The 72,089-nt window shown below is 35.1% G+C and overlaps 1 protein-coding gene, 1 long non-coding RNA gene, 1 other non-coding gene and 1 pseudogene across 3 annotated transcripts; 3 read left to right on the forward strand and 1 right to left on the reverse strand.

The window, feature by feature from the left end:
- Positions 1-30,006: 30,006 nt before the first annotated feature.
- Positions 30,007-33,522, forward strand: LOC133814114 (callose synthase 9-like; annotated as a pseudogene).
- A 2,958-nt stretch (positions 33,523-36,480) lies between these two features.
- Positions 36,481-37,797, forward strand: LOC133815954 (uncharacterized). Its single transcript, XR_009884920.1, has 2 exons — positions 36,481-36,815; positions 37,559-37,797. It is a non-coding gene; the product is annotated as an uncharacterized LOC133815954 (long non-coding RNA).
- Positions 37,798-37,802: 5 nt separating this feature from the next.
- On the forward strand, positions 37,803-38,997 carry LOC133814115 (ureide permease 1-like). Its single transcript, XM_062247113.1, has 4 exons — positions 37,803-37,975; positions 38,336-38,471; positions 38,585-38,710; positions 38,845-38,997. The coding sequence occupies exons 1-4, from the start codon at positions 37,803-37,805 to the stop codon at positions 38,995-38,997; spliced, it is 588 nt and encodes a 195-aa protein (XP_062103097.1).
- Positions 38,998-57,866: 18,869 nt separating this feature from the next.
- Positions 57,867-57,938, reverse strand: TRNAD-GUC (transfer RNA aspartic acid (anticodon GUC)). Its single transcript has one exon. It is a non-coding gene; the product is annotated as a tRNA-Asp (tRNA).
- Positions 57,939-72,089: the final 14,151 nt, after the last annotated feature.

The raw sequence follows: 72,089 nt of genomic DNA on the forward strand, positions 1-72,089 counted from the left end.
TAAAAATATGCTATTCTTTAATGTAATATATACTCAATATTGTTGTAGTGACGCAACCCAATCCTTGCTTCGATGCATCGCAGTAGACAACGAACTTATCGTTGGGTGTCGGTACACTGAGTACTGGTGTTGAGCAAAGCTTATCCTTAAGCAACTGGAAGCTTTCTTCACACTTATCGTTCCAGTTAAACATTTGTTACTTCCGGGTCAGGTTGGTGAGCGGAGTGGCTATCTTTGAAAAGCCCTCTACAAACTTCCTATAATAACCTGTTAGCCCTAGGAAGCTTCTTACTTCATATGCGTTCTTTGGTCTGGGCCAATCCTTCACGGCCTCTACCTTTGATGGGTCTACTGCAACTCCATCTTTCGATATAATGTGCCCGAGGAACGCCACTTGCGAAAGACAAAACTCGCATTTCTTGAACTTTGCGTAGAGTTGATGCTCCTTCAATCGCGTCAAAATCGTCCTCAAATGTTCCTCGTGCTCTACTTCATTCTTGGAGTATACTAAGATATCGTCGATGAATACAACGATAAATTTATCTAAGTAGTCCTTGAAGACCCTATTCATTAAGTCCATAAACGCGGCTGGTGCGTTAGTAAGACCAAAAGACATAACCAAGAACTCGTAATGTCCATAACGAGTCCTAAAGGCTGTCTTAGGAATATCTTCTCCTTTTACCTTGAGCTGATGATACCCGGACCGTAAATCTATCTTTGAAAATACAGTCGCGCCTCGGAGTTGATCAAACAAATCGTCGATCCGAGGTAGCGGGTACTTGTTCTTAATCGTTACTTTGTTCAGCTCACAATAGTCTATGTACATCCGCATACTTCCGTCCTTCTTCTTCACGAATAGTACCGGAGCTCCCCATGGTGAATGGCTTGGCCTAATAAAACCCAAGTCTAGGAGCTCTTGTAGCTGCGTCTTTAACTCCTTGAGTTCTATAGGTGCCATCCGGTATGGTGCTTTAGAGATAGGCTCGGTGCTTGGTACTAATTCTATCGTGAAGTCTATTTCTCGAGTTGGTGGCCTGGCAAGTCATCGGGAAATACCTCTGGAAATTCTTGTATAACTCGGACATCTCCAACCTTAAGTGGCGTCTCCCTTTCCACGTTCGTGATGCTGGCTAAGAATGCTTGACATCCTTTCTCCATCATTCTCTTAACGAGGTGCGTAACCCTGCAGCTTGTCCCATGAAGCATAGTCTCTGACCGTCAGGAGCCTCGAACATCACCTTCTTGCATTTGCAGTCAATCGTTGCGCCATGTCGTGCTAGCCAATCCATGCCTAGTATTACGTCGAAGTCCTTGATCACTAGTTCTATCAGGTCTCCTGTAATGACCCACTACTCTAGACTTCTTGGACCATTAACGAAACTATACATAAAACTTACATTTTTGCAAAAATACCATAATTTATCAGAAACTTGTAGAGACAAAGTTTACTTTCATAAAATAAGTAGGATATGGGTACCCATTATCTTTAAAACAAAAAAAGAACTTAAAGTAAAAAGAGTTACATAGAAAATGCAGAAAATACATCTAAAACCATAAAAAACATAAATAAGACTACATCCTCGAATCGAATAACACTCGGCCCCTTGACTCCATTCACCATCGATACACATCCTCTAAGCGTCACGAATCTTTCCACCTCTAAAGCTTATTTTCCTGCACATAAAACAGAAAGGAATGAGCCTAATGCCCAGCAAGGAAAAATCTAACACATAGTCATAAACATAAACATAATTTCATAATAATGTAAAGACATATCATAACACATAATTCACTTATTATAATGGCCATTATTTCTTGGGGTCCCATAGACTAAACAAGCTTATGCCCATGAGATTAGTGGGGTCCTACCAGCTAAATAGGCATATGCCCACAATCTTTTTGGGGTCTTGTTAGTCAAATAGGGCATAAGCCCAAGCCTACAACAAACACATGCATAACAAATTCATAACACATTCATAACATATCATAACATAACACATAAGATAACATAAACATAAACATATAGATTCTAGCCTATTTTCCTTACCAAAGTTACCGGGATATAATGGACTGAGTTGGGACTTTTGGAACACTCCTAAAACCATAATGAACAAGAGTGAGTTGAAAGAAGGAAAGAGATGAAATGAAAGAGAATAGGAAGACTAAACCATTAAAAGAAAATATGCTTACCACAACTTAAGTGCTTAAGAACTTGGATTCCCTAACCAAAATAAGAATGAGGTTAGGAAATTGAGTAGAAGACTAAGAGAAAGGAAACATAATACAGAAAGGAACTAGAGTTTTGGTTACCTCAAAGATTTGCAAGATCAATCTAACCTCCACCGAAATACTATAGAACTCACTTCCCAAAGTGTTTGATAAGCTTATGATGTTTAAGCTTATAGTTTTTCCCCAAACCAGGTGTTTACACTCTCACACTCACTTAACACTAGCAGCTTCTGAACTTAGAGCAAATGGTGAATAATGGCTGGTTACTAGGTCCTATTTATAGAGTTTGGGAATGAAAATATCTTGATTTTACTTGAATAAAAATAATGGCTTTTTAGGTGAAAATCATTTGAATAATCGTTCAGCAGAGGCTGAAGACTCGTTCAAAAGATGCTGGACTGTTGAAGGAGTTTGAATGGCTGAAAGGAAAAGAATTCAAAAGCATTTGAATTTATGCTGGAGGAGGCGATATATCGCCCCCTGTAGGCGATATATCGCCTGGGCCAGTATGCCCGAGGCGACCGTCCATCGTCTCGTGTTTTCCGTATCTACGTGTTGCGACATATCGCCCCCTATAGCTGCGATATATCGGCACTCGCTGAATATTTAAACACGAAATTACACATTTTTAGCTAAGTTTGAATGGAGTAAACAGCCTTGAATAAGCCCTCAACGTACTCAAAGCTGCTGACTAACCCTATAACATTCAAACTTTACTCCTTATTAGATTTAATCCTCCAAAATACTTAATCCTTAATTACCATTCATAACATGTGCTTAAAATCCTATTGGTTGATGTTTAAACCTTATAATATAATAAATATAATCCTTAATATCAGTCACTTTAATCAAACCTTAGGTTATACTTAATATTCTTAAACTATAGATTAAACTTAGAAAATCTATAAGTACTACTATGAGTGTCCAAATAATTCCCGGTCTGAACCAAAAATCCACAGTTACAAAGATAATGCTATAAATACTATCATACTACTATCTATCTTAGCTAAGTAAAGTTCTTGGACTCTACAATTCTCCCCTACTAAAAAGAATTTCGTCCTCGAAATTTACTTATCACATAACTCCGGATACCGGCCTTGCATGTCCTCCTCCAACTCCCACGTTGCCTCGCGTTCAGAACTATTGCTCCATAGGACTTTGATTATAGGAAGGCTCTTAGACCGTAACTACTTTATCCCTCTATCTAGGATGCTAACCGGTCGTTCCTCGTAACTTAAGTCTTTCTGGAGCGCTATGGTATCGTACTTGAGGACGTGAGATGGGTCTGACACATATTTGCGTAGCATCGAGATGTGGAAGACGTTGTGACCATCGGCTAGCGCTGGCGGTAGGGCTAGTCTACACGCAACTGTTCCCACTTTGTCCAATATCTAAAAGGACCTATGAATCGGGGACTAAGCTTGCCTTTCTTCCCGAACCGCTTGAAACCTTTCATAGGAGATATCTTTAGGAAGACTTGATCTCCAACTTGGAACTCCACATCGCGTCGCTTGGTATCCGCATAGCTTTTCTGGCGGCTTTGAGCAGCAAGCATACGCTATCTAATAAGCGTTAGTGCTTCTTGAGCTTGTCTAATAGCTTCGAGCCTTAGAAGCTGCCTTTCTCCTACCTCGTCCCAGTGCAACGGTGATTGGCACCTTCGTCCAAATAGCAACTCATAAGGTGCCATTCCGATCGTTGACTGGTAGCTGTTGTTGTATGAGAACTTGATCAGTGGTAAGTACTTGTTCCACGATCCTCCGAAATCCAGTACACATGCGCGTAGCATATCCTCTAAAATATGAATCGTACGCTCGGACTGCCCATCTGTCTGAGCATGGAAAGCTGTACTAAGGCTTGATTTAGTACCTATAGCTTGCTGTAAGCTTCTCCAAAATCTTGACATAAATACTGATCCTCTATCTGACACTATCGTCTTGGGGATTCCATGCAATCGTACAATCTCCTGGATGTAGATGTCTACATGTTGGTCTGCCGTATATGAAGTCTTAACAGGCAGAAAATGAGCCGACTTGGTTAGTCTATCTATGACTATCCAAGCGGAATCATGCTGCTTGTTCGTCTTTGGCAGACCCGTTACGAAGTCCATGGCTATATTGTCCCACTTCCATTCTGGTATGCTAAGCGGTTGCAATAAACCTGCAGGTCGCTGATGCTCTGCTTTCACTTGATGGCATACCAGACACTTAGATACATACTCCGCTATGTCCTTCTTCATCCCTGGCCACCAATAGACTGCCTTGATGTCATGAGTCATCTTGGTAGACCCTGGATGAACTGAGTACGGGGTGCTGTGCGCTTCTTCTAGGATCGTCTTCTTAATACTCCGATCACTTGGCACGCATACCCGATCCTTATATCTCAATAATCCTTGGCTAGATATTGAGAAATCTGTACTCTTGCCTTCTCTGACTGCTTCCATATGTGGTGCTAGCGATTCCTCATGTCTTTGACCAATCCGTATGTCCTCTAGCAGATTTGATTGGATAGACAAGTTAGCCAGCTTGCCTACAACCACTTCTATTCTGGCACTGATAAGCTCCTGCTGTAGCGGCTTTTCAATTCCGGATAAGGCTGCTAAGTTCCCATAGCTTTTCCTACTAAGCGCATCGGCAACTACGTTCGCCTTTCCTGGGTGTATAGGATTTCGCAGTCGTAATCCTTTACTAACTCTAACCACCTGCGCTGCCTCATGTTGAGCTCCTTCTGCATAAAGAAGTATTTTAAACTTTTGTGGTCCGTGTAAATCTCGCACCGTTCTCCGTAAGGATAATGGCGCCAGATTTTTAACGCAAAGACCACCGCTGCCAACTCCATATCGTGAGTTGGATAGCGTTGCTTATACTCCTTTAACTGACGTGAGGCATAGGCTATCACCTTGTCGTTTTGCATCAACACGCTTCCCAATCCTAGCTTTGATGCATCACAGTAGACAACGAACTTGTCATTGGGTGTTGGGACACTGAGTACTGGTGTTAAGCAAAGCTTATCCTTAAGCAACTGGAAGCTTTCTTCACACTTATCGTTCCAGTTAAACTTTTGTTGCTTCCGGGTCAGGTTGGTGAGTGGAGTGGCTTTCTTAGAAAAGCCCTCTACAAACTTTCTATAGTAACCTGCTAGCCCTAAGAAGCTTCTTACTTCTGACGCGTTCTTTGCTCTAGGCCAATCCTTCACGGCCTCTACCTTCGATGGATCTACTGCAACTCCGTCTTTTGATATGATGTGCCCGAGGAACGCCACTTGTGAAAGCCAACACTCGCATTTCTTGAACTTGGCATAAATTTTATGCTCCTTCAATTGCGTCAAAATAATCCTTAAATGTTCCTCGTGCTCTACTTCATCCTTGGAGTAAATTAAAATGTCGTCGATGAACACAACGACGAATTTATTCAAGTAGTCCTTGAAGACCCTATTCATTAAGTCCATAAACGCGGCTGGCGCGTTAGTAAGACCAAAAGACATAACCAAGAACTCGTAATGTCCATAACGAGTCCTAAAGGCTGTCTTAGGAATATCTTCTCCCTTTACCTTGAGCTGATGATACCCGGACCGTAAATCGATCTTACAGAATACAGTCGCGCCTCGGAGTTGATCAAACAAATCATCAATCCGAGGTAGCGGGTATTTGTTCTTAATTGTTACTTTATTCAGCTCATGGTAGTCTATGCACATGCGCATACTTCCGTCCTTCTTCTTCACGAATAGTACCGGAGCTCCCCATGGTGAATGGCTTGGCCTAATGAAACCCAAGTCTAGGAGTTCTTGTAGCTGCGTCTTTAACTCCTTGAGTTCCGTAGGTGCCATCCGGTATGGTGCCTTAGAGATAGGCTCGGTGCCCGGTACTAATTCTATTGTGAAGTCTATTTCTCGATTTGGCGGCAATCCTGGCAAGTCATCGGGAAATACCTCTAGAAATACTTGTATAACTCGATCATCTCCATCCTTAAGTGGCGTCTCCCTTTCCACGTTCGTGATGCTGGCTAAGAATGCTTGACATCCTTTCTCTATCCCTTGTTGAGCTTTGAGGGATGACACTAACGGGGTGCGTAATCCTGAAGCTTGTCCCATGAAGCATCGTTTCTGGCCGTCAGGAGTCTCGAACATCACTTTCTTGCATTTGCTGTCGATCGTTGCGCCATGCCGTGCTAGCCGATCCATGCCTAGTATTACATCGAAGTCCTTGATCACTAGCTCTATCAGGTCTCCTTCTAGTTCTATGTCCTCAATCTTGATCGGTACGCCTCGTACTATTCGTGATGATAGAACTACTTTGCCCGAAGGCAACTCGGTTACAAACCTAGTTCTAAATCTTTCACTAGGTTTGTCTAGTTTTTCTATCATTCCTAATGAGATATACGAGTATACTGCTACCAATCAAGCGATACTAGAACATATACTATCGAGGATAGGATCTGACTTGTAAATCCTTGTTACTAGCATGGGTTCCTCCTTGGGTCAGGCAAAGACTTTGGTCTGGAACCATCGTTTAATCCTTCTTCTCCTCACTAACATTCCTCTGAATCCTTTCTACTTCTATTGCCGCTTCTAGAACATTGGCATAGGTAGTGGTTCCCAGGTTTGCTAACTTAACCCCTAATTCCATCTTTGGTCTAAGTCCTCTGATGAACTTGGTCAACCTCGTAAAGTCGGTTGGGACCAACTCTGGTTCAAACTTGACTAATCTATTGAACTGACGAGCATATTCTTCTATCATTAGCGATGAATGTCGAGGTGTAATACTTCTTGTGGAACAACTCCACAAATCTTGTCCATATTATGGTGGTGACATCGTTAGTCTGCTGAACTAAGTCCCACCATATTTTGGCATCCTTCTTGAGTAATGACGAGACGCAGGATATGCGGTCTGCATTACTAAGATTCATGCGCGTAAGAATTGGCTTCACATTCCTTAGCCACTCTTCCGCCTCAAAGGGGTCTATAGTCCCTTCGAAGTTTGGAGCGTGCTGCTTGCGGAACCTCTCATACACTGACTCCATATTCGGTACTGGATGTGGCGCGTAGTTCGTCACTGGCCATCCCCCATATGGACCAACTTGTTGGAGTGATAGGGCCATTTGTTGTAGCTGCGGCTGCGGTTGCGGCGGAGGCTGAGGCTGAGTCTGCGCCTGTTGACGTTGTTGCTGCAAGAGTTCCTCGACTTGTTGTCGCCGTCTAGCGATTTCCGCGATGTTGTCAACTGACGGTGTCGGCGCGTTGCGGCTAGTAGTAGCACGCACTCCTCTTCTGCGAACTGGAGGGCATCATTGGTCGTTGGAACAACGTTGGAGGCGTTTCCGTTGGTGCGTGCAGATCTTCGGAGCGACATCTTCACCAAAAGTTCTAACAGTCGAGAACTTGTTAGAACTTACCCTAATAGGCTCTAAGGCAAAAACTTATTCTAAAACAAACATATCTCGGACCTATTTATTATGACTTCTTATGAAAAATTATATAGGTCTTTATTCATTATTAGAGTGGGTTTCTATACTTAGAAAAACAAGTCATCTTTATTTTCTAAGTGTGTTTCTAATCATCCTATATGACTTAATTCTCAGGCTCGAAACTTATCTTTGTTCCAAAGTTAACCATATTGAGGGAGGGCTGGGATCAATAAAATCGTTCCCACTACTAAGGCCCCCTAACTCTCAATAAGGAAACTTGGTTCATTGATTTGTATCCACCCTCACTGAACTCAGTCATTATTCATTTTATTTATTACTTATTATGATTGTGAAAATGAAATCAAACTCATACATGATGATAAAATAACATGAAATTAATATGGAAAAATAATTTTCACTTATTACAATCATAAATAAAGAAAGAAATAAACAAAACAAATCATGAAAAACTAGCTATTCTAAAAATCGGGATCTTCTACATCCGATCCTTCATCTAGCATATCATTATCTATCTCCTTATAATCATCGTTGTCTTGAGCCTCAAAATTTCCTCGGGGAAGATTCAAGAAGATCCTATGTTGTTGCTCATTAGTGAATTGAAACTCTAAATCATAGGTGAACTTAAGTATGAGAGAATAATATCTTAGGGCTGCTTGTAAGTCATCATCATTATTTATATTCTCCCATATTTCTTCTAAAGTTAAAATTGCTGAAGGAAAATCTTTTAAAAGCCTAATTACTAGGACATATTGTTCTGCAGCTCTCATCATGATTTGCTTAGACTCTTGAAGGCGACCTATCTCTTTGTGGAACAAGATCAATCTTTGAGTGATCCTTTCTAGTGCTCCTACGGTGTTCCTTGGCTCCCTTATTCTTTTTAAAGCCTTAATGGCTCGGATATCCTCATTGCTTAAAGCTCCGTTCATTCTTAACTGAAAACATAAACACTAAAGGTGTTAGCTATACACATAAGTAACATAACTAGTAACTTAAACACTTACTTGGCGGTCCGATTCTGAGCTTTGAGCGTGTGTATCGAGGAGAACTTCATGCAAAAGAACTGTTGCTCTGATACCAACTGTAATGACCCACTACTCTAGACTTCTTGGACCATTAACGAAACTATACATAAAACTTACATTTTTGCTAAAATACCATAATTTATCAGAATCTTGTAGACACAAAGTTTACTTTCATAAAATAAGTAGGATATGGGTACCCATTGTCTTTAAAACAAAAAAAATAACTTAAAGTAAAAAGAGTTACATAGAAAATGCGGAAAATACATCTAAAACCATAAAAAACATAAATAAGACTACATCCTCGAATCGAATAACACTCGGCCCCTTGACTCCATTCACCATCGATACACATCCTCTAAGCGTCACGAATCTTTCCACCTCTAAAGCTTATTTTCCTGCACATAAAACAGAAAGGAATGAGCCTAATGCCCAGCAAGGAAAAATCTAACACATAGTCATAAACATAAACATAATTTCATAATAATGTAAAGACATATCATAACACATAATTCACTTATTATAATGGCCATTATTACTTGGGGTCCCATAGACTAAACAAGCTTATGCCCATGAGATTAGTGGGGTCCTACCAGCTAAATAGGCATATGCCCACAATCTTTTTGGGGTCTTGTTAGTCAAATAGGGCATAAGCCCAAGCCTACAACAAACACATGCATAACAAATTCATAACACATTCATAACATATCATAACATAACACATAAGATAACATAAACATAAACATATAGATTCTAGCCTATTTTCCTTACCAAAGTTACCGGGATATAATGGACTGAGTTGGGACTTTTGGAACACTCCTAAAACCATAATGAACAAGAGTGAGTTGAAAGAAGGAAAGAGATGAAATGAAAGAGAATAGGAAGACTAAACCATTAAAAGAAAATATGCTTACCACAACTTAAGTGCTTAAGAACTTGGATTCCCTAACCAAAATAAGAATGAGGTTAGGAAATTGAGTAGAAGACTAAGAGAAAGGAAACATAATACAGAAAGGAACTAGAGTTTTGGTTACCTCAAAGATTTGCAAGATCAATCTAACCTCCACCGAAATACTATAGAACTCACTTCCCAAAGTGTTTGATAAGCTTATGATGTTTAAGCTTATAGTTTTTCCCCAAACCAGGAGTTTACACTCTCACACTCACTTAACACTAGCAGCTTCTGAACTTAGAGCAAATGGTGAATAATGGCTGGGTACTAGGTCCTATTTATAGAGTTTGGGAATGAAAATATCTTGATTTTACTTGAATAAAAATAATGGCTTTTTAGGTGAAAATCATTTGAATAATCGTTCAGCAGAGGCTGAAGACTCGTTCAAAAGATGCTGGACTGTTGAAGGAGTTTGAATGGCTGAAAGGAAAAGAATTCAAAAGCATTTGAATTTATGCTGGAGGAGGCGATATATCGCCCCCTGTAGGCGATATATCGCCTGGGCCAGTATGCCCGAGGCGACCGTGCATCGTCTCGTGTTTTCCGTATCTACGTGCTGCGTCATATCGCCCCCTATAGCTGCGATATATCGGCACTCGCTGAATATTTAAACACGAAATTACACATTTTTAGCTAAGTTTGAATGGAGTAAACAGCCTTGACTAAGCCCTCAACGTACTCAAAGCTGCTGACTGACCCTATAACATTCAAACTTTACTCCTTATTAGATTTAATCCTCCAAAATACTTAATCCTTAATTACCATTCATAACATGTGCTTAAAATCCTATTGGTTGATGTCTAAACCTTATAATATAATAAATATAATCCTTAATATCAGTCACTTTAATCAAACCTTAGGTTATACTTAATATTCTTAAACTATAGATTAAACTTAGAAAATCTATAAGTACTACTATGAGTGTCCAAATAATTCCCGGTCTGAACCAAAAATCCACAGTTACAAAGATAATGCTATAAATACTATCATACTACTATCTATCTTAGCTAAGTAAAGTTCTTGGACTCTACATCTCCTTCTAGTTCTATGTCCTCAATCTTGATCGGTACGCCTCGTACTATTCGTGATGATAGAACTACTTTGCCCGAAGGCAACTCGGTTACAAACCTAGTTCTAAATCTTTCACAAGGTTTGTCTAGTTTTTCTATCATTCCTAACGAGATATACGAGTATATTGCTACCAAATCAAGCGATGCTAGAACATATACTATCGAGGATAGGATCTGACCTGTAAGTTCTTGTTACTAGCATGGGTTCCTCCCTGGGTCAAGGCAAAGACTTTGGTCTGGAACCATCGTTTAATCCCTCTTCTCTTCACTAACATTCATCTGAATCCTTTTTACTTCTATTGCCATTTCTAGAACATTGGCATAGGTAGTATTTCCCTGGGTTTGCTAGCTTAACCCCTAATTCAATCTTTGGTCTAAGTCCTGTAACGAACTTGGTCACCCTCATCAATTCAGTTGGAACAAACTCTGGTGCAAACTTGGCTAATCTGTCGAACTGACGAGCATATTCTTCTTCCATTAGCGATGACTGTCGAGGTGTAATACTTCTTGTGGAACAACTCCACAAATCTTATCCATATCATGGTGGCGACATCGTTAGTTTGCTGAACTAAGTCCCACCATATTCTGGCATCCTTCTTGAGTAATGACGAGACGCAGGATATGCGGTCCGCATTACTGAGATTCATGTGCGTCAGAATCGGCTCCACGTTCCTTAGCCACTCTTCTGCCTCAAAGGGGTCTGTAGTCCCTTCGAAGTTTGGAGCGTGCTGTTTGCGGAACCTTTCATACACTGACTCCATTTTCGGTACTGGATGTGGCGCGTAGTTCGTCACTGGCCATCCCCCATATGGACTAACTTGTTGGGGTGATGGGGCATTTGCTGTGGCTGCTGTTGCGGATGCGGCGGAGGCTGAGGCTGAGTTTGAGCCTGCTGGTGTTGTTGCTGCAAAAGTTCCTCGACTTGCTGTCGCAGTCTGGCGATCTCCACGGTGTTGTCAACTGGTGGTGCCGGCGCGTTGCGGCGGGCAGTAGCACGCACTCCCCTTCGGCGAACTGGAGGGACTTCATTGGTTGCTGGGACGGCGTTGGAGGTGTTTCCGTTGGTGCATGCAGATCTTTGGAGTGACATCTTCAACAAAGTTCTATCAGTCGAGACATGTTAGCACTTATCCTAATAGGCTCTAAGGCATAAACTTATTCTAAAACAAACATATCTCGAACCTATTTATTATGACTTCTTATGAAAAATTATATAAGTCTTTATTATTATTATAGTGGGTTTCTATACTTAGAAAAACAAGTTATCTTTATTTTCTAAGTGTGTTTCTAATCATCCTATATGACTTAATTCTCAGGCTCGAAACTTATCTTTATTCCAAAGTTAACCATTTTGAGGGAGGGCTGGGATCAGTAAAATCGTTCCCACTACTATGTCCCCCTAACTCTCAATAAGGAAACTTGGTTCATTGATTTGTATCCACCCTCACCGAACTTAGTCATTATTCATTTTATTTATTACTTATAATGATTGCAAAAAATCAAACTCATACATGATAATAAAATAGCATGTTATTCATTTGGAAAAACAGTTTTCACTTATTACAATCATAAAATAAAGAAAGAAATAAAACATACAATGAAAACTACTATTCTAAAAATCGGGATCTTCTACATCCGATCCTTCATCTAGCATATCGTCATCTATCTCCTCGTAATCGTCATTGTCTTGAGCCTCAAAATTTCCTCGCGGAAGATTCAAGAAGATCCTATGTTGTTGCTCATTAGTGAATTGAAACTCTAAATCATAGGTGAACTTAAGTATGAGGGAATAATATCTTAGGGCTACTTGTAAGTCATCATCATTATTTATAGTCTCCCATATTTCTTCTAAAGTTAAAATTAGTGAAGGAAAATCTTTTAAAAGCCTAATTGCTAGGACATATTGTTCTGCAGCTCTCATCATGATTTGCTTAGACTCTTGAAGGTAACCTATCTCTTTGTGGAACAAGATCAATCTCCGAGTGATTTTCTCTAGTGTTCCTACGGTGTTCCTTGGTTCCCTTATTCTTTTTAAAGCCTTAATGGCTCGGATATCCTCATTGCTTAATGCTCCGTTCATACTTAACTGAAAACATAAATACTAAAAATCGTTAGCTATACATAAACAAATAACTATAACTTAAATACTTACTTGGCGGTCAGATTCGGAGCTTTTGAGTGTGTGTATCAAGGAGAACTTCATGCGAAGGAACAGTTTCTCTGATACCAACTGTAATGACCCAACTACTCTAGACTTTTGGATCATTAACGAAAACTAAACATACTAATCCTTAATAAAACTTACATTGTGAAAATACCATAACTTTATTAGGAAACTTGTAAAAATAAGAGTTACTTACATAAATTGTCAAGTAGGATATGGGATCCCATTGTTTTTAAAAACAAAACATAATTTAAAATAAAAAGGAGTTACATAACAAGTGCGGAAAAATACATGTAAAACCATAAAAAGAAGACTACATCCTCGAAAATCGAACTCTCGACTCCTTGAATCCATTCATCACTGATACACATTCCCTAAGCATCCACGAACCTTACCGCCACTATAGCTATTTTCCTGCACATATAAACAAAAAGGAATGAGTCTAATGCCCAGCAAGGAAAATCTACCACATAGTTCATATACATCAATTTCATAAGAAACATAAAAACATAACATAACATACATTACACTTTTATCATACACATACTATAATGGCCATTATTACTTGGGGTCCCATAGACTAAACAAGTCATATGCCCATGAGATTAATGGGGTCCTACTAGCTAAGCAGGTCATATGCCCATAATCTATTTGGGGTCTTGTTAGTCATATGGGTCATATGCCCAAGCCTACAAACATACATATCATAACACTTATCATAACATAAGAAACATAAGATAACATATAAAACATATAACATATGAATTTCTATCCTATTTTCCTTAGGTGGGACTTTGGAACACTCCTATGAACCATTTGAAAAAGAGTGAGTATAGTGAAGAAGAGAAATTAAAGGAATGGAAGGACTAAACCATTGAGAAAATACTTACCAAAATCTTATGTGCAAGTTCTTAGATTTCCTAACCAAAATAAGAATAAGGTTAGAAGGCTGGTAGAAGATTATGAGAACTTTAAAGAAGATAAAACAAATGAACTAGAGTGTGGAAATACCTTGAAGACTTGTAAGACCAATCTAAACCTCGAATCGAAATACTATGAAACCTTACTTCTCCAAGTGTTTGATAAGCTTATGATGATCAAGCTTATGATTTCCCCACCCATGTGTTTACACTCTCACACTCACCTAGCAACTTGCATCCTCTGAACTTAGAGCAAAAGATGAATAATGGATGGGTACTAGGTCCTATTTATAGAGTTTAGGAATGAAAGGATCTTAATTTAACTTGAATAAAAATAATGGCTTTTTAGGTGAAAATAATTTGAGTAATCGTTCAGCAGAGGCTGAAGACTCGTTCAAAAAGGTGTTGGACTTATCAAAAGGTTGAATGGAAAACGAATTCAAAAGCATTCAAAATATGTTGAAGGAGGCGATATATCGCCTCCTATAGGCGATATATCGCCTGGACCAATATGCCCGAGGCAAACGTGCATCGTTTCGTGTTTTCCGCATCTACGTGCTGCGATATATCGCCCCCTATAGCTGCGATATATCGGCATTCGCTGATTATTTAAACACGAAATTACACATTTTTAGCTTAATTCAAATTGAGTAAACAGCCTTGACTAAGCCCTTAAATGTATTCAAAGCTGCTGACTGACCTTAGAGCATTCAAACTTTACCCTTATTAAATTTAATCCTCAAAATACTTAATCCTTTAATCACCCATACATAACATGCGCTTAAAATCATATTGGTTCTTATCTAAACCATTTAATAAATATTATCCTTAATATCAACCATATTAATCAAACCTTAGGTTAACATTAATATTCTTAAACTATAGGTTAAACTTAGAAAATCTACAAGTACTACTATGAGTGTCCAAATAATTCCCGGTCTGAACCAAAAATCCACAGTCATAAAGATAATACTATAAATACTATAATACTACTATCTAACTAGCTAAGTAAAGTTCTTGGACTCTACAGTCATACAAATTCTGAACACCTTAGGTCATCCTACACTTATCTCTTTTGTACCTGAAATGTTAGGGTATTACAAATCACTTAAAATGTCATAACTAAAACTATCTAATTTTCCTGACCTTGAGTGTGGAATAAGAGAAGAAAAAGAGATTACTTGTACTAGTAGATCTCGCCCAAAACCTTATATATAACATAAAAGATTTAAGATTAGAGACTATAATAACTAAACTTTCAAGAATTCTAAACCTTGTAAAATTCATACCTTAACCCTAGAACCAAAAGATCAATACTTCCTAAATCTCGAGCCTCCACCAAAAGTTCCTACCTCCAACAACAATACTAAGAGCTTGATACTATGTAATTTTGGCTATATAGAGTTTATGATGGCTTATAGTGTTTGAGGCTTTATAGAGAAAATAGAAGAAAAAAAAATTTCGAGCACTAGAAAGGCGATAGAAGTTTAGCTATATGGTGTGTTTATGGGGAAAAAAGATGAAAACTTTGAGAGATATGGTTTTCGAAAATGGAGAGGCTTGAAATCTTTGTTTTGAGTGTGAAAAATGGTGATGTGAAATGCTCCATTTATAGGCTTCAAACCCAACTCCTTTCCTTGATTTTCTCCTCCACCATTTAACCCGTTTTTAAATTTTAAACCTTCCTTCCACTGTATATAGTTTTGTCCAGCCCCCCTTTTACCCATTCAGAGTGCTACAAACACTCACTTAATGCCACACATACTCATCTATAACTATAAGTAGTCAAAGTTGTTGGGAATAATGCCCTTAAAACAACTGTAGTTGACAAATGTTTAAAATGAAATAAATAATTGAAATTAATTAGTATATATAGACTATGTCTGATATTATATTGATGATATTAAGTAAATATTAGAATATTCCAAAGTTATCTATGTGTTCTTAATCTCATTGGTATGAGAGGATCGAGATTAAGATAATAAACTTTAAACAGTTCGCAGTAAAATAAAGTTATCGAATCTTTAGATTAATTACTGCTAGTACGGTTTGCTAGTATTATGAATACAACTAACCTAGATCCGGGTCACTAGTGTGGTAGGAAACTTTAGTGAAGGTACTTTATATATAGTGATATATAGAATTGGACCGGATGTGATTTGTTAATAGTTATTTGAACATCGTTTCGTAGTATTAATACAACACATCAAACGACGATCATATACACGATGATCTTAATCTTGAGGTTACTATAAACACCTATATATGTCAAATAATTCTTTGATTCATGCGTTAAGATTTGTTAGAATGATCAGGCTATGAACAATTGTTTTGGGGACTCGATGATATATATGGCTGGGAACATAATTTAATATATATAAAATCTATACCTTCGTATAGATTGAATAATGGTTCCCTATTGGGTTGACTTTTGAAACTGAAAAATTTATGAGAGCTCACGTTGCAAACTTGTTGTGACACAACCTTCACTAGTAAAGTCAATGGTACACAAGGAACACGATATAGTTAAAAAGGGTAAAATGGTAGTTTTATTCCCTTTTAATTATGAACCATTAATAGAGGATTAACGTTGTATGTAATGATTATACCAATGGACACTTTATTCTTTAATAAAGTACGTTGTAAATATATGTATATAATTATCACGAGTTCAATCTCATATTTATAGTGGAGTAATCATGAGATTAATAAATATGATTATTTAATCAAAGAGCTTTGATTAATAATCTAATATTTATTGGAGCTTGATATTATAGGTCCATAGGTCCCTAGGGCGGCTCTATCAACACCATATCAAGGTAAGAGTTGATACAAGGGTAAAACTGTAATTTATAAATTTGAGAAGAATTTTATTCTTTGGGTCAAATATACAATTATATGATAATTAAGGTTGAATAATTAATTTGAAATTAATTATTAAATTTTTGAAAATATGTTTATTGATTTAAATATATATAAATAAATAAATAAAATTTTGAAATTAATTATTTTATTTGAGTGGGAGAAAATAAAATTGGTAAGTCAAAATAGTTTTTGATTTATTGAATTTTAAAAAGATGATGATAATGATGATCATCAATTTGAATTTGAATTTTGAATTTTGAATTTAAAATTTAAATTTTGGAATATGGTTGGGATTTTTTCCTTAAAAAGATAATAGCATATTTTGTGGAATGATTGATTTTAATTAAATAAATTAATAAAAGAAAAATGTAATATCGCTGAAAGGGAATACTGCTATACACGCATGACACAGTCCAAGGACTGTGCCATGCGTGTAGCAGTGGACTCATAAATTATCAGCATTGTTTTTACTCTATTTTTATTTATTTAATTAATAATTTGAAAATAGATATTTTCAAATTTGGTAAGTTAGATATTTACCTAAATCAATTTCTATCATCATTATGATATTATTAATATATTACTATCATTATTAGGAATAATAAGGTAATATATAATCTCTCTCTCTCTCTTTCTATATATATATATTATATAATAACAAGAAGAAGAAAAAAAAAGCGGAGATTCAGAAAAAGTTTCATAATTTGTCAAACAAGAAATTGCCATCATCTTCTTCTTTTATTGTAACCCTACTCAAGCCATAATCCAAGTTCTCATGTGTTGAGGTATACTTGTGATTACAAACACATATTTTCTATGTGCCCACACTCATCTTGAGGAGTAGAGAGCACTCCGGAAGATCGTGGTTTGAGTACTCAAAGCATTGGATAGGAAGATCGATATATATATATATAAACGAAAAGACTCAATGACACTTGATAAGCTTCAAGAAGTAAATATTTCTGTTCTTGAATATTTGTATACGTGTGCATATGATATATATATAAGTATGTGTATATTTATATATATATATTACATGATTAATAATATTGTATATTAATGTTTATGTCTGGATGTTTTCTTGAACATATTAATTATTTATATGATAGATGTAATTTTTTTGTGTTTATAAACTGAGTCCACCACACCATTTTTGTTGTGCACTCTGATTGTTTTTCCAACAAAAGTCTCTTCTTGTTCCTCAAAAAACTCTCCCACACCTACACATGTACGATTGCAAATTCAAACTCTTAAAATGGTTTCAACTATCACCAACTTGGTAACTTGATTCAAGCTTAGTGTGACACCTATCGTGTAAATAAAAAATGAGTCAAAATCTATCCTATTTCTATGCTACACGCCTATGACTATGTTGTCTTCAACTTGGTTAACTTCAATTTAACTTTGTTACTTATTTAATTAATTCATGAAATATTCCACCTAATAAAAATATAGGGAAGTTTGGCTATGCTAGTATATTCCAATAATTTGGACTTGATTTTAATGCCAGATGTTACTTCTTAAACCACCAAATATGTAACGCCCTACTACCCATGGACTGTTACGTTGTGCATTTTAAACAGTGATAAACTTGCTAACTGAGCCATTTGGTCATAATCGTGTAACTAAGTATGATTAAAGGTTTAGGGTTAAATTTTTTGGTCAAAGATACAATGTTTCACTAAAACGTTTGCTGTATACATTGGGATCCCAAAATATAATTTAAAGGTTAATTACAATAAAAGATTTACAACCAGCGACCTAAGCGGCAAAATAGGGTTTAACCCTAGTTCCTCTTTAAACCCTCAGTCGTGGTGGTTGAGCAGCCGCATATGTACACATCGTCACCTAAGCTCTCCAACAAAGAATGGTCCAGCTTTCTTTTGCCTTTATCTGCACCACATAACAACCGTGAGCCGAAGCTCAGCAAGAAAACTTAAACATCCTCATAAATATGTAATAACATGTCACTAATCATAATAGGCATGCCTAGCAGTAATAACCCTACTCATGCATGCAAGCAGGTACAAATAAATGTTTGTGAAATCCTGTGCTCTGAGTAGATGACTAATAAGTCTCTCACTCTGAGGTAGTTGACTAATAAGTCTCTCTGAGGTAGACAACTAATAAGTCTCTCTCTGAATAGATGACTAATAAGTCATACTCTGTATAGATGACTAATAAGTCCTTCCTTGTGTAGATGACTGATAAGTCTATATCTGTTTAGATGACTGATAAGTCTATCTCCGTATAGATGACTGATGAGTCTATCTCTATGAAGATGACTGATAAGTCCATCTCTGTATACATGATTGATAAGTCTATCTCTGTTTAGATGGCTGATAAGTCTATCTCTGTGTAGATGACTGATAAGTCCATCTCTATATAGATGACTGATAAGTCTATCTCTGTGTAGATGACTGATAAGTCCATCTTTGTATAGATGACTGATAAGTCTATCTTTGTTTAGATGACTGATAATTCTATCTTCGTATAGATGACGAATAATTCTATCTCTGAGTAGATGACTGATCAGTCTATCTCTGAGGTCCCACGCCCTCCTAGCCATGTGGCGTATCAGTCACTTGAGCTTATAGCCCTGGCTCTATGTAACTAGCCTTTAGACAAGACAAACGCTTTTGTTTTCATCGAACTTAGGGTCGATCAAGCATTTCATACTTATGTTGATAATGCTTATGTGGATTAGATCTAATCTTTTTGGCTTGCATTAAACACGCTAATACCGTTCTTGACATAAGCCAATACCATACTACCAGTGCCCAGTACCACTGCCGAACTTGACTAATAAGTCACAGCTTCACAATCAACACTGACACCATTGTCATTGTTGACTAATAAGTCAGTACCATACACAGATAAGTAAAGCTTCTATGCATTTACTATGCAATCAATGTCCATATATAGAGCACACAACATGCCTCATCAACAATTACCAGCATAATCATAACCATGCACATTAAAACATCTAGATATAAGACATTCAACATGCTTAACCGATAATCACAAGCATAATCAAAATCATGTACAATTACAGAGACTCAAGCTCAGATCAATTCCATATTCAACATTCATGTCATGCCATAACCATATGTATCATATGCATCTCATGCATCACATACTGGATGTAATTTTCTTACCTTTGGTCCAAGCACAGGTTATCAATGAACGACCCTCGAGCATGATCTTGTTTCCAAGCCCCTAGCGATAACCTAGTCACAACCATAAATGGTGGTTCAATGTGTTCATGTTCCAAAACCTAATCTTGGGATCGATCCCGCGCTCTCGGGACCTCCAATCCCACCAAACAGGGTGGTGAGAACATCCCCCGAGCCCTCGGGTCAAAACCCCAAAAAGTACCCAAAAAAACCACGTTCTGAAGACTGTGTAGTGCTACAACACTACCTATTGGGCGCTATAGTCCACACTTCATCCCCCAAATAGAGAACCCAGTGTTGTAGCACTACCAAACTAGCTCTACAACGCTCAAACCAGAATTATGGGTTTCTAACATTGTGCTCTTCAAGCTTCAAAGCTCCAAATCTGACCCAACAGGTCCCTAGCCCCTCAAATCAACATTTTAATCCCCCAAACAGTTCACCCAATAGCTTAGAAACATTAAAACAACAACAAATACCCAATATCCCCATAGGAACTCATAATCCAAGTCTTGAGTTTGTAAAACGCAAGAACACCGAGAATAGAGAATAAACTCAGGAATTCAAAGCTTAAATTACCTCTGATTATGTTGTTTCTCGCTAAAACCTCAAGCTAATAAGCTTATAATCTTCCTTAGAATCATTATGCCTCAATCCTTGCCTGAATCCGAGTCTTAGAGCTCAAGTTTCCTTCGAAAATGCTAACAGTGTCAAAAATGGAACATGAGAGAGAGAAAAAGTATTGAACGCTTTTTTTTTATGTTTCTGACATGTTACTTCAAGCTTGAGTAACCTCAAGCAAATCCTAATGCTCAGGGTCCCGAAAACGCCCCCGGGGGTAAAATAGTCAAAATTCCCAGAATTTCCCCTGGTCTTACTAACTCCCAATTCATCATCAAATATTTATTCTCATTACCCAATATATTGGTGATGTACTAAATACCCCTTGACTCACTCCAAGTCAAGTATGAATCCCGTTGTGACTTTCCCACTAGCTTGCCTCCTAGGATCATCCCATGCTGAGTAACCCTAGCATAACCAACTAATAATGATACACCACACACATACCACATATATGCCAAATATACCTGAAATGGCCAAAATATGAAAATTGCCCAATTACTCAGAAATTGGCCCACATGCATATTTAATACACCTAAATATGCATATCTAGTCATATTATAATATAACTCACATATTCACATAATGATACACATAAATATCATGTAATCATATAATTCCAAGATTTGCCATCCTGGCCCCCTAATCAAGGCCCTAGGCCTTATTAGGAAATTTGGGTCATTGCAAAATAACATGTGCACATAATTTTTATAAAAACTTAAAAATATACACTAATTCCATCATATGATAAAATCTTATAAATACTAAACATAATCATTATAATTATTTTCTAAGTCATAGAAATCATATCATAAAATAAATAATTAAACTCAAAGAAATCTTTTCAATTCCACCACTCAAGTTATAACTATAAACTAATAAAACTAACCTATGGTCATAATTAACGAGCTTATAATAAAATAATAACCTTGGTTATTACAATCTTCCCCCCTTAAAAAAATTTCATCCTCGAAATTTTATTTACCGAATACCTCGGGATACTGTTTCCTCATATATTCCTCCAACTCCCACGTTGCCTCTCTTTCAGTGCTATGGCTCCACATGATTTTAACTATAGGGATACTTTTGGACCTTAACTCCTTAGTTCCCCATTCTAGAACGTGTACTGGCCATTCTTCATAACTGAAATCCTGCTTCAACTCTAAATCCTCGTAATTGAGCATATATGATGTATCTGATACATACTTTCTCAATATATATATGGAAAACATTATGCGTTTCAGCTAATGATGGCGATAAGACCAACTGATATGCTACTTGTCCTACTTTGTCAAATATCTCAAAATGACCTATAAACCTTGGGCTTAACTTTCCTTTCTTTCTGAAACACATGATTCCCTTCATCGGAGATACTTTGAGAAAAACTTGATCGCCTACTAAAAACTCAACGTCTCGCCTCTTAGCGTCGGTGTAGCTCTTCTAGCGACTTTGAGCAACAATCATTCTTTGTTTTATCTTTTCTACTACTTCTGTCGCTTCTATTACGGCCTCGGGTCCTAAGTATCATCTTTCACCAAACTCGTCCCAATGAAGTGGTGATCGAGACTTCCTTCCGTAGAGCATTTCATAAGGTTTCATTCCTATCGTAGCTTGATAAATGTTGTTGTAAGAGAACTCTATTAACGATAGACATTTGCTCCATGATCCTGAGAAATCTAATGCACATGCCGTCAGCATATCTTCTGATATCTGGATGGTGCGTTCTGAATGACCATCAGTTTGAGGGTGAAATGTCATACTTAACTTTAACTTAGTTCCCATAGCACGTTGTAGACTTTCCCAAAACTTTAAGGTAAAAACCTGCAGCGTCCCAAATTTTCTAATAAGGCTTAGTGTCTTGATTAGCGTGTCGAGAGGGAAATAATTGATTTAATTATGTTATTACGTGGATTAATTGATTATGTGATTAGAAATGCATGTTTAGGTGAATTAAATATGTGCATGGGCCATTTTGGTTAGTTGGGCATATTTGTAATTTTGGCCCGTTGAGGGCATATTTGTTGTGCTTAAGACCACAAGATTTTGGAGATTTATTTGTGATGTGTGATCTGAGACGGTCCTAGGGAGCAGAATAGCGAAATAGTCACAACGAGGTCGAATACCCAACTCAGGGTAGGCCTATGGGGTATTTTGGGGATATAGTATGTGTTTGGGATTACCGGGAAACGGGTAGAGATTTAGCAATTTTCTGGGTATGTCGGGATTAAATGGGGATTTATAGGAATACTCGAGGAATTAGCAGGATCTGGCAAATGACAATTTTGCCCTTGTTGGTATTAGAAAGATAGGATTGGTCTTGGGGACAATTTTGTCATTTTACAGCTGGGGATAGATTTAGATTGCCTTAGACACTAGAATTCCCCAGAATAAGAAAGAACACACACTTTCTCTCAAGCTTCTCTCTTGAAACTATAATGCCCCGAATTTCCTAATAAGGGTTAGGACCTTGATTAGGAGGCCGAGAGGGCCATAATTAATTTATTATGATATTAAATGATCATATGTGTGTTAATGTGAATTATATTATTATATGATGATAAATTCATGCATATGGGGGTATTTATAATGATAAGGGCATTTTGGTAATTTGGCCTGTTGATGGCATATTTGTAAATTGGGTGCATATTGTAATTTGTGAATGAGATTCTATTATTATGGAGATATATTCGAGCTCTTCGGCATGAGACGATCCTAGATTATGAGTTAGCGGTTTTGTCATAACGGGGTCAATTTCGGGGTAATATAAATGTTTATTTGATGGTAAATTGGGAGTATTTGAGATCAGGATGGAATTCTGGAAGTTTTGACTATAATGTCCCCGGGGGTGTTTTTGGGACCCCGAGCCTTAGGTTTTATTTGAGGTTACTTGCTTGAAGTAGCTTTTCAGATAGGAACGTACGTTAGAAAATCTCTCTCTCCCTTCCCGATAGCCCATTTTACCGTTCGAAGCTTTCTTAAAGGAATTTCGAGTTCTAGGAGTCGGAATCAAGCGAGGGTCGAGGCATAGCGATCCTAGGAAAGATTAGAAGCTTCTTAACCAAAGGATTTGATATAAAACAACCCAATCAAAGGTAATCTAAGTTTGAAGTTTTGAGTTTCTAAAGTTTTTAAGCTTAGAATTGGACTTTGTGAATTGTTGAGTTTTTGGTTGGTTTGAACCTTGGGTTATGAGGGTTATGGAGCTTTGGGAAGCTTGGGAACTTTGTTTTGATGATTGGGATATGTTTGGGTATGATTTTGGAGGCTTTGGAGTGTTAAAAACACGTTTAGGAATGGCCCAGAGTTTGGGGCCGCGGCCCTGCTTTAAAGAAGCAGGTGGATGGAGTGAACCTGCTGGGCGGCGCGACCCTTGCTCAGAAAATTCTGGGGGTCGCGGCCCAAGGTGCCAGGGCCGCATCCCTTGCCCTGTTTTCACCCCGTTTGCTCGTTTTGATCTCGGGAACTTAGCTATAGGCCTCGGGAGTGTTCCTACTACTTGGATTAGTTTGGGTTATGTCCCAAAGGCTAGATTTTGGTTTGGTAACCTATGTTGATTATTTTATTGATGGTGTCCCATATTTGGTTATGATTAGGTGACCACTAAGGGCTTAAAGGTTGATCGTTCTCAAGGGTCATTCTTATATTGGTTCTAGCTCGAATCTGAGGTAAGAAAACTTCACCTTGTGTATATGTGACATGCATGGCTATTCTTGATGCATGTTGGTTGATTACTAAGTATGACATGCATGGCTATTATTGGTGCATGTTGGATTGTTGAATATAATGCATATGATGCACGAGAAACATGTGATTCAGATATGCTTTACATATTGAGTATGATGTTGTTCAGAGCTTGAGCCTCTGTGTTCGTGCATAGTCCTAATTGTACTAGTACTTGTTAGGTAAGCATGCTGAATACCTTGTTATGGATATTGGATATGTGATACATGTTTGGTGGCATGGCTTACTTGTGTGTGGCACTGACTTATTAGTCAGAATCGGCAATGGTGTTAGATCCATCTGTGAGACTATGATTTATTAGTCAAGTTCACAATGAGTTGAACACTGGTCGTGTTTTACTGACCTAAGAGTCAAAAATGGCAAAGCGTTGTGAACGCTGAGCCAAATGAAGATTAGATCTAATCGATATCAGCATTGAATGACTCATATGGGGTATTAATGCTGGACCGACCGGAAGGTCAATGAAAATTATAAGCGCTTGGCTAGTCTGAGACTAGTTATTCAGAGCCAGGGCATATGGCCCCGGTGACTGTTTGTCACATGGCTAGGGAACGCTATTCCATAGTTATGACTCTAGAGTCAGGAGGAAGGTTATGTTGGTGACTAATCACCATGCACCTATCCTGCTAAATCTAGTGAGATGCTCAATTATTTGTTAAGCCCTGGTGATCCTATCATCACATGGCTAAAAGGTGTTGTCCCCATATTTGTGACTTTTGTGATAGTCGCCTATTTTTTTGAACTGTTGGTCCTGAATAAGTAATACAATCACTGTTGATATTATATCATGTTATATTGTGTTTTCTTGCTGGGCTTCGGCTCACGGGTGCTATGTGGTGCAGGTAAAGGCAAAAGAAAGCTGGGCCATCCTTGAGTTGAAGAGCTTAGGTGATGAGGTGTACATATGCAGCTGCTCGTCCACCACGGCCGAGGTTGAGAAGGAACTAGGGTTAAACCCTGTTTTGTCGCATAGAACGGCCTGTTTTAAATATTTTCTTGTAATAGACTATGAAATTATAATTTTGGGATCCCAACATATATATTAAACGTTCTAATGAAACGTTACATCTTAACCAAAAAATTTAATCCCTAAACCGCTAATCATACTTAGTTACATAATTTTGGCCAAATGACTCGATTAGCGAGTTTAGCACTGTTTACAAGGCACACTGCAACGGTCCCTGGAGTTGGGGCGTTACAGAAACACTCTCTCTCTACCTCAATGCTAAGGGAGATTTTACTTGCTGAAAATTAAGAGAGGAGGCTTGAGGATTGAAGGAAGATGAAGCCTGAAGTGGTTGAGGTTTAGCTCAGGATCAAAATTTTAGTTGAGGTAAGGAATATGTTCTGGTTTTAACGGTATTTTTGTTGTAGTTAGAAGCTTTTCTTAAGGTTTAAGCTTGGTCTGAATTTTGAGTTTTGATGGATTATAGGCTAAGTATTGGGGTGCTTGTGTTGGTTATGCTGCTTTGAAACGAACTGTGGACTAAATTCTGGGTTAAGTGTTGAATTGGGTATGAATTGGAAAGGTTAGTTGAGAAAAAAAACGTAGTGGAAATGCATGGATTTTTGGGTTTTGGGGATCGAGTCGCGACCTTGTCCTCAGGCGCTGCAAACCGTATGAACCCAAGAAGCTTTGGAACCTCTGATTTTTCCCAGGCGCTGCGGCGCAGGCTGAGGCACGCCGCGACCCATGTCCCCTTGCCGAGAGCCCAAGGCTCTCCAACTTGTGGCGCGTCGCAGCCCTAATGGGTTGGGTCGCGACTCAAATAGGGAATTATGGCCAATGTGGGGTTTTAAGCTCGGGAACCCAAATTTAAGGGCTCGGGAAGGATTCTACTACCCGGTTTAGTAGACTTCGAGGATCCCTAATGCTAGAATATTAATATGAAGTTCTTAATTGATTAGGGCTTGATGGATGTCTATTTATTGACGCGTTGTGACTAGGTTTTACATCAAGGCTCAGGTTTAGGGGATCGTGCTCGGGATCGCATTAATCAATCAACTCGAGAGATAGGTAAGAAAACTGTTTGTGCCCGTAGAGTAGGGCATGGCCCTATTATTTGTGTTTAATATATGTGTGATACATGTAAATGTTATGCTATGTTGTGCATGATTATGAATGAATGAAAAAGGCCGGGAACGGCGAAGGCCGAGAACAGCGAAGGCTTGGGACGGCAAAGGTCGGGATCAACATTAAGCATGTTGAATGTAGGCCGCTAGGGAAAGACCCTCTAAGGGTGCTGTATTCACTCGCTCGGTAAATATTGTGAACCCAGTGCCTAGTAAAGAACCTGGGTCGGCATAGGTTGCTATATGTTTAATCTATTATATGTTTAAGTTGTTTATTACTGGATTGAATTGTGATATGCTTTTTGTTGAGTTTTCTTGTTGGGCCTCAGCTCACAGGTGCTCTATGGTGCAGGTCTGGAAAAAGGAAAGGTCGACCAACCATGAGTTGGAGAGCATGGAGCGACGTGTACATGTTCGGCCTACCTATTGCCACGGCCGGGGTTGTTTGAGGAATTTACTGTAAATGGTTGATTTTGTCGCTTAGGTCGACTATATTAAAACTTTTGAATTGTAATACATCTTTGAAACAGTATTTTGGGATCCCAATGTATAACTTTTATGAGTGTCCAAGTCTTTTATAATTAACGTTCGTCAAATGAGTCTTTATTTTGATTGAATCACACTTTTTAACCTAAAACCTTGATTAGCGAGTTAATGACACATTTATAAATCACATGGTAACGAATCTAAGGTAGTAGGGCATTACAAAACTGATCCTCTATCAGAGACTGTCATCTTTGGAACTCCATGTAATCTCACTATCTTTGCCACGTAAAGCTCCGCGTATTGTTCTGCGTTAAAAAATGTTCTTATTGGCAAGAAGTAAGCAAACTTTGTAAGTCTATCTATTATTACCTAGACTGATTCTTGCTGCTTGGTGGTCCTTGGTAACCCCGTCACAAAGTCCATGGCCATATCTTCCCATTTCCATTTGGGAATCTCTAATGGTTGTAATGTTCCATCGGGTCTCTGATGTTTGACCTTAACTGGTTGACATGTAAGGCACTTAACTATGAATTCTGCTATGTCTTTCTTCATTCCCGGCCACCAATATATTGCTTTGACATCATTGTACATCTTGGTCAACCCCGGATAAAGTGAATACGGAGTGGATGCGCCTTTTGCATATTAATTTTTGTTACTCCTCCTTTGTCTGTCACACACACTCGGTTTCTATATCGTAGCATACCTTCCTTTGTCATAGAAAAATCATCATTCTCTAAGCTATGTAGCAATGCCCTCTTTTTAAGAAGAAATTTGTCCTCTTTATGTTTCTCATTAGTATCCTCCATAAATGCTAACTTGATCGTTAGATCAGCTAGTCGTCCAGTTATTAACTCAATTTTGGATTTCTTAATATCATATTGTAAGGGTTATGATATCCCTCTAACTGTTGATACACTTCCATAACTCTATCTACTAAGTGTGCCTGCCGCGACATTAGCCTTTCTCGAATGATACAAAATCTCACAATCATAGTCCTTTACCATATCCAGCCACCTCTGTTGCCTCATATTGAGCTCCTTTTGCGAAAATAAGTAATTTAAACTCTTGTGGTCCGTATAGATTTTGCACTTCTCTCCGTACATATAGTGCCTCCAAATCTTTAGATCAAAAATCACAGCCGCAATTCTAAGTCATGGGTCGGGTATCACTGCTCGTACTCCTTTAGGCGTCTCGAGGCATATGCGACCACTTTCCCAGCTTACATCAAAACGCATCCAAGACCTTGTTTTGATGTGTCGCAATATACTACAAACTTGCCTTTATCATTCGTGACACATAGAACTGGGGCTGATATGAGCTTGTCCTTTAAAGTTTGAAAATTTTCTTCACACTTCTCTGTTCATGTGAACTTCTATTGCTTCCTTGTCAAATTTCTTAAGGGTGTAGCTATTTTGGAGAATCCTTCAAAAACAATCGTCTATAATATCCTGCTAAGCCCGGAAAACTCCTCACCTCAGTGGCACTCTTGGGCTTCTATCATTGCTGGATCTATTTCTACGCCATTTTTAGACACGATGTGTCCTAGAAATTCCACCTTCTCTAGCCAGATTCGCATTTCTTAAACTTGGCCTACAATTGGTGATTCTTGAGTCGTTCTAACATTAGTCTCAAGTGTTCTTCCAAGCTCGATTTTTGTGTTTGAGTAGATTAATATATCATCTATGAGCGCCACTACGACCTTATCCAACTAGTCTTTAAATATTTAGTTTATAAGATCCATGATCGCAGCTGGTGCGTTTGTTTAGCCAAAAGACATTACCAAAAACTCGTAGTATCCACACTACACCAAATAATACTTTCTACAACACATTAATATAAGCTTATTTAAAAAGTATTATAATTGATAATATAAAAAAGCGGTAAAGTGAAAATTGGCAAAACAAATGGCGCCAGAATAAAAAAAAAATGTGTTATCCTTTCCTCTCTCCTTCTCTCTCGTTATAATCTTCTTGTTTCTTCTTTTTCTTGTATTCTTTTTTAATTTTCTATGTCTCACTTAATTCAGATCTCTCTTTCTCTTTCTTTTCTTCTCCTTTTTCCTCATCGTTCTCTCTCCTCTCTCTCGGATCTCTTTCTCCCACCAGACCTCTCTCCTTCACTCTTTCTCTCTCGCATGTGTCTTTATGGAGCCCGACCATCCCCTACACGTGCTGGCTAGGGAACTTCAGAGGCCATTGAAGCTTCGACCCACGCGGGCCCAAGCCCTCACACGGCACCAGAGGTGAACGACGACACCAGAGGCCAGCTCTTCTTCTCCTCTTCCCTATGTGCGGCCAAGCCTTCTTCTTCCCGGCGTGAGACCAGCTAGCTCCATCCAGACTTCAGTTTGGGCATTCTTCATCGCCTAGCCACCTTCTCCAGCCTAGAGCCATGTAAGCTGAGCATTTCAGCATTTCAGCATTTTGGTATTTTTCTCTTTTCTTTTTCTGTGATGAGTTTTTTTTTTTTCTACAAAATAACTTATATTTCAATAAATTTGATTGAGTATTACTGATTTTGTTGAAAATGTGTGTACTTGATAGTGGTGTTCCATTATCAGTGATTCATTTGTGAGAATGGAAATGTTTATAAAATATACATTTTAACTATATAATTAATGTAGTTATGATGTTTGATTGAATGTTTGAATGAAAAAAAAAGAAGCTATAGACATCTATTTATTTGATCTATGTTTGATCTATATTTAAAGTGACTGGTTATTATCGTTGAGACTGATTCTTAAATTTTCTCTTATAAGGGATATATGGTGTTCTAAAGTGTTTCATAATGTAGGATGAGTGGTTTACCCAAGAGGGGTAGCTCAAATAGTCAAGCATATGGTTTGCTTTTACAAAGTCTGAGGTTGATCTCTCTGGGTACCTACATATTATACATTCCTAGTCTGTATTTTGTAGTCTCCAAATATTGTAGAGTTAGGCTGAGAGCCTAGTTAAGAAATAATAATAATAATGTAGGAACAGGGGCAGTTAATTGAGTGCGCCCTTAAAGAACATACTGTAATAAAGTTGTGGTATATCTTATAGGGTGCTCAAATTTTGGCCCAGCCTGAAGAACATGTCCAATTCAAGCAAAAAATGTACTAAATAACAGGGTCGAAGAGTTGTGCCGCCTTTTAAGCCTAGAAACCCAAAGCCTGGCTTGGTAACAAGCCCTGAGTTTTAGTAACCTGTTAGGCCAAACCAACGCATGAGAATTATTTATTTTATAAGGTTTTTACAATGTATAAATAAAATTCTAGACTTTATAATGTTAGAAGAGGTATATTCAATGGAGTATATCAAAAACATGTATGTGATAGTTTTTTTTTATTAATTGAATATGTTTGGATATTAATTTCATTGATTCCTTTAATTATCATTGAGCTCTGAAATTCATTATATGTTTTTATACCAATATGTTTCTTGATTTTGCTTTAGGAATTGGATGAAGCTGCAGTGCAAAATGTATTCCTGAAGTCCCTTGATAATTATATAAAGTGGTGCAACTACTTGTGCATTCAGCCTGTTTGGAACAAGTATGCGTCTCAATATTTTTTTCTATATTATTCATATGATGTTACTCAACTTTATGTTATATGTTTATTTGGATTAAGGTGATTGACACTTGTAAAATATTTTGATGGCATTCAGTTCTAAAGTTATTGTCAAGGAAAAGAAAATACTATTTGTTTCCTTGTACTTTCTGATATGGGGTGAAGCAGCCAATGTCAGATTCATTCCAGAATGCTTATGCTACATATTTCATCATGTAAGTCAACCCTCAAGTGGTGTATGCAATTTCTTAGGAACAGTGAATTTAACTTTTTTTTCTCCTATAGTGGAATCCATTATTTGTTTCTATGTACTCTTTCTCCTTGTTCTCTCTAATTGAAGTTGGCTGAGTTTTTTCTTGGTTGTACACAAATTGAAGAAGATATGTGGTATTGATTCTGACATTTGTATTCTGTGGAGTATTTCATTCTAGGTTCATATTTGATAATTTTAATATGGTTGTTGGTTTCTCTGGATTCAGCTCTTCTAATCATTTGGTAAAAATCATTCAAATTTGTTTTTGATTCCTATAAAAAGAATTAATGGGAGATCCTTATTTTTTTTCACCAATGAAGGCCAGAGAAAAGTTAAATATTTAATTTTTCCCTACAAAGAAACCATATCTTCTACTGTTCCTTAAAAAATTGACTATTTCTTTTCAACCAAATTGTGGAATATAAAAATAATATTTACTAGGGGAAAAGAGATCAGAAAACTCGGGTCTTGTTTTGCTAGTGATTGGTGGAATATGAGGTTAATATTTGGTGGGACTCAAATTATGGTGGTATCTTGATAATGTGTTTGGCTTTAAGTGTTGAAATGAAATGGAATAGATTTTGTTATAAAAGAAATGGAAATTCTTATCTTTAACCAGAAGGGTTAATTTTGAAAAAGGTTTTAGGGCTGGTATAATAATGAGCATTCTACTGGCGTTCGAAATTCCCATACCTACATCTAGAATTGCAGTTACCATAGAATTTCCATCCATACCAAATCATTTGAATAAACCAAACCATCTTTGTTATGTCACATGCCTATAATATGAGGCATGTGGCTATGTTATTTTGCTATGCTGAAAACGTTGATATTTGTTTTCAAAATTGTTTTGCAGGTTCTGTTTTCTTGCTAATAAAGTGTTTTTTTTCTTCTTCTGAATTCCTTCCTTTGAACCATAAATTTCATGTGCAGATGGCAAGAGAACTAGATGAAATTTTAAGGCAGCAGGTTCCACAGCCAGCCAATAGTTGCAAGTCTGGGGATAGTGTTTCATTCCTTGATCAAGTTATATTTCCTCTCTATGATGTTTTGGAAGCGGTATGTTTAAGTAAATATATTATTGTCAAATTGAAATTAAAAGAAGTAATTTTTAATATCCGACAAGGATTTTCTTGCTTTAAATTCTTATTTATATTTTATAACTCTTACTTAAAAGTTAGAATTGTGTTTATCTAACTTGGGTGTTGGTATTCCTAACTAAGATTGGGATTTTGGGTTTATTACTAGAAAGTGATGTAAACATTTTCTTTTTCCTCTTTATAATTTTTTTTATTTATTTTGTTTTAGGATGATTCTTTGTTTTATAAAATGTTTATAATGTTTTTGGTAAAGTTCTCATACTTAAAAGTGCACAGGAAACAAGAAGTAATAAAAACGAAAAAGCACCACACTCTGCCTGGCGCAATTATGTTGATTTTAATGAGCATTTTTGGTGAGATTTTTTTTAGAGCAATGCTTGTTTTTAGTTATTATTCACATTTTTGGTGCTAACAATTTTTATTTCAGGTCACTTTATTATTTTGACCTTGGCTGGCCATTGCGCAAAAGCTCACCTTTTTTTCAAAAGCCATAACTCTCGAAGGTTGGTTACTTTCTCCCTAAGATTATTGAAGTTACTGGCACTTGTACTGCATTTAGATGTTACTATAGGTATGGGCATTCAAAGTTCATTTTTATTCCTGGGTGAAGTGATAATGAAAAGGTTCTTGAAAACAACACTATCTTACATTAAATTTAGAAGTATTGGTTTATGTTAATTTAAGTAGTTTTTGTTTTCACTATCGGTTGCTGAGTTCTACACTAAACTTGTAAACTTAATTTACTTTTTAATTTTGTGTTGACCTTTATGAACTAAACCTACTCATAAACATTTGCTGCTAATTTTGATTTGTTTTAATACAGAATATGCTTAAATCAGGCAGAAGTAAACATCGAGGGAAAACTTCGTTTGTTGAGCACCGGAATTTTCTTCATCTCTATCATAGCTTTCATCGCCTATGGATATTCCTTGCGATGATGTTCCAAGTATACATATTAACAAATTACACTGAATTGCCAATTTATCGATATCTTATAGTCTTTGTTGTAACTTGCTATCATTAATTAGTCAAACTTCATGTTTGAGTCTTTTTCTATTTCTTTGATTTGTATTCTCCATTCTTTTACTTTTTAGCTTCTGATATTGTAGTCTATATCAGCTAATATTAGTTAACTCTAGGACTCTGCAGTCTTTTGCGTTTTTAATAGTTTTACTTCCTTTCTGATTTTCAGGGACTTGCCATTATCGCATTCAATGATGAAAAACTTAATGGGAAGACCTTTTAGGAGGTTCTCAGTCTTGCTCCAACAGTTGTTGTAATGAAATTTTTTGAGAGTATGTCTTTATCTCGTGCAGACAATGTCGTTTTATTATTGTTAGCTACTTAGCTGGAAAATTAGATTTCTTATATTAAGAAATTATGCCCTTTCTCTTAGGTGTCCTAGATGTTATCATGATGTTTGGGGCATACTCTACATCATGGAGGCTTGCTGTTGCTCGTATTTTTCTTCGTTTTATTTGGTTTGGCTCTGCTTCAGTTGTTGTACCTCTCCTATATGTGTATGCACTCAATCTTTGTTTTGTCTTTGGTTTGTTTAGGCTTAACTCTTTGAGTCAAATTTAATCTTTATTCTTTGTTTTAGTTTAGGAAAGCGCTTCAGGAGGAGAGTAAACCAAATGGAAATGGTGTTATATTCAGATTATACTTGATTGTCATTGCCATTTATGGTAGCATCCAATTTTTCATTAGTTTCATGATGCGAATTCCTGCCTGTCACCGACTAACTAATCAATGTGATTGCTGGCCTTTAATTTGTTTCGTCAAATGGATGCACCAGGTTGTGTTCTATTTTTTTCATCATATGAAATGAGATAATTCTGTTGACTTAATCTTTATTTAATTATGCATTGACTATCATGTTTCCTATTGTTCATTGCTTTACTTTCAATTTTGGTCTATTAATTATTATTAATCATTTTTGTAGGAACGCTATTATGTTGGGCGTGGAATGTATGAAAGGACCACTGATTTTATCAAGTAATAATTATTAATCACTACCTTTTCATTTGTATATATGTTTCCTATTTCTGGTTAACTAGTCATTTTTTTCCTTTGAAATGATTTCTAAAATTAGTTATTTTTAATTTGAATGGAAGGTCAATATGGATATTTTAACTTTTGCAAGTATTCGTTGTTTTGGCTTGTGATTTTGGTCCACTAGAATGTGGAAAAATTCGTATTAGAGATGACTTGCGCTTTCCTTTATAACTTATTTTTGTATGTGTGACACTTCAGATACTGTCAATGGCTTCTCCTTTCATCCATTTTTGCCAATGGCAGCCTCTTCATTAGGGCACCGTAGGTTTGTTGTTCCTGGTGATGGCGAGGAGGATTTACATTTGGGTGGTAACATTTTTATTCTTACCAGTTTTTTTTCCCTCTAGTCTTGGCAGTTTTGTTCATGATATGATACTTGTGTCTTCTCTCTTGGAGGAGAGCAAGTTCATACTTTTTCCAGGTCATGTTCTAGTAATTCAGTAATTTTCTTCGTTATCTAATGATGTTTTGCGGTCATGTTTTATATAGGCGAAGAAAAAAACTGTATTTTTGGTATTCTTTGCAGGTTCTTCTTTCACCACCTATTGTAGTTTACTCTCCTCGAGTTCTCCCTGTCTATGTTTGAAAATTTATCTTCCATTTGCTGGTGCTGCGGTATCAGCAGTTACCCTTGTTGTTTCCTTTGGTTTTGTTGTGTCCCGTCCCGACTTGACTCTCAAGGTTTGTTCACATCATTCTCAATTTGAAAAGCTCAATATTTCATGAAAAGATAATCTGGTTTTTGTTTGTCTCTATCTTTCTCTACCGAGGTATGGTCTCTCTCTCTTTCTCTCTTTCTCAAGCTCTCTGTGTTAGCCTTTTTATCTGAGATCAATTTGTTTGTAATTATTTGTCTAAATTTCTTTAATTCAAGTTAGAAGTTCACTAATACTGTGGCATCTTAGTTTTTGCTTCATGAGTTTTCCTCTATTGATGGTTGAAGTTTGTTATGGTTTTTGTTATGGGCTCGAAAAGTTCTCCATAAATTCCACTTTTTGGTTATAGTAAAGTAGTTCTCTGTAGGTTTCTGCTCTGGTTTTGTGTTGTTATACTAATAAAATTAAGTTGCTCTTAGTGAGTTAATGATTTTTTTTCAGTGTTTCCTCATCCCATTTCATCATCTTTAATTTATAGAACTTCGAGAGGGATTGAAGTATAAGTAAGCCTCCTGTTTTATATGAACCTTTTTTTTTGTATTTCACACTTCAAATCGTAGTATATTGACAAAATCTTCAAAACAATGATTGCAGAGTTATTTTATAAAAGAAATTATTGGTTTGCGGTTCCTCTTTTCTGGCTTTGGTCACAATCTGGGTTGGCTTTATTATTTTCTAGAAATTAGTTGTACCAAACTAGTTTTTTGAGTTTTTGGTCTCGACAGAGATGTTAAGTAGTGGTGGTGCTCAATTATAGATGACTGCTTGATCTTATATGTGCTCCTAGTTATGGTGGTGGTGGTGGTATTTTCTTTGTATCAGTGGCAGTGAGGAGTTATTTAAATATTTATAACTTTATTAGTGCGCATTAATATAATTAGGGGTGTGAATAACATGGTTCCCTTGGCATAAGAACAAAAGATGTGCATTATGTGTTCCTTGGAACTGAAAAGTTTTATGTGCATGTAGAGATGGTGTCTCCATTTTTTTTTCCAATAAATCAATAATATACATATTATATGAATAACTTAATGAGAAGGGATGGTTTAGTTGCATATAAATTTTATAAGGTTACATTATTGGAGATTATGGCTTTTATAGTCATTATTCTTCATTTTATTTAGTTACTTTTAATGTCAAGTTATACATTTGTAAATTGTAACTGGTTTGAGTAAACCATTATATTTTTTTAAAAATAAATGTCACCTACTACAGTTTTTGGAATCATTCAAATGTTCAGAACATAAAAAGAACAGAGAAGACACATTTCAAGAAGTATTTCTTGTCCATAGAACAACATATATTTGTATATTTATACATGTAAGTGTGTATGTTAAATTGGATTTATTTGAATATTTAGTTGTATAATTTACATTTACCTGATTAATTCATTTTAATCAAATGGTTCGTTTTTGAATTTGGGATTGCAGTGTTGTTGATGTCTCTCTTTGTTTGTTCAATAATGGCTTTTCTACGTTCACTTCAAGTAGAAGAAATGGCTATGACCTTGAAATCCCGCAAGGTATGCTTCTCTTCTAGGCTTGAACTTGCTAAATGAATATCTGTTTTAGGCATTTAATTTGCAACAAACATAACTATGCATACAGACAACACAAAGTTGCTCCAATAAGCTAACAAAATAAAAACCCCTAATATTTCAAAAGTTGGTTCTGAGTTGAAAATAACTAAATGACCCAAAAGAAATGAACAATTAAATAAATCAATAAGAAGTGAATGATATAAGTTTGATTAAATCAAATTTAATACACAACCAAAGAATATTTCAGCAACCAAAGAAAATGTCTAGAAAATTTTGTTGGACACTTCTTTTTTTTTTTTTTTAAGAATTGGGCACTTATTTTTAGTAGGTTCCTGTATGTATAATTATTTTAATATATAATCATTAGTTTTTAATAAAAATGAAAATATTATTAATGAGTAGTGATAATAATGCAAATAAACAACTGTGGAAAAGGAAATCAGACTATAAGAAAATAAAAATAAAATTTCAAAAAAAAAAGCTCCTATCCTTCACAGAATCTTTTACATCAATTAGCCAAAGAGCCAGTATAAATTTAATTTTGGCATAAAAGTGTTTAAGCTGTGTAAGACACTTGAGACTTTGTAATTAGTAAGTTATACATCAGCCTCTCTAGCATGCTATTGCTTAAATTTTCATGTTTTAAATCAAACAAGGTGTGGTTGCATTAAAGCTCATTATTTCTTTCTCGAATCCACATACTGTCCAATGGGGTTTGAATCTTAATTAGCCATCTCAATACTGACTTGAACAAATAAGCTCCAACATTTTTTTTGGCCCTAAGAGCATGATAATCTCCACTCTTACATTTGTTTTTAAGTTGCTGAAATATTGTTAAGAAAAATTTCAGGTGTGTGCTTTTGTTCTTACTTGGACTATGTGACAATTGGAAGATGTTTCGGCTAGAAAAGCAAAGGTTTGAATTCAGTTTTCTTATGCTATTTTTCTGGCATGCATGTTAACTATCTTTTGGTTGAGACAATTTATTCTTCAAAAATAGAATTTGAGCAGAAACATTATGTTATTTTAACCATTGCAATTATACCAACTTAATTTACACTTTTAAGCAACAGACTTCCAGCTCAGATGCAATTTTGGCCTATGTAATTTTCAGGGATTACCCCCAAAATAGAAGCTTCTATTCTCCTTTTTATTTTTTTTTATTTTTACCCTAACAGAGGTGAAAATCAATTTAGCAGAGGTGAAATTCAATTTATTTTTATAGAAGCTAGAAGCTAAAAGTTAGATAAGAAAATGAGATAAAAATATTGCTAGACAATTTTATTGTGACAGTCTTGTCTCCATGAAGTTTAATAAAAAGGTCCAATTATTATGAGACATGTCTACAATCCATTCTTTTTTGTTTTTCCTCTTCTTTTTTTATATAATTCTTTTGACTGCTCCTTCTCATGATTAATTCAGTATTGATTATATTTTTTTAGCTCATTACAAATGTTGAATCACAAATATTCAACACTTGCATATATTTAGATAAAGTTTAGTTCATTCATTCTCTATTCTCTTTGATGAATGTGGTGCTATTTGGAGAGACCAGTGATAAGGAACATAGCATAATGAAAATTTCATCTGTTTTCCATAATGGAGTTGTATTGTATTGTATGTATTTGGTTTCGATTCATGTTAGGGTGATTGGTGCAGAATAATTGGCCTTCTGTGATGTTTGCAATGGCAGGAGGGGTGGTACTTAGCCTTGGAAATCTCTCAACTCAGTATGCTTGAGCTTTTGTTGGCTTATCAGTCACAGAAGTGATCACTGCAAGCATAATAGTTGTTATAAGTCCTTTCTTTCATTCTCTCTCTCTCTCTGACCATTTCTAAATGTTGATGTTTGTTTGTGTTGCTCTTATAGATACTGAATTTTTTGCTTCTGTTGCGATCTTTAATGGTGACTGGAACAACCTTGAATTACTTTTTAGACAATAGAATTAATAGAGCCGAGATCCTTTTCCCTGGCGTTGGCTGCTTCTTGGTTGCAGTTTGCCTTGCTTCTACTGTCCACTCATCTAATGTAGCTGATAATAAAGAAAAGCTTGAAGGTTTTTCATCTAAAGAGGGGTATGTTTCAATCATTAAATGTTAAGGTTATCAAAGAATTATCTTGTTTTTATTCATTTTTAAAAATCAAATCATCGAGCTTGTTGAGTGATACAATTTTTACTTAATTGTTTTGTTTGATGGTGCACTTAAGGATAATGAGAATGAGCAGAAAACTAGCTGTACCACTATAGATGGCACTGTAAAAGACAATAATTTTTAGTATGGAAAATTAATTAAAATTCTCACATTTAGATGAAAAGTGATAATCTTGTGTTGCAAAAATACTACACAACAATATTTGGACATTCATCACCTGACATTCAAATCCAAACATCTCAGATTCTCTATCACATTTAATAATTATAACTCTTGCTACAGGTGTTTGGGAAAAGCACTCTCATTGGATTTTCCATATGTTTCTTTTACTGGTGTTTTCTTTTCTCTATTCTCACCAGCATTCAACTTGGCAACAAATGATCAATGGCATACATTGAAAGATGGGGTTCCTCACTTGGTTTTCTACATTGCATTTTTTTACTTCTCAGTATCTTGTTTTTTCCTTGCTATAATCCTCACATCACATTCCTTTACTACCCTGTGTTGGACTTACCGAAATCATCATTCAAGGCTTATATGAATGACTGGAATGGCAGAGGCTGGTCCTTAATGGTCGGTCTGCTCTGCGGGTTTGGCAATGGTCTCCAATTCATAAGAGGCCAAGTTGCAGGGTATGCTGCAACAGATGTTGTTCAGGTTGGTTCAAATATATTTTTTTGTCTTGATTCCAAACTTTTCTTTTGTGGGATAAACTTGTTTGTGAAAATTTCAACTGAACCAAAATGTGCATCACATACTAATATGGACTTTTTTGGGGTGGTGATTGGCAGGCACTTCCACTAGTAAGCACTTTCTGGGGAATTCTTTTGTTTGGAGAATACAGAAAATCGTCAAGAAGAACATATATATTGCTAGTAAGTATGTTGTCTATGTTTATTGTGGCTGTTGCTGTTCTTATGGCATCATCAGGGCATCGAAAGTAGGAGTCAGCTGCATACACAACCCTTTGCCATTGTTTTTGGGTAGTGATTTGTGTAAAGTAATAAGTTGGCCTGTGGTTTGATAATACCGATGAGGATGCATTAACAAACTATACGAGAAGCTGTTGGTTCAATTGATAGTATTATGATAGTATAATTTGATTGATTTGATAGGGAAGATGAGAAAGACAAAATGATAATGGGGCCAATTTGAATTAATATTATGCTCATTACAAGTGTCCTCTCTTGTAAATAATTTCCATAGCATTTTTCTTGAAGTAATTTGTGATGCTATATAATAACAATAAAATATTTCTTTGTTTATTTTGTGGATGTGACAAGGGAAATAGAAAAGGATACTTAATTTTGAAGGCTTTGTGTTGGGCAGCTGTAGAATATTTTGTGCTGAAAGTAGTAACTTTTCAATATGTTGAATATTTAAGACTACTTGAATACTTTAAGAACATTTTGTTGTTGATGACAGTGTTGAATGTTTTAAACTAATTTATGGATTGTTAATATAATGTTGAATGTTTTTACTATTTGTTATTTGAAAATCAAGTTCATTTGATGATGCTAGTATATATTAGAAAGCTAATTTTAATTATACAAAAAAAATTAAAATATAATAGAATAAATTATTGTTATATAAATGAATATAGAATGAGAATTTAAACTTATCTAAATATTAAAATAATACGAAAAATGTGTTATAATATCTATTACAATAACACTTTTTATAAGTAAAGAGTTTTGTTATGCAAACTTCATTATATAACACAAATAATGTGTTATATTAAAGTGTAGTATAACACAAAAAATGTGTTATACTAAAGTGTAGTATAACACAAATTTATAAGTATTGAAATGTGTTATATAATCAACTATAAATAATATAATTAAACAGTTATCTATTTATTAAAATAACACAGAATGTGTGTTATCGTTGACAGTATAATAACACATCTGTATAACAATGATAAAATGTTATGTAAAGTACCCTGACCTACGATAACATAGTCGGTCTTAACACATCAAAAAGTGTTATGGTATGTTTTGATAACACATTTTTGGTGTTATTAAAAGCATTTTTTCTTGTAGTGCCATATCTGGTCCAGAAATCTGTCTTTGGGATATTTTCTTCTCATGATACCCTGACCACAAATCTACCTTTGAGAATATTGTAGATCCTTGTAGTAGATAAAAAAGATCATCTATGCGGGGCAAAGGGTATTTATTCTTGATCGTCACTTTTTTTAACTCTCGATAATCAATGGACACCCTGATGCTCCCATCCTTCTTCTTGACAAAAAGCATTGGTGCACCCCAAGGTGAATAGCTAGGTCGGATAAAACCCTTGTCCAATAGCTCCTACAATTTCACATTTAAATTATTTAACTCGGTAGGCTCCATTCTATAGGGAGATTTCGAGAGTGGTGTCGTCTCTGGTGCTAACTCTATTTCAAACTCAATTTCCCTATTCGAAGTTAATCCCAATAGATCTTCTGGAAACATCTCAAGAAATTCGCACACAATATGTACGTCCTTTGGTTCGAGTTGCGACTTTCGCAACTTGTCCACTACATTGGCTAGAAACGCCTGGAAACCGTTACTAATTAACTGTTGAGCTTTGAGAGCTGTGACTAACAGTATACGAGTTCGAGAAACTTCTCCTTTGTAGATGAACTACTCTCCACCTTCTGTTTGAAAGTTGATTGTCTTACCCTTACAGTCTATTGTTGCCCCATGTTTTGCGAACCAGTCCATGCCTAATATTGCATCATAATCCTTAAGGTCTAACTCGATCAAATCTATTGGTAACCCACCTCCTTCAATTCTAACTACAACGCTGCGCACCCCACTACTAGATAGCATTCTTTCCTCCGAGGGTAGTTCCGTAACAAACTTATCTCTAAAAAGTTTATACGGTTTATCTAAGCTATCAATCATATTCATAGAGACAAAGGAATGTGTAGCTCCTGAATTGAATAAAACATTGAATGGTTTTCCAGAGATAATGATCTCACCTAATATCGTTGTATTACTAGTTTCTGCCTCATCCTTTGTAAGAGCAAAAACCCTGGTTGGTACAAGCTTATCATCTTTCCTCTGGTCTCTCAGCTTTGGGCATTCCTTTTTAAGGTGACCTTCTTGTTTATAGTTGAAGCAACCCTTAGTCTTCTATCTACATTCCCTGAATGCTTCTTCTTACAGATAGGGCATTGGGGATACTCCACGTATAGGTTCTTGTTTGTGTTGCCTTCTGACGCAGTCTTTCATTTCTTGTCGCCCTTTTGGTTTTGACCACCATCATGTTTCCATTTATGGTTGTTATGTTCATTATTATACTTTTTGGCGTCCTTTCTAGCCGCGCCTTCCTTCCAAATCCTTTCCTCTGCCTGCTCGGCTTCCAAGGCTCTCTCTAATGTTTCTACATAAGTGGTTATTCCTTGAATTAGCTTCACGTCCTGGGCTATCATCAATTTCAGTCCCTACACGAATGTTTGAATTCTTAGCGTCTCAGTGGGTACCATGTTCAGTGTAAACTTAGTCAGTCGATCAAACTTCCTGACGTACTATCACAGTCGAATTCCCTTGAGTAAGCGCGAGGAATTCATCCACCCTTGTGCTAGAATCACAAGACTATAATACTTCTTGTTGAAGACTTGGAGAAACTCGTCCCATGTCATGATGTTTACATCTCGGGTTCGCTTTACTATATCCCACCAGATGCGAGCATCTTTCTTAAGTAGACTTAAGGTGCATGAGACTCGGTCCTCGTACCCCAATCATATATGTTCCAAGATATACTCCACCAATTGAAGCCATTCTTCTGCTTCTATTGGATTTGATCGACTGTCAAATTTTGGCAATTGTTGCTTCCTGAAGCATTCATTTACTTCATCGTAGCGAGACTCCGCCAATTGCATTAGCTGTGCTAGGGGAATAACGGGTTACACCATTTGTTGTTGTTGTCCTTGTTGAATTTGTTGGAATTCCTCATCCCCTCTTCTTAACTCTGCCCTAAGACGGACATTCTCTCTTTCTAAGTTTATTCGGGCGGCAGCCGCTGCCGGTTCTTCCATTACATTCGGGATTTCTAGTGCTTTAGGCACTCCCGGGGTTGTTGGTATGTCAAGAAACTCTTCGTGTATGAGAGTGTCGACTTCTCCTCTACCTCGACTTCGTCCTCTTCCTCAGCCTTGACCTCGGACAATAAGTCTCATTGATTTTCTAGGTTCCTCGTCCATAGTTCTTTCTGTTTCCCCAAAAGAGAAAAATGCAAAAACTAAGACAGACAAAAACAAGCAGGAATGATAACTTAGCCTATTATACTACTATCTATTAGGTTCATCTATAAACTAAATACTACCCTAATACTATTAAGTCCAACTTGGGTAAATGAGCCTTAACAATTGAATTTTTCATTGAGGAGGGTTGGGTATAGTATGGCATACCCACTACTTAGGCTCCCTAACTTCCACTTGAACCCAAAACACAAGAATTTAAACATTGCTTTATTAATTGTTATTCATTTTAATTAGGTCCAATTTAATAATGCAAAGCAAATGGGCATTCACAAATGGGCTAGCCCATAAGAGAGGGATTTAAACTTTACAATTTCAATTAAACCCAAAATATCTTAATATTTACTAAACAATATCATTCAAATAATAAAATAAAAGAAATAACAAACTTTATTCAAATATAAAAATTTATTTACAAACTAGTAGAGTTCTAAAAAAATAAATTAATGATCAAGCACTTGTTTTTTATAATCTTCCACATCAGACCCTTCTTATAGCATGTCCTGAGTGAATTCTTCATAATCATCTTGGGTGTAGATGAATCTTGAAGTTAAAGGAACATTGCTAAGAAATCATTCCCTAAGATTATTTGCTAATTTATGTACTCTTTCACCTATCTTCTTGTTTGTTAAATTGATATCTTCAATAATTCTAAAATTTCGAGAGAACCTATCCATAAATATGTCATATTTACCCTCAATCGGTACACTTTTGTCAAATAAAAAATCATTCCATACTATCTTGAAACTCGGTTCTGCTAGCGGTAATTTGGTTGAGAGCATGAAAACTATAAACATCTCATGTGCTTTCAGTAAGGTTGTGTGACTGGAAATAATCTTTTCTATTTCTTTGTGGATTTGATTAATTCTAAGAAACACATTCTCGATTTCGGTATCATTAGAAGGGCCAGTTATTCTTCTTGTTGCCTTAACTTTTCTAACAAAAATTGGGTCCATTGTGCTAAATTCTGAAAATAAATCATAAAAGAAAAACATCATTTAACATATACAAAACATATCTCAAAAAGAGTATACTTACTTGGTAGCGAGTTGGTCTTTTGTAGTTGTCGTGTGTATTTCGTGAGAATGTTCATGACCAATATAGTCGTGGCTATGGTACCACTTGTAACACCCTAATTTCTCTTAATATTATCGAGAACACAATGTTAAATCGTAAACATAAATGTTGCTATTTTATATAAGAAAATACCATAAAGCAAATAGATTCTATGTTTTTACAAAATAAATAAGTTCTTTAGAAAAATTAACTAAGCAACATTTGAATTAAAAGAAAATGCTTAAAAAAACCACACATACATGCATATAAAAGTTTTTCTTTTTGTTTTCAGTTTGTACTATTAATTTTTTTTTTTACTTTTAGAGTGCTCCTTCTCCTCCACACTTGATAGTTACATAGCCTTATTTATGGACTATTACGGTGGATTTCAGATGCCCGTAACAGAAAGAGGAGACTAACTTGCGTAGGCAAGAGCTTCAACAATATTTTTAAAAATCAAATTTTCATTTTAGGATATTTTTAATTCAATGAAATGATATAATCTATTAAGAAATCATGTTTAAATATTTATAGGTCAAAAAATGTTGAAAAACGAAGTTGAAATGAAATTTTACGACTTGATTTTTTATTTGATTTTCGTGGGACACCGGCTGGAGGTTGAAGATGCCTGGTTTCAATCACCAACCACATGAAGCACGTCAATTCTCAACTCTTTACTGAAAAAAGCAAATAACAACCACATCAACGTTTGTTTTAGTTAGAAATCTCAGCGTGTTGCTCTGGCTCTCTCTCTTCCATGGCGAGGAGGCGAAAACCTGGGCTGAAGCTTGCAAAACCTGTTATCTCTTCGGAGCTCCCTTCAACTAATGACGAAGGATCTGAACAAAAATGTCCTGAAGAACTAGTGATAGAAGAACCTGAAGGGTTAGGGCTTACGGAAGAACAGGAGTATGATGTTCGGTCTTTGGATGGAAGTTCGAAGAAGGGCTGCGATCATGATATGAACCACGAAACAATAACCTGGGCTACAGAAGTCGAAGAGCAATCCTTCCAGGATTCAGCTAAGGAAACTTGGGCTAAATTTTGCGAATCGATTCCCTCTCATGGTGGTACGAAGCTTCATTACTCAGAACCATATCAGAAGGATGGCCAGGTTATTGTGAAATTGGATATGGAGGAGATTGAAGTAGAAGCTTCATTCTGGAAATCTGTAATAATTTGTGTTGTAATTGGGGCAAATCCTCCTCTGGCAGTGCTTGAGGGATTTGTTAAAAGGATTTAGGGAAACCTTGGCATTGTGAGTGTTGCCCGAATGAATGCTGGATTTACTATGGTGAAATTCAGAGATGAGGCAACAAGGGATCTAGTGTTAGAATCAGGGGTAGTGCACTTTGATAGGAAACCAGTTGTCCTCTGCCCTTGGACCACTAATATTGTGTCTCTGAAATCCATCAAATCAGTACCAATGTGGATTAGGTTGCCTGATCTTGGGTTGCAATACTGGGGAGTGAATTGTTTGAGTGCTCTTGTTAGCACAATAGGAAAACCCATAATGGTTGAAAAAATTACTCAGAATCGCTCTATGATTAAGTTCGCTAGAGTCTTAGTTGAGATGGAGATAGCTGATACACTTCCGAAGTTCATTAGCTATTTTAATGAGAAGGGGCAAATTGTGGAACAGATTATTGACTATGAATGGCTGACAACAAAGTGCTCTAATTGTAAGAAATTGGGTCACTCAGTTTCTTCATGTAAGTTTGTTTCTGAAGCTGTTTGGAGGAAGAAAGAGGTGAAGCAAATGGAAGGAAATGCTGGTAGTGTTAGTACAAAACAAGAAGTGGTAGAGAGGGAAAATTGCCAAAATGGAAGTACATCTTAATCTAAAATCATTGTTAGTCCGGCTGATGCTGGTTTAGTTCATCACACCAGCTCCTCTCAATTTGCTGATGTCCATGTTTCTCTTAATCCAGTAGAGGCTAGCTGGATTTCTCCGAAAACGACAAGAGTCAAGAGGCATGGAGTCCAGAATTCTGTTAAACAAGCCATAAACCAGTTTAGTGTTCTTCAGGAAGGTCAGAAACCAACAATTACAGTCCCAATCAAATCAAATATTCATGGATTGCATTAACATAATGAGTTGGAATGTTAGAGGGTTGAATAAGGTGAACAAACAGAAGATCTTTCTGGATGTGTGTAGGCTGAATAAAGTTGGGCTTGGGGCTCTTCTTGAAACAAAAATCAGGGGAGTTAAACTGAAAGAAGTCATGAATACTATGTTTTATGTTTGGGAGTTTTACAGTAGTAAAATTGTGGAAGGTCGAATCTTAGTGATTTGGAATTCTAAAATGGTGCAGCTGGAAGTGTTACAGGAAAGTGATCAGCTCTTACATTGTCAAGTAAGGTTGCATAATAAGTCTGTTTTCTGTATTACTTTTGTTTACGGCTCTAATAATTTGGAAATGAGGAGGTCTTTATGGATGGATTTGGCCCATTTGTCTTGGCCTAGCAAAGCTTGGATGGTTCTAGGGGATTTCAACGTTGTTTTTAATCCAAATGATAGACTGGGTGGCCGTCCAACCACAGTGAAAGAAATGGAGGATGCTAGACAATGGTTAGATCTTGGTCTGGTTGATGAAATGAAGACTATGGGTCCGTTTTTCACTTGGTCTAATAATCAAGAAGGTGGGGCTCATATTTTTTCTAAGTTGGATAGTGTGTTTGTTAATGAGGCTTGGCTGGATGAGCATCCTTTAGCTTCGGCTGGGGTTCAATGGGAGCTTGGTTCTGATCACTCTCTGATTTTGATAAAGCAGCTGCCTTCTATAAGGGTGGGGGTGCATCCTTTTCGTTTTTACAACATGTGGATTTCTCACCCTCAATTTAGATAAGTAGTTCTTAATAACTGGAGGCAATCTCTGAGATTTTCTGGCAGGGGATTAGAGCAAATTAGCTGGAAGTTAATCCATCTTAAGCATATCCTGAAGAATTTTAACTGGAAGATTATGGGGAATGTTACTTGTAATTATGAGAGAAGCAATCTTGATTATCAGCAAGCTCGCTCTAAATGTCTTGCTGGTCCATCCAATAGAACATTACGCAATGAAGATTGGGAGGCTTATCTTGAGTTTAAGAGGCATGAGAAGTTATATGCTAGCTATCTTTATCAAAAGAGTAAAATTGATTGGTTACGGTTTGGGGATGCCAACTCCTCATTTTTTCATGCTAGTTTAAAGAAAAGAAAGTTAGCTAACAGGATTGTCTCTTTTGTTTCTGATGAAGGGCAGATTGTTGATGAGTATGATAAAGTATCTGCTCATTTTCTTAACCATTTCAAAAAAATTATGGGTACAGCTAGTAAAGCTTTAGGGGTTATTGATACTCAAGCTATCTGTTATGGATCGTTTTTTAGCAGTGATGACCAGCTGAGTTTGATTAAACCATTCACTGCCAAGGAGGTTAAAGTAGCTATGTTTAGCATCCATTCTCTAAAAAGCCCAGTTCCCGATGGGTATGGGGCAGGCTTCTTTAAAGCTTTATGGAAGGATATCGATAAGGAAATTACTTTGGCTGTTCTAGAATTTTTTGAGACAACTAACATTCCTCAATCTTTGAACAGTACTTTATTATCTCTAAATCTGAAAGTTGATCAACCAGTTAATGCTTCAGATTTTAGGCCTATTGCTTGTTGCAATACTTTATATAAATGCATTTCCAAAATGTTGTACAATAGGCTTAAACTTGTGCTTCCTTCTTTGATAAGTCAAAATCAAGGGGCTTTTATTAAGAATCGCTTTCTTGCCCATAATGTTCTTATTCTCCAAGACTTGCTTAAAGGTTATAATAGGAGAAATATATCTCCTCGTTGTCTTATGAAGATTGATAAAAGCAAATCTTATGACTCAATTGACTGGGATTTTTTGGAAAACCTCCTTAATGCTTTTTGCTTTCCGAAGAGGTTTATTAGATGGATTATGGTTTGTCTCAGGGGTTCTTCTTATTCCTTAGTGTTGAATGGCAGTATTCAAGGGCGGTTTCAAGGTGTTCGAGGTCTTAAACAAGGAGACCCAATCTCTCCTTTATTGTTTGTTATGGTGATGGATTACCTTACTCGTTTGCTGTTAAAGTCTTCTAAGGAGAAAGAGTTCAGGTTTCATCCCTTATGTAAATCTTTAAATCTGGTTAATCTTTGTTTCGATGATGACCTTTTCTTGTTTTGCAAAGCAAACCAGAAATCAGTCAAGCTAATTCAGCAAGCTTTTACTATGTTTACAAACACTTCAGGGCTCTCTATAAATCAAAACAAATCCAGAATTTACATAGGTGGGCTTGCTGCTGGGGATAAAGATAGTTTGCTTCAGGAGTCTTGTCTTTCTGAAGGGCAGTTTCCCATGAGTTATTTGGGAGTTCCCTTGAGACCGACCAAATGGAGGGCAAGTGACTGTGAAATACTTATTGAAAAAATGAGATCTCGTCTGAAAGGGTGGGCTAGTCGTCACTTATCTTATGCTGGTCGGGTTCAACTAATCAATTCTGTTTTGTTGGGGATTCGGTCCTATTGGATGAATATTTTCATATTGCCTCAAAAAGTTGTTAGAGCAATTGATAGTCTTTGTAGAAAGTTCCTTTGGGGTGAGAAGGATAATAGAAGCAAAATTCATAGGATCTCTTGGGAGCATGTCTGCAGACCTAAGTGCTTTGGTGGGTTGGGTTTTAGGGACAACTCTTCTTGGAACAAAATTGTGTTGGCTAAGTACATTTGGGCAGTCTCTTCCAAACAGGATATGCTATGGGTTAAATGGGTTAATTATGTTTACCTAAAAGGGGATTCTATTAGGGAGTATAGATTAAAGCAGGATACCAGTTGGTATTGGAGGAAGATCATTAAATTTAGTCATATCTGGTATGGTTCTGTGTTGAATGCTGCTGTTAGGAATGGGAAAATTCATCTGGGCACTCTGTACTCGATTGTGTTTCCTGGAGATCTAGTGCAGTATGAGAAGGTTGTCTGGTGTAGACTCTCGGCTCCTAAGCACCAGTTCATTCTTTGGCTTGCTGTGAACCAGAAATTACTTACCAGAGATTGGCTGCAGACCTGCCATGTGCCTCTTAATTCTTTAAGTTGCCCAGTCTGTTGCCAAGCGGATGAAAATCATACTCATCTGTTTTTTTATTGTGTTTTCTCCAGAAAAGTTCTGCTTGCTGTCCAGGGGTGGCTGAGAGGTTTTTCTTGGCCGGTTCAGTATAGGAATTGGATCCAGTGGCTGTCTCTACCTCGGTCTGGGTTGCTTTCGATGATTCTTCATGCAACATGTGCAGCAGCTGTGTATCATATTTGGCTGAATAGGAACCATTGTTGGCTTGAAAATTATTGCTTACTAGTGCACAGGATTGACCATTTGATTAGATATTCAATCAAAGCTAGAGTCTTGATTTAATTGGTTGTAACTGTACTTATAGAGAAAAACAGATACTTAAGTTTGTTAGTAATTTGTAACTGGTGAGTTGTTTTTGCTGAGGTGGGTTGTATCCTTCCTCTATTTCATTGTAATTGTTAGTTGATCAATATAATTTTTCTTTTGATAAAAAAAATGTTTGTTTTAGTTGCTATAACTTTTACAACCAAAACATATTTTTAAAAGAAAAAAAAAAGTTTATAAAAATTGTATTTTTGAAAGAAAAAAAAATATAAGACTATATATATGAAAAGATGTCATAAAAAAATTACTACAAAAAATTGGGCTAATTTGTCCACCCAATCTCGGTAGTCACCCACGAGACCGCTGAGATAGCTAAACAAAAAGAAAAAGTTATTGTCGGACTAGACCCCCCGAGATTAGCAAGATAGGGTACTTTAAGTAGTCAATCTCGACAGGCCCATTAGGCCCGTTGAAAAAGGGTATTTCAAGTACCCCATCTCGGCAGGCCCAAGATAGGCCTCACGAAAATGAAACCCAATGATAGCTTTGGGTATTTGCCATTGGTAAGTCATTTTTTAATGTTTTGACCTAATTTCTTAGTTTTTTACTTTGAAAAAAAAATAAGTGAAAATTAACAAATTTTAGTAGTTATTTGTATGTTATAAGTTCAAAATAGTTTGGGAAATCTTCATACAACACTAGAGGAGTTTGGAAAATTACCTTAGAAGCTTTATTTTGGTCAAATTCAATTTTACTTAATTTTTTTGGCCAAAATTTAGATTGTGTTTTTTTATTCTTGAGTTATAAATATATGAGCTTATACCTTTTGTCTCATTACCTATTTGGACCCAGTATTTTAAAAAATTATGTTTTCGACCCTATATTTTGTAAAATAATTCAAATGAACCCCAAAATCCAATTTTGATGAAGAAAATTTTGAATATAACAACACAGACATTACGTAGAATAATTGCACTTTCAAATTGAATTGTTAGTTTGGTAAATTATTTGTGATTCTAGTTCAAAAAAACTTTGACTAAAATAGAGTTTAGGGGTATATTTGAACAATTTTGTAAAACACAGAGTCCAAAAAGTAACTTGTCAAAACACGGGATCATAACAGGTAATAAGATAAAACACAAGGTCCAAAAATGTATAAACCCTAAATACATTGGATAATATTAGTGAAGAATAATTGAAAATATTTAGATTAATGCATGAATATTTTACCATTTTTTTGGCCGGAAATTACTAAAATAATACATGTCATTTTTTAAATAATAAGAATATATTCTATCCACTGTAAATTGTTTAGGCCTGCTGCAAATATTGGATATAATCAATGAAATACAGGAGGACAAATATAAAAAAATGCAAAATTATTTTTTCCCTGCATTACTCTCTCTCAGCGGGCCTAGCCTGTCGACATTGATGTCATTCTCGACGGGCTAGAACCGCCAAGATAAGCCCCCATTTTCAATCTTGGCACTAAAATGCTTAATGGGAAATGACATTTTTTTAGCATTGAATATATTTACGAAAAATATTATTTTTTATTATTATAGTTATATGGGAAAATACCAGTATGGCCCCTGTATTTTGTCCAAATACTTGATCGGCCCTTATGTTTTGTTACATGACAATTCGGACCATCTGTTTTGCAAAACGAATCAAAATAGTACCCTGAGCCAGATTTTGGTCAAACAATTTTTCAATATGACCAAAATACCCTCAAATTAAAAGAATTAACAATTAAAAATATATATTAATGAATTTTAAAATATAAACTAAATAAAAAACAAAAAATTATTTTACTTAAATTATATTTCATATTAATAAATAAAAAGTCATTTTCATCTCTCGTCTTTCTCTCCCTCTCTCTTCTCTTTCGTTTCTTCTTCCCAAACCCAGCCAGCCCTAAAGAATCCATGGATTCATAAGAAAGACAGTGGCCCTAGACGAAGCTACTCAGTCTCCCCTCAACTGGCCATAGATGAAATAGCTTTGGTTTCCTCCCCAGCCGGTCCTAGACGAAGCTTCCTTTTGTTGATCAACAAGATCTGGAACCATTGCTTCTTCGTCAGAGATGGAGATCTAAAGATGCGAAGCAAAGTCTGATATGATATTGGGGTTTTTCGTAGCGCAAGATTAAAAGATCCATCAGAGATGGACGCTGGATTGAGGTTTGAGGCATGACGAGAATCAGGGAGGGGCGATGAGATGGGGTTGCCTGAGATCCAAGGCACGACAGCGATGGGGCTGCTTGTGAAGTCTGAGGAATGATGTAGATGGGGCTGCCTGTGCGGTCAGAGGCACGATGACACTGGGGCTGCTTGAGGTCTGAGGCGTGACCATGATGGGTTGTTCTTGCCCTTTATTTTTTGGGTATTCTCGTTTTGTTCAACTGTTTTCTGGTTTTTGTTTATGTGTTTTGTGGGTATTTCTCATACTTTTCTAGATTTATGTGGAAATTTATGTACGAAATTGGGAATAAAAGAAAGCAAAATGATTCAGTTTCAGGTACAAGTTTTGATTCTTGATTTGTGATGATGATGAATGATAACTCTACAAAATAAAGTTATTTTACCACTTTTTATGTGCTAATTGTTGCTTAATTCTTGAGTTTTTAATTGATTTATTAAGTTTTAAAGTAATTTTGAATTTATTGGGTTTATTTTGATTTTATATATTTTTGTGTTTTTATAGTTATTTTGTTGTAAAATGTTGTAGTTAATTATTTTAATTATTGTTGTTTAATTTGAGGTAAAAAAATGTTGTATTATTGAACTTAAATGTTAAATATAAATTAAGTTATAATTAATATTTTCAAAGAATTAACTTGATTTATTTTATAGTTGAAAATATTTTATTATGATTTAATTTATGTTTATTTTGTAGGGAGTATGTTGTATTACTGGTTTTTGAAAAACCAAGAAAATATAAAGAAAAAAATGTGGCATTTTCAAGAAAGAAAGACAAGAATTGGCATTTTCCTAGGCCCAAAGCAAGTCTATCCCACACCAGCCCAAGAACCCAACCACTTGGCCCACCACCTGATGCCACAAGCCTTCAGCTACAACTCACATCCTCTTCAGCCGTGCCCCTTCCTTCAGCCAATGCACCAAGTTTCGGCCGGCACTCCACCAAACCTTTCTCCAGCTCCCACGGGCCTGGCCCCATTCGGCCCAGCAGCCTCCAACACTTGCCAGCCCACACCAAGCCAGCTGCCTATTGTCTTGAGCCCAACAATGTACCATTGTCCCCTTTGTCAAAAATGCCAACTTTTTATCCAAACTTTTCTACACATTTTACCCCAAAACATCATCATTACACCATGTAATTTACTCATATTTGTCATATTATTATTAATTTAATCAATTTAATTAATTTAAATTGATTATTTTAATACCCTTTCTTTTGGCTATAAATAAGGGATTTGGGTATGCTTATTTGAGAGGAGGTTACACTACACATTCTACGCTTTCAAGACCTCTCAATTTTCTTCTTCTTCTTTTTCTTCTTCTTCCTTGTTGTAAATTTTCTATGTGTTTTTAGAGGAAAAGTTTGGGGGTTCATCCTCCAAATTTTTCTATTTATGTTTGTAATTTTTAGTTTGTATTTGTTATTCTAGTTATGAATTTCTAATCTTTTTAAGATTATTAAGGTGATGATGAAACAATATGTAACTAGATAGTGTTTATTTTGTATGTTGATTTCTCATTTTGTGCAACAAAGTTTATAGATTTTTCTTCTTCGTATATGTTTTTCATCTTCAATATCTCATATTTTAGATTGTTAGATAATATTGCACTTTGTTCTTCATTTTGCAAAAATATAATATTCTTTGTGTAAGATGTGTCATTAAATTGTACACATCCATGCTTATAACAAAAATATTATGTTTTGTCTTATAAATAATGTTCATTGATTTATTTGTTATTTCATTAGATTGATTTACACTAAATGCTTTGAAATTATAATTGTAAAAGTGAAGATAAATCCTATATTTTTATAAAAACTTTGCTTAAATAGATTATCTAATTTAAATAAGTGATGGTTTGATTAATTTCTACTATTACTAGAACTTGGAAATCAATGTACTTTTAAATATTATTCAACTTATATTTTGTGGATTCTAATACCTTAATAATCTTCTTTTACCATCTTTATTTCTAATATTAATTTATTTTTATTTATTGTCTTTAATTTCTTTATTATTACCTTTTATTTTATTTTCATGATACAAAAAAATCTCATCAATCTTTGGAGCTAGGTTAGAATTTACTAATTTTGGTTTAAAATAGTTTCCTTTTCGATTTTAGACAACTCATTTGGGTTCGACATCCTTGCTTACACGATCACTATTCTATATGAACGATGCGTGTACTTGCGGTATAAATATTTAAAATATACCTGTTTTGGGTCTATCAATGAATATTTTGTTTCCAAATTTGAGTCTCCAAGAAGAATGAAGTCAAGAACATAAATTTGCTTTAATATGGATTAATTTTGCTTTGATTTTGGTTGGATTTACGTTCTATTTTTTTAATTTGTTTTATTTTAATTTTAAAAAATTATTTTCAATTATGTAGTTAATTTTAATTAATTTTAAAATAATTTATTTAAATTTTATTTTTAAATATATTTTGAATTATTTGATTAATCCATTAATTATAAAATATAAGGGCATTTTGGTCATATTTGGAAATATTTTGACCAAAATATGGCTTATGGTATTATTTTGATCCGTTTTGCAAAACAGATGATCCGAATTGTCATTTAATAAAACACAGAGATCAATCGAGTATTCGGCCAAAACACAAAATCAGACTGGTATTTTTTCTAGTTATATAATTAAGTGTACCTTGAGTGTCTCAAGTCTGGTACATATAAATATAAATATATATATATATGGGCTTAGTTATCCCTAATATAAAATAATTGACGTGGGTATTTACAGAGGATGCAATTTTGATGTAGTTTTTTCTTTTTGCCTATTTGAATCTATCTTTCTGTGTATGTAATGGGTGAGAAAAATGTCAAAGAAATCTTATTTTAATTTTTTTTATCAGTGATATTTGGGATGCTTTCTGAAAAAAAAAAAAAAAAAGTGTGTTTTTTTAAGCATATCATTATTAAGTCTCTTGTCCCAAGAACATATTACATTTCTTTATGGAAGACTTGTTTTCCACTAGGAGACTTGATATAGTCATATTTTTCTAATATCCTTTGATATAACATGGGAAACTCCATTAAATAACATTCATTTACCTTATTGATATCTATATACCCTCCCAAAAGTTTTTCACAAAAATAACCCCAGACCCACTTGAAATGTCCAAATTACCCTTAAACTATATTAGGGTTATTTTCTCTTCTTTCTTTCTCCCCTGGCCTCTGGCCTCACGACATCCACCCTTTAGCTTTTCTTCTTCTCACAGCCATCACCACACTCACGAATTGCAACCACAACTTGCAGCCACGATTTTCATGTAATTTAAAAAAAAAAAAATCTCTATCTACCTTACAAAGTCAGAATCTCAGTATTTTTTATTTAAAAAGTTGTCAAAGTTGAAGCAATAAAGAGATTTTGATAATGGATAAGTAATATTGTTGTTTATAGGTTATGGGTGTTTTATATAATAGTTTATATTTATTTTTCACATTATTCTGGGTTGAAACTTTACCAAAAAAATAAATTTTATGTTGAGATGACGAATTTATTATGATTTCTGCAACTTTAGTGTTAGCTGAATTTGGACATGTTTGGACCAAGTCCAGACCAAATTCGAACATGGTTCAGACCAAGTTTGGACTTGTTCAGAAAAAGTTTGGAATAAGTTAAACTTAAAAGGTCCGAAACTAAGTCCAAACTTGGTCCAAACTAAGTCTGAACTTGGTCCGAACATGGTATGAACTGAGTCCAAACTTTAGACATGTCTGAATAAATCCGAACTTGGTCTAACCCTAGTCCGAACGATATTCGATCATAAAAATTGCAAATCGCAAAAATGAAATAATATTTTTCATCTCAACATAAAGATCATATATTTTTTTTTGGCAAATTTTCAACCCATAACACTTCAAAAAGCTAATATATATAATATACTATTGTATAAAACTCCCATAATTTATAAACTACAATAGCAATTACCCTTATAAAAAAAACTTTTATACTTCAATTTTGGAAACTACCCTTATAAAATACTTTTATCCTTCAACTTTGGAAACTTTTCAAATAAAACATAGTGAGAAAATTAAGAGATATAGAGTAAAAATAGTGCCTCCACACCACGAACGACGACATAACCAACGTTGGAGGCTGCGAGTTTTTTTTCCAGGGGAGTGGCTAGCCATGAGTGAGGTGAGGTGAGGAGAAAGAAATGGGGAATGTATAAGAAGAGAAAGGGGAAAGAAGAAAGGAGAAAAAGGCAAGGGTATTTTAGACTTTTTATATGGGATTGATAATTTTGCAAAATAGACAAAAGGAGAATTGAGATAATCAAAAGGAAGACTAGGTTTTCATTATATTAAAAGAGATGAAAATAAGAGTACAAGAATAACAAAATATATAGCAAAAATAATGAAAGACTAAAAGACTAAACTACCCTTAAATATTAATAAAAACTTATATTATTAACAGGGATAAAGTTATGAGAAACGTTGAGGATATATGAGAATAATTAAATGGTTAAGAGAGGTTAATACGTGGAATTTCCCTATAACATCCTACACTTTGGTAATGAAATAAGAATTTTATTTCATGTTTTCTGAATATCTTATTTTGTAGTAGGAAATTGTCAACAAACTCAAAAATAAATAATCACGGTTATAAGATTAAATCCTTGTATTAATTCATGGCTCGTACGTTTGCTCTTGTGTGTTATATATTGACCAATGCGTCATCATCATCATCATTATTATTATTATTATTATTTGTTGGTACTTTTTGTACTTTGTGAATTATTTAAAAAATAATATTAAAAATAGAAAAATGTCTTTTGTGTGTTAAAAGAGAAAGAGTCTCACATGCATTTGGAACACTCTTTTAAGAGTGTATATTTAGGGGTGTGTGATACGAGGATTTGATTTGGTAGGAATGAGAATATCAAATCTAACACATATTTGGTACATTTATTTTTAATGGCATGGGGTTTGTGTTTTCAAGTGGGTCTCATATTTTAGCTTAATTTGAGGGTAATCTTAACCTCTTTAAATACTAGAGTTTCACATTCTCTTAATTTAAACCCCTTCTAACTCTACTCCCACAAACCCAAACTTTATACCGAACACCTTGATAACTCTACAAAATAGAGTTATTTTACCACTTTTTGTGTGCTAATTGTTGTTTAATTCTTGAATTTTTAATTAATTTATTAAGTTTTAAAGTAATTTTTTATTTATTTGGTTTATTTTGATTTTATATATTTTTGTGTGTTTTTATAGTTATTTTGTTGTAAAATGTTATAGTTTAATTATTTAAAATTAATATTGTTAAGTTACGAGTAAAAAGATGTAATTTTGAACTTAAATGTTAAATATAAATTAAGTTTTAATTAATATTTTTATGGAACTTATGTTGTATATTTAATTTAATTTATGTTTATTTTGTAGGGAATTTATGACATTTTTGGGCTTTGAAAAGTAAGGAAATGAAAGAAAGGAAATATGACATTTTAAAAAAAAAAAATGCCATAAGACCCTCCACCAGCCACGTTCAGCTCCAGCACAAGGCCCACACACCCACTCCCAGCTGCCTCCAACAGCTTTGGCCCAGCCGAACAGCACCAAGGCCTAATTCAATGCCCCAAGCTTCAGCCCTCAGCAGTCATGCGCCTAGCCCAATCCTTCTTCAGCCAGGACCTGCCGAGACTCCACCAGACCACTTCCTTGCCCAACAGTTTCAACTCCAGCCAAAATCACCTGCCACCCCAGCCCAAGACACACGGCACAGCCGCCTGTTCCAGCCACCTACAATCATCTTAAGCCCACAATGTCCCCTATGTCCAAAATGCCAACTTTTTTCCCATTTTTCTACATATTTTTCACCACAACATCATCATTACACCCTATAATTTACCTCTACATACTATATTTATTTTATTTAATTAATCTAATCAATTTAATTAATTTAAATTGATTATTTTAATAATCTCACTTTGGCTATAAATATGGAGTTTCAAGATCATTTGAGGGTGCTTAATTTTTGGTTACCATCTTCTTTTCTCTCATTTTCTCTCTACCATTCTCTCTTCTATTTTGGGTTTTTCAAGAGCATTTGCAAGTATGTATGTCATTTATTTTGTAATTTCTACTCTAGTTATGTGCTTCTAATCTTTTTCATACGATTATTAAGATCACGATGAAGCAACTTGTAACTGGGTAATATTTATGTTGTATGTTGATTTTCCTTGTAATGCAACAAAGTTTATGGATTTTTCTTCTTCATATATGTCTTTCATTTTTAATATCTCATATTTTGGATTGTTAGATAATATGCACTTTGTTCTTCATTTTGCAAAAACATAATATTCTTTGTGTAAGATGTGTCATTAAATTGTATACATCCATGCTTAGAACAAAAATATTATGTTTTTCCTTATAAATAATGGTATTTGATTTTTTGTTGTTTCATTAGGTTGATTCACATTAAATACTTTGAAATTATAATTTTGAAAAGTGAAGAAAAATCATATCTTTTTAGAAGTAATTTGTGCTTAAAATTATAAATCTATTTAGAAAATGATAGTTTGATTTATTTTAACTATCACTAAAACTTGGGAATCAATATACTAATAAATATTATTAAACTTACATTTTGTGGATTCTAGTATCTTAATAATCTTTCCTTTTACCACTTATTTTAAAATCCTTATTGAGTTATTTTTATTCTCTTAAATAGCTTTATTTTCAATATTTTATTTTATGTTCATAACATTAAAACTCATCAATCTTTGGAGCTAGGTTAGAATTTATTAATTTTGGTCTAAAATAGTTTTCTTTTTTATTTTAGACAACTCCTTTGGGTTCGATCTCGTGCTTACACGAACACTATATTCCATATACGATTCGTGTGCTTGCGAGTATAAATTTTTAAAACATACTCATTTTTGGTCCATCAAGTTTTTGGCGCCGTTGCCGGGGATCGAACCCGGGTCACCCGCATGACAGGCGGGAATACTTACCACTATACTACAACGACTAGAATACTTACCGCGTGACAGGCGGGAATACTTACCACTATAGCTCTTGTTTTCATATTTTAATATTGTTTATGTTATCTTAATTTTATTTTTTATTTTATTTTATTTTATTTTTTTGTGTTTTGTACTCTTCTTAATTTCTGTTATAATTTTTTTTTTTTTAAATCTCTTGAAATGGATCATTTTAATTATAGTTGGAATTATGAGTACAACTATTATGAACAATCAAATTTAAATTATGGAGAAACTAATGATATGTATGATATGCATGAATCCTTTGATATCCATTTTACCCCCACCTATAATCCAAAATTTTCATGGAGCCATACTCAATCTCCAATGAATCAAGAGCATGAATTCAACATACCTAATCAAAATCATGCCCAATCCGACCTATCATATCCCATTCAACAAGAAACGAGCCCATCTTTAGAGGATACCCTACAACAGTTCGTGCAATCAACCTACCAAATCTTACTAGCACAGTCTCAATCAATCTCAAAAATTGAAACAAAAGTAGGACAACTTACAACTATTATAGAGTTGGAAAAACAAGTTTATTCCAACCAACCCATCCCCAACCCAAATAGTCAAATTGAAAATAAAAATGAGAAGAAAGTTGTTGAAGAACTTGTAATATGCATCCAACCCCCTAATGAAACAAAAGAGTTGGATGAAATAATTTTTTAGGCTCATGAGGAAAATGAAAAAGATATTATTGTATCTTACGAGCCCATAATTGAACAAATTTGTATATTTACTCAAAATGAAAAGGAGTCTAATATAATTATGCAATTTTCTTATTTTATTGATACTCCCTTAAAATTGCATATTTCTAACTTTCTTGTAGGTGTGATGTTATCAATTATTATTTATGACATTTGCATCAAAGTCATAACACACCTTACTAATGAAATTTTAAACCATCGATTGGGTGTAGGTTAAAAGAAAAAAATTATAGTCGAGCTAAAGACTATAAACTAAAGCGATTTGTGGGAAGCAACCCATACTTTAATGTTTCATTTTATATTTCACTTTTGTTGTGTGTTTTTGTTTCATGTTTTTCAAAGTCCAAAAAGCTTGAAGGAAACTTCTTGCCCAAAAAGAAAAGAAGAGAAGAAAACAAAAGAGTCAAATCAAGGAAGCATTCATCAAAGGAAGTAGTTCTTATTTTTTCCATTTTATTAAACATTGAGGACAATGTTTTGTTTAAGTTTGGGGGTATTGTGTATGTATTTTTCTTTGTGTTTATGCATGTTTTTCATTTGTTGTAAAATTAAAAAAAAAACATTTATTTTCTTTAGTTTTTATGTGATTTTCATTTGTTATATAATGTAAAAAAAAAATTATTTGTTTTGTTTGAAAAAAAAATATATTGGTGATTTTCATTTTCTAATGATAAGAATAATGATTGAAATTGTTCTTAGTTCTTAGAAAAATATAAGTAATTATTAAGCTTTACTTTTAATTTTTAAAGTTAGTTTTGTTTAAATATATATTTTTCATAATATGTTACATTTCTATTGTATTTGAATTATTGTGATATTTGGACAAAGTTTATTTTAACATTAAATTCTTTAAATCTCTAAAAAAAAAAATTAATCCTAGAATTTGCTTGATTATCTCTTGAGATTTAATTTATTTTTGTTTGCATAAGCTTGTCAAAATGTTTACATGATGATTTGATATTTTTGTGTTTGTATGTTAAGTATCTATTTTGAAAAAATATTTAACTTTTCAAATTAATTACATAAGTTTTACTTTTATTTGTGATTTTCTTTGAACTATTTCCATTATGTAATTTTTGAGTTAAACATTTGACATCACCAATTAAAAAAAATGTGTCTTTTTAATTTTTCTTTTGCTCGAGGACTATCAAAATATTAACTTTTGGGGGTGTGATAACTCTACAAATAGAGTTATTTTACCACTTTTTATGTGCTAATTGTTGCTTAGTTCTTGAGCTTTTAATTGATTTATTAAGTTTTAAAGTAATTTTGAATTTATTGGGTTTATTTTGATTTTATATATTTTGATGTGTTTTTATAGTTGTTTTGTTGTAAATGTTGTAGTTAATTAATTGAATTATTGTTGTTTAATTTGAGGTAAAAAAATATTGTATTATTGAAATTAAACGTTAAATATAAATTAAGTTATAATTAATATTTTCAAAGAATTAAATTGATTTATTTTATAGTTGAAAATATTTTATTATGATTTATTTTATATTTATTTTCTAGGGAATTTATGGCACTTTTACTCTTGAAAAGAAGAAAAAAGAAAAGAAAAGTGGTAGTTTTGAAAGAAAATAACAAGAAAAGAAAAGTGACATTTTTCAAAAGAAAAGGCCCAAAATTGGCCCAGCATCACCAACATACCCAGCCGTGGCCCAAGCCCCCTCCTACCTTCATCTCTACCAGAAGCCACTCCTTCCTGCCAGGTCTCTTCACCCAGCCGCCTACTTCAATCCCCAACCGAGCACCTCTAGCCAGCAGTTCCCTGATGCTTCAGCCTCTCACCTGCCAAACACAACACCAGGCCCTTCCCAGCCCACATGAAGCTCCCGCCAGCGGCCTCTCTGCGCCTAGCCCAGCCTCCCAAAGTCCATCTGCCAACAGCCACCACAAAGCTGCTTTTTCCCCTTTTGTGAACCCACAAATTATCACCTTGTCCCCAATGTCTAAAAATGCCAATTTTTTTACCCAAACTTTTCTACACATTTTACCCCCAAAACATCATTATTATACTCTATAATTTACCCCTATTTGCCATATTATTATTAATTTAATCAATTTAATTAATTTAAATTGATTATTTTAATACACTTTTTTTAGCTATAAATAAGGGAGTAGGGTGGTTATTTTGAAGGAGGTTGCCATACCACAAGTTCTACACTTTCAAAACCTCTCAATTCTCTTCATCTTTTTCTTCTTTATGGTCATTTTTCCTATGAGTTTTTAGAGGACAAATTTGGAGGTTTCTCCTCCAAATTTTCCTATTTATGTTTGTAATTTTTAGTTTGTATTTGCTATTTTAGTTATGAGTTTCTAATCTTTTTAAGATTATTAAGGTGGTGATGAAACAATATGTAACTAGATAGTATTTATTTTGTATGTTGATTTCCCATTTTGTGCAACAAAGTTTATGGAATTTTCTTCTTCAAATATCTTCTTTCATCTTAAATATCATGTATTTTGGATTGTTAGCACATATTTACACTTTGTTCTTCATTAGTCCAAAACATAATATTCTTTGTGTAAGATGTGTCATTAAATTGTACACATCCATGCTTAGAACAAAAATATTATGTTTTGTCTTATAAATAATGTTCATTGATTTATTTGTTATTTCATTAGATTGATTTACACTAAATGCTTTGAAATTATAATTTTGAAAAGTGAAGAAAAATCTTATCTTTTTAGAAGTAACTTGTGCTTAAAATTGTAAATCTATTTGGAAAATGATAGTTTGATTTATTTTAACTATCACTAAAACTTGGGAATCAATGTACTTATAAATATTATTGAACTTATATTTTGTGGATTTTAATCCTTAATAATCTTATTTTACCACCTTGTTTACAATTATTAATTTAGTAATATATATTATCTTTTATTTTATTTTCATTATTCAAAAATCTCTTCAATCTTTGGAGCTAGGTTAGAATTTATTAATTTTGGTTTAAAATAGTTTTCTTTTTTATTTTAGACAACTTCTTTAAGTTCGATCTCGTGCTTACACGAACACTATATTCCATATACGATTCGTGCGCTTGCGAGTATAAATTTTTAAAACATACCCGTTTTGGGTCCATCACAACTCCTTAGTGGGATCTCTAGCCTTGGGGATGTGCCCCAAGGGGTATCCAATTTTGTATGCATGGGTGAGGATACACACACTTGACCATCACACGCGCGTGCGCCGTCGTTGTTCATCTGATTAAGACGAGCTGAGCTGGTTGGTTGGTGTGGTATGTCACTTATTATTTTTATTGAAAAATGTTTTAATAAAATAAATATTTTTTATTAATTAATTTATTGAAAGAAGACGTTTTTATTGGGATCAGTCAAACGAGAGCATGAGTCATTCCTACTCTCTCTCCCATTTGTTATGAACGTAAACCACGACTTCCCCCACATCACGAATGTTTTCTTTTCACGTTGTATGGCCTGACTTTTTAATTCGATAGAAAGACATATCAAAGGAAGGATAATTATATTCTCAATTTTCTAAACCAAATATTCTTTCTGAGTTGTTTGAGCATTAATGGAACAATGTTCTTCAGTGCAGAGGAATACTGAGACAGAGGCAATCTGGGATGTTTTATCCTGGGGACAACGTGGTTAATAGGTTGCCTTGCACAATTTGGGCAGAGCCGCGAAACTTCTTAAAGAAAACGACTAAGTCCGCGAAAGAACCTAGAATTCGTTCCTTTTTAATTTCTGCAGCAACAATATTAAGACACTTTAGTTTCTGCCATGTCTACCAATGAGTTTTCTGGTTCTGCTTCTTTTGACATTAACAAGAATTTTCGTTTTGAGGGTCTCCATTTTAAATGATGGAAACAAAAGATGTTACTATTCATTACCATGAAAAAAGTCGCTAATGTGTTTTCCACTGTTAAACTTGTTGTATCCTATTATGCTGATGAGAAAGAAAAAGAAAAACATTCCCGCCCCAAAACTAAGGATGTAGAGTTTTAGGACAATAATGATTTCCTTTGTAAGAAATTTATTTTGAATGGTCTATCTGACGATTTGTATGATTACTATAACTTTGACAAATTTGCTAAGGAAATCTGGGAGGCATTACAGAAGAAGTATGACACTAAAGAAGTTGGTACTAAAAAGTATGGTGTTAGTCGCTACCTGAAATTTCAAATGACTGATGACAAGCCTGTAGAGACGCAGTCCTATAAGCTACAGAAAAGTGCTCATGAAATTATTTATGAAGGTATGACTCTTGATGAACAATTTCAAGTTGTTGTTATGATTGATAAATTACCCCTAGTTGGAGGGAATTTAAAAATGTTCTCGGGCATAAGACTAAGAACTTTTCCTTGGAAAGTTTGATTACTCGCCTTTGCATTGAGGAGGAGGCACGAAAGCTAGACCAAAAAGATGAGGTGCTCATAGGCTCAAACAATAACAACCCCAAGAATTCCACTGGTGCAGTTCTGAAGCCCAACGGCAAAAACTTTAAGAAACAGAACCGCAATCTAAATCCAAATTCTAACTGCAACAACAATGCTCAAACAATAATCAGAATTGGAACCGTCCAAGGAACTAAAATGGAAGCTAGCAACCACCCTTAAATAATGACTATGGACAATTTATATGCTACAATTGTAACAAACCAGGTCATATGGCACACAAGTGTTGGAACAGGCCAAGCACTGCCCCATCGCAGGATAACCTGACTTAAGAGCCATTTACAGCTATGATTTCTGAGACCAACCTTGTTGGTGGATCAGATGCGTGGTGGGTAGACATGGGCACTTCTTTCCATGTCTGATATGATCATGCTACGTTCAAAACATACATTGCTACTAAGGATAAGAAAGTGTTGTTGGGAGACTCTCACACCACTACTGTTGCTGGAATTGAAATGTGGAACTAAAGTTTACCTCTGGAAATACTTGTTACTGAAAGATATAATGCTTACTCTAGAGAAGAGAAAGAATCTGGTTTCTGGTTTTCTGCTTAATAAGGTTGGGTTTACTCAAACTATTGGGGTTGATTTGTACACCATCACTAAGAATAGTATTTTTGTTGGGAATGATTATGCTATTGATGGCATGTTTAAGTTAAATGTTGGATTTAATAAAGTGTCTACTTCTGCTTATATGTTGTGTGATTTTAATGTTTGGCATGCTAGACTTTTTCATGTTAATAAGCGTATTATTAAGAGCATGAGTAGCTTAGATTTAATTCCTACAATGTCATTAAATGATTTTAAAAAATGTGATTTTTGTAGCCAAGCAAAAATACTAAGACCCCGCATAATTATGTTTTTAGAGAATCTGAGCCTTTAGATTTAATTCATTATGATATATGTGATCTTGATGGGGTATTGACCAGAAATGGTAAATGCTACTTTATTACATTTATTGATGACTGTTCTGATTTTACCTATGTCTACCTTATGAAAAATAAAAGTGATGCGCTTGACATGTTCAAATTATTTCTAAATGAAATTGAGAATCAATTCAATAAGAAAATTAAGAAATTTCGTAGTGATAGGGAAACTGATTATGATTCAAGCATGTTTATTGAGTATTATAATTCACAAACCATTGTTCACGAAAAGACTTCACCATATACACTTGAAATGAACGGTAAAGCTGAAAGAAAAAATAGGACCTTTACTAAATCTATTGTTGTTGTTTTATTGCATTTTGGTGCTACATCTCATTGGTGGTGTAAAATTTTGTAAACTTTCTAATGTGTCTTGAATATAGTTCCTAAGTCTAAGAGCAAAGTATCACCAAATGAGATTTTGAAAAATAGGTAAACTAACTTGTCTTATTTTATAACCTGAGGTTGTTTGGCTTATGTTTGTATTCTTAATCCTAAGAGAATTAAGCTAGCAAGTAGAGCCTATGAATATATATGTATTGGTTATGCAATTAATAGTAAATCATATATGTTCTATGATTTATATGCGCAAATTATTATGGAATCAAATGGTGCTGATTTTTATGAAAATAGATTCCCGTTTAAATTAAGAAATAGTAGGGGCGTATCTTCTAGCAACATTCCTATGATTAGGATTAATGAGCATATTAAGGATAGAGAATTAGAACTTAGGAGAAGTAAGAGAGCTAGAGTTTCTAAATATTATAGTTCGTATTTATGTGCTTATACCTTAGAGGAGGATCCTACTAACCTCCAAGAATCTTTGTCTTTTCTAGATGTTGACCTTTGGCTAGAAGTAATCAATGATGAAATGGACTCTCTTGAGTTTAATAAAACATAGCATTTAGTTAATTTACCTCCTGGCTGAAACCCTATAGGTCGTAAGTGGATTTTGAAAAAAGAAATTGAAACGCGATGGTATTGTTGACAAGTACAAGGCTCGCTTGGTAGCCTAGGGTTTTAGGCAAATAGAGAATGTAGATTTCTTTGACACTTTTTCACCAGTCACTTGAATAAAATCCATAATAGTCTTGATTTCACTAGCTGCAATTCATGATTTTGTAGTGTACCAAATGGATGTTAACACTGCATTTTTAAATGATGAATTAGAATAGGAGATTTACATGGATCAACCTTAAGGTTTTGTGATCCCCGGTCAGGAACATAAGGTTTACAAATTAGATAAGTCTTTGTATGGTCTTAAGCAGGCACCTAAGAAGTGGCATGAAAAATTTGACAATTTAGTTATCTCACATGGTTTTAAAGTGAATGATGGTGACAAATGTTGAGATTGGTTAAATATAATGGTTAAGATGTTTACACGTTGAGGTGCAAAACACTTAACGGTGTTCACTTAAAGAGAAGTGAAAACATCAAATTGTGTAGAAGGCATCGAAAAGTGACTTTTATGGGTCTAAAGTGATACAATGAGGTATCAAAACATTCCCAAAAAATTTGGTAGCATTTGGAGCAATTTTAGGACCATTGGAGGGGTCCAAATTTAGAGGGGGTGGTCATGTGTCGCCCCTTAAGTGGCGAAGCATCACCAAAATGCGAAAGGTTTCAAAATCCCTAGGAGGCGATGCATCACCTGCTAGAAGGTGATGTATCGCCTAGACGGTCTTTTAGGGTCGTACAGTTTACGTAAAATGCTCAAAATGATGTGTTTTAAATGCTCTAATCCTATTGGTTAGACTAATGATGATGCCTAAACTATAAATATGGGCTATTAGAATTATAAAGTCTTGATCACACTTTCCAACTCTCTCTCTAGCTTTCTAAAACTAAAGTTTTCTCCAAGAAACTCACCAAGCTTTGCTTGACTTGAATGAGTTTTAAGGCTTGTTCAATCACAAATCTCATTCTACTTAATTGAAGCTTCAAGAAATAAGGGAAGACTTGAAATAAAGATTTTGGACAACAATATTCTTATTGTGTATAAGTCTTAGAAGTTCCCCAAGTTTGAAGATTCAAGTTGCTCAATACAAAGGTTGTATCTCTCTTACCTTAATCTTGTATATTGTCATTCATTATGTTTTTATTGTTAGTATTGATGATTTAATGTATCTAAGTTCATCTTATCGTCATTTAATCATTTAGTTTCTTACATTCAAGATTAACATTCATATCATGAACATGTTTATTTGATTATCAAGAATTGCATTCATACTTTGAATTTGGATCTTGATTAACATCTAGGGTTTGGAATATTGCAGCATTTCCATTGTTAATTGTTGATTTGCAAAGAGTAAAGCCATATATTCCAAACAATCAAAATATCTACTTCTAATTACTTTCATTTTTGTGTTCTGGATAATCAACAATGAGGGATATTGGTTCATCTTCTACAACCTTCAAATCCTTGTTTCAAGATTTAGTTTGTGTCGAACACATAACAATGAAAGATCAAAGAAATTTATATTTGGATATGCTCTACATGAATAAGGATATGGATTCAAAGTCTTCATCAACAAAGGATGAGATAACGCAATGTGATTACATGCTTAAGGAGATTGGTATCATCAAATTCCTTATTTCTAAATGTGTAGATTTCAAGAATTTGAATAAAATGTGTTTGCTGCCATATTTTTCTGAGTTTGAGATTATTGCTAATATTAAGATTACAATGGTGAATGTTAATAAACAATTCAAGGGCTATTGTTATACTTGTTTTGTTTGTAAAGTTATTAATCATCATGTGAGATATGGTAATTATAAAATTAACCATAACAAGATTAGGGTTAAGACAATTGATGTTGAGATCATTGCAGTTTTAAATGAATTTCATTCGATCACTTTAATTAATGATAAGATCTTTGTGAATTTGATTAAATTTAATGCATTTAATGAGGAATGTGTTGTTACTCTAATTGAGAATAATACATAGGATGAGGAATGTATGATAACCCTAAAGAGAATTGACATAGTTCATGCATGTAGTGATGAGACTAATGCAACCTTAAGAAAATGTGAACATGTCAATGCAATTGATGATGAGATCATTGCAAAAGAAAGTGAAGATACTAAGGTCAATGAATTTGATGTTGAGAACATTGCAAACCTAAGTAAAGAGACCAAGGCCAATGCATTTGATGTTGAGATCATTTCAATCTTGAGTGATGTTAATGCAACCTAAGGAAAGGTCCAAGGATGGTGGTATGATATTTGTATCACCATTCATGCAACCTATGATAAAACTCTTTTCAAATCCTTTGAAAGGGCAAAGGTGGGACTTGAAGTCTAAATTGGAAATGAAAAGATATCCAAGGTACTTGGAAGGGGCTACACTGATGTGTTCTTTACTAATAGAAAAAAAGTGACCCTAACTAATGTTTTCTAAGTTCCTAATATGACTAGAAACATTATGAGTGGAAGTCTATTGACTAAATCCGGTATCAAAATGGAGTTTAAATTCGGTAAACTCACTTTGACTAAATTGGGCACATTCATGGGAAAAGTTTATACATGTGTGGAATGATCAAAATTTGTACTCTTGATAATAAAAATAATGATATGGCATCTAAATCTTGCAATGTGATTAATTATAATTCTATTACTTTGTGGCATAATAGATTTGCTCATATAGGTTATAACACAATTAAAAGAGTTCTTAAATGTGAATAGATTAATTGTGATGTGAATGAGCATGATAAATGTGAATTATGTGTTAAATCTAAAATGGTAAAGAAACGTTCTCCAAGTATTGATAGATGTTCAAACTTGCTAGATTTAATACATTGTGATTTATGCAAATTGAAGGGAATATTGACTAGAGGAGGAAATTGATACTTCATGAATTTTATAGACGATTGCTCTAGATATACTTATGTGTATTTTCTTAAGAGTGTGGATGAGGCAATTAATGCATTTAAAATCTATAAAAGCTAAAGTAGAAAAACAACTGGAAATGAAGATAAAGACTCTTATAAGTGATAGAGGTGGTTAATACTTTTCAAATGATTTCAATTTGTTTTGTGAACAACATTTCATTATATATGAATGCACTGCATCATACACTCTACAAAAAAATGGAGTAGATGAAAGAAAGAATAAGACTTATCTTGAGATGATTAACTCTATGCATTTACATGCTAAATTGTGTTATAATTGTTGCATGTCATATATTGAATCGAATTCCTATCAAAAGAACAATGTATCTCCATATGAGTCATGGAGAGGAAAGAAGCCTAAACTAGGTTATCTTAAAGTGTGGGGGTGCCTTGCTTAGTGTAACAGCACGGAGCCTAAAATGACCAAGTTAGGTCCAAAGGTCGTTAAGTGTGCATTTGTAGGTTATGCCTCAAACAGCAAGGCCTATAGGCTATTAGAGTTAGAGTCTAATGTGATAATTGAATCAAGAGGAGTAGAGTTATTTGAGAATATGTTATATTGTGATAGCAATTCTCAAGAACCCAGAGGTGTTGGAGAATCTCATAAAGAGAAAGATCCAAAGGTTGATGAGCAACCTATATTGCCTCAGAGAAGCCAAGGGCTTAAAGAGTTGGGATCAAATGAGAAATGTTCTCAAGTAGAGATACTCTACAGTAAACTTGAAGAAGTCAAATGGAAGTTTCCTATGATTCTTCAAGTTGAGGATGATCCCAAAACCTACCAAGAAGCAATACCTTCGATAGACTATGCTTTTTGGAATGAGGCATTAAATGATGACGTGGATTCAATTATGTAAAACCACACATGGAAATCGGTAGACCTTTCACAAGGTTCAAAAGCAATTGGGTACAAGTGGATATTTTGGAGGAAATATCACACTGATGGCACACTACAAACCTTCAAGGCAAGATTAGTAGCCAAAGAGTTTAAACAAAAGGAATGAATCGATTACTTTGACACGTATGCAATGGTTGCTAAGACAACCACAAAAGAGTTTTGTTTGCCTTATCATCAATATATAACATTTATGTTCATCAAATGTTTGTCCAAATGGCATTCCTAAATAGGGATCTTGATGAAGAGATTTATATTGAACAACCGGAGGATTTTGTTCTAAGGAGAAATAAACATAAAGTGTGTAGGCTTGTTAAATCATTATATGGTTTAAAACAAGCACTGAAACAATGGCAAGATAAGTTGTAGTTTCGGATGGGTGTGCACAATAATGTGGACAAGTGCTTATACTCTTAGACTTGTGATGACTTTATCATCTTGGTGTGTCTATATATTGATGATTGTTGATTTTGAGTAATGAGATGATAGGCATAATAGAAACAAAGAGGTTTCTATTTTCCACTTTCTAAATAAATGACCTTTGAGAGTTCGATACCTTCTTTGGTATAAAAGTGAGAAGAAATAGTGGGGGTTATTCCTTAAGTCAAGCTCACCTTGTTGAGAAAGTAATTGACAAGTTTAGTAATCTCAAAATCAAAGAGGCGAATACACCATTTGATTCAAGCATAAAGCTTGAAAAGAACAACGGTAGAGCGGTTAGTAAACTAAGTGGGTTTACTAGCAATCCAAGTATGGAATGTTGAAAAGTGATTGAGAGCGCTCTAGGGTACCTTAAAAGGACCAAGCAGCTAGGCCTCCAATATTCAAAGTTCCCGAAGATACTTGAAGGATATTCTGATGCGAGTTGGATATCAAGTGTAGGAGATAATCTCTCCACAAGTGGTTGGGTGTTTATGCTCAAAAGAAGAGAAATTTCTTAGGGCCCAGAGAAACAAGCATATATTACACTCAACCATGGAAAATGAGTTTATAGATCTAGCGACAAATGGCAAAGAGGCCAAGTGGCTTAGGGATTTCATGAGGAATATCCCAATGGTTATAAACAAGCCACATTAGCTAGAGCTTATCATGGCATGAGAAGTCTAGACATATAAGTCTAAGACATGAGTATGTGAGAAAATTTATTTGAGGAAGAATCATATTGATTTCATATATAGAGACAAGTGAGAACTTAGCAAATCCATCTACAAAACCTTTTGCGAAGAGGTTAGTAAGTTCCACTTCAAAAGGGATGGAACTAAAACTCCTAGAATAATAAATTAACCAGTGATGGCAACCCAACTCCAAACTTTTGAACATCAAGGGCAAGAGTTCAATGGGTAAGAAAAAGTTTTTGGGTGAATAGCTTCAACACTAACATAGTCGTGAGTTTCATCCAATGATGGTTAGTGTTGGTTGCTACCGAGTGAGGGTTAAGCCTAAGGCTTTTACTGAAGTTCATTTGTGTGCAACAAGCATCTCTAAAGGTAGCAAGGATGTTGTATGAACTTCACCTATGTGAACTTAGAGGTGGTGCCGCCTCTCATGGGAGTTAGAGTTTCTCCCCAGAAAGTTCATAAAATGGATGAGCACGTGGCCATCTGAATGCTAAGTGAGAAAAGTGGGAAAATGAATGGTAAATTGGAGGCATGTGAGGTGTTACTAGTTTTATCATTAAGTACTTGGTTCAATCTTTAAGACACCAATGACTTCGATAAGACTTTGTAATACTTTCACTAAAGTAAGGTTCAAATCGAAAGATACTTTATTTTATGCACCAAAACTGTTAAGCTAAGAAGAGAAAATATATTTAACCAAGTGGGGGAATGTTGAGATTGGTTAAATATAATGGTTAAGATGTTTACACATTGAGGTGAAAAACACTTAATGGTTTTCTCTTAAAGAGAAGTGAAAACATGAGTGTAACGACCCAAATTTACTAGTAGGGTGGGCCTTGATTATTGTGTCGGGAGGGTAAGACTGGATTATATGTGATTTAATGATTAAAAGTATGTTTATATGACTATTTGAATATCTGTGATGCATGACTATGTGTATTAGTATGCATGTAGGCCCAGATTAGGTTAGAAGGGCATATTCGTAATTTTGGCCCGTTGAGGGCATAAATGTAAATATCTGTGATAAATTGTTGAGACCATATTATTATGTGGATATATTTGTAACTTGTGACTCGAGGCGATCCTAGTGAGCGGTTTAGCGAAAAAGTCATGGCGGAGATTTATACCCGGCTTGGGGCGAGCCTGGGGTATTTCTGGGAATTTAGGAAATATATTGGAGTCTATTTCGATATTGAGGAATATAATTGGGGATTAGTTAGGTGTCAGGAAGTAAGCGGTAAATAGTAGAGACATTCGAGGAATTAGCGGGAATAGGGTGAAATGACTAAAATGTCCTTAGAAGGTTTAAAAGCTTAGTTGTAGATGGGAGGGCAAATGAGTCATTTGAGTTAAAAACAAGGATAAACATTATAATGCTTTATGCCTTAGTGGGATGTGTAGAAAGTTGTAGAAGTCTGAAGAAAATAAACGAAGGAGAAAAGAAAGAAGGGGAAAGCAGGGCATTACTTCCTTATGCGGTTAGGGATTTCTTCTTTAATCTTTGGGGTCTTTTGGAGCTAAACTTCAGAGAAGGCTTAGGCTAAGGCTCACCACTAGGGTCCTTGATTTGGCTTGGGGAATTGGCAGAGGTTACTCATCATTTGAGGTAAGGTTTTTTAGGTTGTTATTCAGTTCTTGGTTTTGGTGTGAATTGGTTTTCTAAGCTGAGTTTCTATGGGAATTATAGGGAATTAGGCCTAAGGGTTTGAGGAGGTGAAGGCTAAGGAAGTGTGGAGATAACTTAGGTCGAATTCATCTATCAAAGGTAAGAAATTCTAGCCTTAATTTATGTGATTTCTACTTCTTTGTTGGGTTTTTGAGCTTTAAACTCAGCCAAGGTGATTTCTGTATTTTTGGGTGCATGTGGGTGAATTTTAGAAGGTTAGCTCATTTGGGGTGAGTTGGAAATGTTGGTAGGCTTGTTTTGATGTTTGGTTGAAGTTTGGAAGAGTTTTGGAAAGGTTTGGCTCGGAGAAAATTGAAGGAAGAAAAAAACAGGGTTTGTTGTGCTGTGACTAGTGCTGTAGCGCTAGCCTTTGGGCGCTACAGCGCTAGGCCTTATGGTCTGGGGCATTTTTGGCTCTAGTTGTTGCGCTGTAGCGCCCACTTTAGGGCGCAGTAGCGCTACCCTGTTCCCATAAGGGGATTTTTGGGTTCTTTCTTAGGGTTT

This window comes from Humulus lupulus, chromosome 2 (assembly GCF_963169125.1).
Source record: "Humulus lupulus chromosome 2, drHumLupu1.1, whole genome shotgun sequence".
Classification (NCBI taxonomy): domain Eukaryota; kingdom Viridiplantae; phylum Streptophyta; class Magnoliopsida; order Rosales; family Cannabaceae; genus Humulus; species Humulus lupulus.

Coding starts and splice junctions, on each gene's coding strand:
- LOC133814115 (XM_062247113.1), top strand. CDS start 37,803: ATGGTGACTGGAACAACCTTGAATTACTTTTTAGACAATAGAATTAAT. Junction 37,976..38,335: donor GGTTTTTCATCTAAAGAGGG/GTATGTTTCAAT, acceptor CTCTTGCTACAG/GTGTTTGGGAAAAGCACTCT. Junction 38,711..38,844: donor CTGCAACAGATGTTGTTCAG/GTTGGTTCAAAT, acceptor GGTGATTGGCAG/GCACTTCCACTAGTAAGCAC.